Source organism: Poecilia reticulata, linkage group LG4 (genome assembly GCF_000633615.1).
Source record: "Poecilia reticulata strain Guanapo linkage group LG4, Guppy_female_1.0+MT, whole genome shotgun sequence".
NCBI classification, from domain to species: Eukaryota; Metazoa; Chordata; class Actinopteri; order Cyprinodontiformes; family Poeciliidae; genus Poecilia; species Poecilia reticulata.
In genome coordinates, this window is record NC_024334.1 from 26,678,802 (window position 1) to 26,750,890 (window position 72,089).

Here is a 72,089-nt window from a genome sequence, read left to right on the forward strand (position 1 = left end):
TCTGGGTTTTTATCTTTTTCTCTGGTTCAAATATTCTTAAGCCTTTTCTCAATACTAAGAAGATATTTCATAACACATTAATATCAATTTTCGGGGCAAAATGAAAAGAATGGATTTTTTTTTTTTGACCAATAACCATTATTAGTATGATTTTACGTCAAGCAAATGCTAACTGAGGAGGTCTAAAGAGGTTTTGCAGCTTTGTGCAAGTTGTACTGTGTTTACTGATACGACTGTTGACACGTTTCTAATCCTTTCACATAAATGAAYGTCCTTGTTTTGACAGCTGTGTTGATAAGCGGTACTGACTGTTTYCTCAAAGTGCATAAACCTTCACTCATTATCTGTCTGGCAGGTATTTCCTGCAGCCAGGCAGGTGGTAAAGTGTCTCAACTAATAAGGTTTCAACTAAAAAAAATAAAATAAAATGCTGGATTTTAGTTATTGGATTTTGCAACAAATAATCCTAGTTTGGTGAAAGAATGATGTTGCACTAGGTTTTCAAATAATAACATTTTAGGTTTTATTTTTCTGTTTYAATGAAGATAAATTAAAAATATGATACTACCTCACAGTTTTACTTTTTTCAAATATATCTACTCATGGCAACATAGGAAGGATAATGTTTATTTGTTGATTTCAACAAATAARCCACACGGAGGGACTTATTATTTAGAAGGTCTAATAGGTAAGCCCTTCTTTTTCTTAAAACAGGGAACCCTTGCCTTTAAGATATGGTTGCCGTTTTCTCAAAACTGACTGCAACCTTACACCGTCACTCCTCTATCCAGGGATYAGATGTCAGCATTTAGCTGATGTCGCAGGTTTGTTTATATTTTGACAATAGTTGTGACTCCATCCAATTGTCATGCAAATCTTGAGAAAATTTTTAAAATGTTGAAAGGAGAAAAAAAAGGGAATTAGACGCRATTCCATTTATTGGTTTAGAGAAAATCAACCAGGCTATGCAAAACGTAATTTCGTCAGAAAGAGGAAGGTTGCGAGCAAGAATGGACCCCACATCTCTGAGAGGTTTTCAGGAAYGTGTTGCCATCGGGGAAGTTTTAATTTATCTGTCAAGTCAACCCTTGTTTGCAATGTTACATGCTGTCTGGAGATGTAGAGAAAGAAATGCATTTCTAATGCATGCAGTTAGTGCCATACAACACCGACAGCTGTTACACACATGGGAGACGGCAAATACTCAAGAATTTTAGGAGATAATAGTGGACATGCATTTTTCAAAAAGATTTTTACATTTTGAAAGTTTTACTGGTGGTATGAATGKGTTTAAGTACTCTCATCAAGATTGTAACGGGGATAGTGTTTATAGTGYGGATGTATTCAGTATGTCAAATCCAGTAAATCCTCTTTGGACAGGCGGGTGTGTGCTGTAAAGACTGAATTCGGTGCAAAACAAAAAGAAAAAACAAATCATATGCAGGTAWATCTAAAAAAAAAATTAAATTATAAAAAGCTCAAGATATTTTTGCTGCCTCTTTTAGCAAGTGAAACTCTAGAGTGAAATATTTCAAGACTATTTCTGGAGGATTATGATTTCCAAATAATGACAAACCAAAATTTAATATTGCAGAAAGTCAGTGAAAAAAGATACTTTAAAGAGAAATGTCAGACTTCTGAAAGTCTTGTTTATTTATTTGCACTTAAGGTTGTGTCTTATTTTGCATGAATTACTGCAGTGGCGTGGCATTTGGTGGATCAGTCTGTGGCGTGGCTGAAGTGTTATGGAAGCCMAGGCTGTTTTTAAAGCAGCCTGAATTTTGAGTTTTCAGTAAGTGTAAGCCAGTGAAATTGTRAAATATTTAATTGTGTAATAAATATATATAACATATGATTTTTCCATTGCTGAAATAAGTAGTAAAACGTATTGACATTTTTCACAATATGAAAAATCTGTGGATCTGTAGACTTGGTCATTATTTAGAGTTGTGTTTTGTACTATTGTGCCAAGCATATTACAAGGGTCTTAAGCAATGAAATGTTCACCCTCTCAAGTTTTCTACCACCTCATGTTTAGAGTGGGGCTAGTACCTCAAGCCTGGGACTTGCTGCTCTAGCCCCAGAAAAGCTACGTCCAATCTATCTGTTCAATCTGCAAAGAAGCTACAGCATGTGCAAAAATCCTGTGTTTACTTGACCTAGTAGAGACAAGGAAAAKAACTGTCTCGCTAAATGCTGCTTTGGCAGAGGTGAAATCTTTGGTGGCAGCAGGTGGTTGAAAGAATACATAGTGGTCAATGATCACAAGATGTGCTGTTGAAGGTAAGGACTTGATTTTTTTCTTTATTCATGTAAAACANGGTCTTAAGCAATGAAATGTTCACCCTCTCAAGTTTTCTACCACCTCATGTTTAGAGTGGGGCTAGTACCTCAAGCCTGGGACTTGCTGCTCTAGCCCCAGAAAAGCTACGTCCAATCTATCTGTTCAATCTGCAAAGAAGCTACAGCATGTGCAAAAATCCTGTGTTTACTTGACCTAGTAGAGACAAGGAAAAKAACTGTCTCGCTAAATGCTGCTTTGGCAGAGGTGAAATCTTTGGTGGCAGCAGGTGGTTGAAAGAATACATAGTGGTCAATGATCACAAGATGTGCTGTTGAAGGTAAGGACTTGATTTTTTTCTTTATTCATGTAAAACAWATCTGCCTAGAGGATTTGATATCCATCATGACTGTTGTTGATAAAAAGCAAGGAGAYCCTCTCTTCTTCAAGAGCTTATTGAGTGAGATTCTTGTTAGACACATGACACTGGAATAAAACGTTTTCTACATTCTGGTCTGGCAGAGAAACCCCCCCCAAAAAACATAGCGAACATAATCATCAAAACCACATTAAGAGTCAACATTTGTAGACTGAAATGATGCAGACAGTATGAAAACATGTTTTTCAGAAAAGGATTATCACAGGTTACATCATGTCCTTTAAACTCTTGCAATATATTATAACCCACAAAGAAGTGATTGAGCTCCCTCTGAATGTAATGCGGCAAGAGGGCATCATAGAGCTGTGATGTGTGGGGACTGTGATAACTACGGTCTTTTCTCAATTCAGGTCAGCGCCAAAATGTGAAGGCACTGACACGAGAACACTTGAATGTTTTACTCACTGGAGAGCCATGTTGAAAACTCTTGTACAACCAGAGAAAAACGGAAGATTGAAGTGTGTTATCGCGCGGGGGGGCTTGTGGGGGGGGAGGTAACTGTGTGACTGACAAACCTCAGTGAGGCCAGAGGACACCACATTGCTGCATTGACATTCTCACTCGTGTGGGGAGCTTACTGTCAAAGATATGTCAGACCCTGTGGGGTTTTCACATGAAGCGACTAACACGCACACAATGGTTGGGTTTAGAGCTCTTGTCAAAACACTTTAACCTCACCCTTACTGCACATAACCCTTAGCCTTCACCTTTGTTCTACTCCCAGAGTTTCTTGCATCCTGTGCCAAACCAAGTATTTCTAATTTGCCCCTGTGCCCTGTGGGTTTTTAATAGCTGTGGTGCACTAGCTGTAAACACTAGGTGTGACACGACAGATGGAAGCAGCAGTGGGAGTCTGTGTGAGTCTTTCAGTCCCACGGTGAGTCCCCTGGGCTGCAAGTGGAAAGTGACCGGTAATTAATCCATTTTCACTACTCCTTTATCCTCCAAACACTCAGCCGCGCTGGTGCTCAAGGACGCTAGAACAGCAAATTTCATTTCAGCACTCTTTCTGCAGTTTTCAGTGATGGGTGAAAGGCAGGATGATGTTGTGAAAGGACTGATAGCTGATGTGGAACAACCACATTAAATGGAAGTTACAGTGGAATAAACTTCTGCAAAATCCCAACATTTCGATGCAAGACTCAATTTCAGACGTCCATTCTATATCCTTCAGWGACCACCGCAATACATAAACATTTTAAGAAACTGGAAAGCATAATCTTCTTAGTGAAAGTATCTGAAAATGTGATGCTTTTAATGGATCTACCCACAGTCATCAGTCTTCAAAAAGGGCTTACTCAGTTGTTTGTGTGTGTCTGTGTGTTTGTGTGCATGTTTTGGCTTCTATCAAACTGCATGCATTACGGCAACATGACGTCCCACACTCAAAAGAATATCTTTATTTGCAACCACAAGAACCTCAAAAACCCATCACATAAAAGCCAGAAACTGGGCCCTGAGTGCATTTGTTGGAAGCACATGCACTCCATGTGTCTGAGGTGTAGTCATCGATGCGGTTGTCCTGGGTGGGTTTGATTSCCGGTCTTGGTCCATTTGCTGCAYGTCTTCCTCTTCTTTCGCCTCCCTATTTTTAACAATTACTGTTAAATAAAGGYCACTAGTGCCTAAAAACAACCAGWAACTGGTTGAAGTAATGACATTTTCTTCTGTGAAATCTCTTAGATCTCAGATGTTGCACAGAAATTTTCACATTGCATCATTATGACAGCTTCAGATCAAAGGGAAACTCTGCTTCTATAGAGTAGCTATAGGGCAGTAAGGATACATTTACAGAGAACAATAGAATAGAATAGAATAGAATAGAATAGAATAGAATAGAATAGAATAGAATAGAATAGAATAGAATAGAATGCTTTTTTGTCCTGTGGTGGTAAAATGAAGTGATACAACCACTTCAAAAACAAACACAGCAAAAATGAAAAATGAACTGCTAAAACACATAATCTCCATAAAAAACACTTAACAGTAGACAATGTAAATACAAAATAAAACAGAAAACCATGCTACATAGTTAGGAACCAGTATTATGTAATTTCAGAAGATTTAATAAATCTATGATCTAATAAAATAAATTMTCATAAAAGAAGCACTGGCATTCAAACTGTTCAGGCCAGCTGATGGTCATGCTGTGTTGCTGAACAAACACGAGGCATTTGAGCCTGAAGAGGTTTAGGCGCTCTGCAATGTAAGTCAAGGACAGAAAGGTAAAACAACTCTACTTTACTTCAACTTGCAGCAGCATTTATAGAAGAATTAAAAATGATTGAGGGCATGGCCTCCATCAGTGTTATCTCCCTTTGAAATGGCTTTTGGTCAGGAAAGTCCAACAGTGCAAAGTTCAAGGCAGTAATAGTCCAAGGTCTTTGAACATCTAGGGAAACAGATAACTTGTCTTGGTGATTTTATTTTTTGCTTTGGCTTAAGATTCATTGCGTTGTGTGAGGAGRTTTTCCCTAATAAAACAGTAACAATACTTTTCCCTTACGATTAGAAATGCTTGTTCTGGAAATTATGTGACAAAAAACAAGCTTAGATGTAATGTTGTTGAATTATAAGGAGGTTGGGAATGAAACAACAACAAAATTAATGATGTGATGTGTATTTATAAGTGTCTGGTTACTTCACAACATTGTAGTTTCAYGGAAGCACAGCGATGGATGTAAACTTCAAGGCCACTCAGTCTTGAAGAAAAGCCTAAACTCAGCAAAATAATAATAAAAAAAATAATGTGGGCACATTTAAGAAGATTTGTGTGTGCAAGGAAGCCTACAACCCTGACTATGTTACACTAGTTTGATGGGGAGGAGTGTCTCAAAGTGAGCAAACTACTGTGTGAAACAACATGGCGATGTCTGTGTGACAACATTTCATTTAAATTTATAAAAACTAAACAGCCTGCAGCATTTTTACTGTATCGTTTTTACAACTAAAATAAATATTTCTCAAATAAAGTCTATTGTTTCCACTAATTGCAGAGCAACTTTCAACCATACATACAGCATTATATATTTTTGGAGAGAGGTATTGGCCAACATTTATTTTCACATAACTTTTAAATGATTAAATCAGAGTGGGGCGGGGAGGGTGTTGGATCACAGTCACAGCATCTCTTGCTGAAGCTACGATAGAAACTGAGCAAATTCTCACACAACTTTATTCAAACAGAGTTTTGCTTATCAAGTCCCACCCAACCTAGTGATGTATTTATGGATCCATACTGTCAGCTGGGTGTCCTCTTTGCAAGGGTGTTTCAATGCTATTTTTTCCCAGACGCTGGCAGCGTGAGGAGACACAGCAGAGGGCCCTGCCACTGCCTCAAAGTTCCTGACATTGGTTTGATGTATGAATCCAAACTTATTCTATTTAGGGAAACCTGATCTGGTCACAAGACAGGAAAACGGAGGCCAGTGTGAAGCACTTGCTTCAGGTAAACAGTGCACATGTAGCTTATGCGCAATATGGCAAAATCTAAACAACAAATACTGTGATATTTACAAGATAAATGCTGAAATTTAGGTAAGCATAAATTGTAAGCAACGTCAGTTTTAAGAAGAAGATTTTGTAAATACTTTTTAGACAATTTCATGATCTACAGTATTACTGCCAAGTTTCATGATGCTACACTGCCCCTTCTACTTCTGCTGTCTACTGATTGGCTGAGTGATGGGAGGACAGATTTGTCTTTAGCGTTTTCTGAACCAATGAACTCACAGTGACCTATAAGGGAGCAAATGAACGAGACAGGCACCATCAGCAACATAGAGAACATTAAACACATAACAACATAGGATATGAAGTGAGCTTAAAAATAAATTTAAATTTGACTAAACACCTTGTTAGTTATAACAAAAATTGCTGTAATTATATACATAGAAGGTGGGAGGGAGTAACAAGTGTTGAGAAATTCACTCCAAGTAATACTAATAAATAGAAATAGCATTACAATAAATATCAAGAAAAACAAAGATTTGTGGTCAATGTTTGCACATAAAACAGATGATGTTTAAAGTGCAACTTTTAAATCCTTTTCTGTATGTGAGATGAATTTGTGGTAGCTTCCTGATGTCCATGTGGAGGGTGCAGACACTATCAGCTTGACCAGATAATGGTCCTCTGTTAAACGCGTTAGCAGTCAGAAATACCACGAAGGCTTTCTTTGTAGCTGCATCACTGAAGTTCTATGGCAGCTAAAGTAGATCATGCAGCTCAGAGAGAGTGAACCCCCCTGGAGACCAGAGAGAAAACAAGATGGAAAGCAGAGATTCTTTACAGTTTAGTCAACCGGCTCAGCAGGGGTTGCAAATAAACACACAACCTCTGCTAAGGCAGATATACAGATACTTTTAACAAAGCTTCAAGAAAGAAGAAGATAATGAAAATAAAGTTTACTGTGTGACAATTTATTAGTTTGTATTTAACATCTCAGTCACATGCTTAGATAAAACAAAGATCACCAGACACCAACACTGAAATGAACAAGCACGGCAATAAAATATGGATATATTTACACACATACGCTCTCAAATTTTTTTTTCCTGAAATCTAGTCAGATGAAGTGACAGAGTAAGGGATTAAGAAAGATTAAATTTTAGAAGTTGAGAACTACGGTATTTTATATGACACCACTCATCTTTTTTTATATCTCTAGCTTTGTGGCTCAATCTCACATTTCTCAAGTATTCTTCTCAAAGCTCCTCTGGGGTTCGCAGCAGAGAGGCTGTATACAGTGTAAATCTAGGATAAAATTTCCCTCTTTCAAGTCAGCATTTGGCAGATGAACTTTTGGCTGCTCTTTGTGGATATGTCCGAATGAGGTGTGTGCACATCTGGAAATTGCAATTTTATTCAGTTCTTCCTTGACAAACTCTTCATCTCTGCCAGGTTGTGTGGAGATTGGCTGTGAATAGTCCTTTTGACGTCCAGTCAAAAATGATCTGTTGTAATGAGGCCTGGGCTTTGACTAGGCCTCTCCAGAGCATCCACCTTGTTGTCTTCAAATCACATTTGTGTAGGTTTAGCAGGATGCTTCAGGTTGTTRTGAATTGTTCATGTGTTGTGAATTGGTGCCATATAAATAAGAATGAATGTTATAAAATAATGTTTGAATGTCCAATCTATGAAGTTAGGGCATACTTGAAACATTTATTTAATGCATAAAAAATGGTTCCGATAATGGTCTCACTGAAAAAAAAAAAAAAAAAAACAGAAGTTTAAGAGTTTTTTCTAAAATTAAAAGTTAATATTGAACAGAAAGATAAAACTGATACTTTCTGTCACAGTTAAACCTTTTCCCCCACAGGATAGAGAATACTAACCAAATGCATAAGTTCAAAGATATAAAAACTGCTTTTAGTTTTGGTCATTTACAAAACTAAATTATTACATCACATATGTATTATGAACATGAATAATTAATGCTTGTCACATAGTTTCACAGTGTAAATTTGTTAAAGAGATTTATTCATTTAAACAGCGACAACGCTCTTTGATATCCAGATGAAAATCAGTGAAGGAAAAACATTAAGTCAAGTCTGTCATCACGTACAAACCAAAGCTTATATATCAGGTCTTTGCTGTCAGAAAAAGGTGTGATCAACAGTATTAAAAACTCTGTGAAGATCTATAAATAGAAGGGCAGCAAAATTACCCCTCAAGTCGTGTGACTGATAAGCTGGCTGCTGGATTCTTACTTAAGTAGAACAGAGGCAGCTGATCAATTTCACTTTCATGCTGTTTATTCTGTTACTTCATCTTTTAAGAGTATTTATAAGTTTGATATTGTTCGCTGATTGTTCTAGTATTGTGAAATTTCTTGATCCTTGAGCCCCCTTCAATGTATTGAAATAGAGTTACTCCAGCATTTGAAGAAAATATGTGATGTTAAAAAATGTCTGGCTTATAAAAAAAAAAGAAAAAACATTGAAGTATTTTGTGTACAGATAAACGCATTCTAATTAAAATAGGTTTTAATTAGTTTATATTAATTGTAAGTTACTGTTTGAGTACCACAACTTTTAAGCATACCCAGAGATGAAGTTAACAAATACATTTCGTTTATTGTGCATTTTAGGAAATAAGAATACATTTCATAGTTCTAACTGACCTAAAGCAATAAAGATATAGTTCAAGACTTTGAAAAAAAGATATATGAAGATGTATGAAAAGTTAGGTTTCAACTGTACGTGTAACTTCAAAATCCAAGACAAAGCGACTAAAAGTAGGACTTTTTGTTTACCCGTGCATACCTCATACATACCTTATGTATGTATAAAGTACCTTATACATACATAAGGCATGTATAAGGTACCTTATACATACCTTATGTATGTATAAAGTACCTTATACATACATAAGGCATGTATAAGGTACCTTATACATGCCTTATGTATAAGGCATAAGGCATGTATGCCTTATGCCTTATTCCTTATACATAAGGTATGTATAAGGTATAAGGTACCTTATACATAAGGTATGTATAAGGTACCTTATACATACCTTATGAATGTATAAAGTACCTTATACATACCTTATGTATGTATAAGGTACCTTATGCATACCTTATGTATAAGGTATGTATTCATAAGGTATACCTTATGTATACATAAGGTATTCATAAAGTATATATACCTCATACCTTATGTATACCTTATGCATAAGGTATACATAAGGTATAAGGTACCTTATACCTTATACCTTATGTATAAGGTATACCTTATACCTTATGTATAAGGTATATGTAAGGTATACATATACCTTATACATAAGGTATATGTATATACATAAGTATATACATATACTTATGTATATACATATGTATATGTATATACATAAGGTATATACATATACCTTATGTATAAGGTATATGTAAGGTATATATACCTTATGTATGTATAAGGTACCTTATAAGGTAAGGTACCTTATACCTTATGTATGTATAAGGTACCTTATAAGGTAAGGTACCTTATACCTTATGTATGTATAAAGGTACCTTATACCCGTGCATACCTTATTAATCTCATTAGTAAATATAATGAGAAATCTCTAAACAATGGATTTACCTGCAAGCCACTACAACAGCATAGGCTGGATATAATCATATCATCAAATAACCAATATTATTCATACAGCATTTGGAATAGAAAGTAAACATTCACTGATTCAGCTGAGTTTGCAAATGTTTCACACAATGTAATTGTACTGGAGTCCATTTGTGCACATGGTCTTTGCATGATTTTTTCTTTTTTTTTTTTTTTGCTTAATGCTTACCTTAGTGAAGACAATTAGGGGGAAATACAATTAGCGACTCGTCCATTAATTGTGAACATTGACGCACAAAATAATTACAGCCGTCTAAATTTTTGTTTGTTTTGTGAGGTGATTTGATTAACTTGCATAATGTGTGGGAAACTGATATAACTGTGTGGGTGAGATTTTTGGTTTTTAGTGGGGTTAAGCCCCAGCAGTGAAAAATCATTTGATTGTTTTGCTCTCTGTAAATAATGCGTTTTTATCTATGCAAATATTTGCTTCTATTTTATGTATTTACCTGTCTAGAAAGGGATGAGGTGCTCTGTGAATAAGAAAACCAGATAATACTGGATTATTATGTACGTTAACCACTGCTGCAATTTGTGTATATTTGCAGCAAGTTTGCAGCTTAGGACTTGTGCTTTGAAGCACTACTGTAACTCATTGACTGCACATTAAAACAAGAAATCTGCTAATTCATTTCATCTATGAACATAAAAACAAGACCTTGAAAGCAAATTATACTCCCCAGATTATTTCCTAAAAAGAATTGTGATTTTACTGTGAGAACTACAGATCAGACTTGTGATCTTGTGAGTAAGCAATCACATACCCTATGGATCCAGTTGATAAAAATGTATGGATTTTTTTTTTTTTAACTTTTCTAGGCAATACAAATTTGATACAAAAGAAAAACAGACAATGCTCACTTTAACTGCAGTTATGCTACAAGGAGTCAGTGTTATGCATAGTGTTTTATATACACTTTTATCTGAACACAGTTTATTACAGCTGTGGTTGAACACAGTTCATGTTACGGGTGACATTAAACAAAAGTCTATTCTTGATTTGATTGCTTTAACCTGAGTAATTGGGAGTTTAGCTATCACAGCATTTTTCCTGGCTGACCAGATCTGGTGTTCTGTGGTCTGCTGTGAGTGGGACTCATCCAAATGTTCCTATATTTGAGGGGACCTTCCCTTTGTTTTAAACCAACAATGACCACAGGAAAGAATCACCATCAAAACTGAAACAGTTACTTACCTCTGCATGCAACCTATGTGAACACAGTCCTAGTCCAGATCTGGAACTGTGTAGCCTTGCAGGAGAATACTGGAGATTTGTGGCGTTGTGGTTCATATATTTTCTTTTCTCTTAGTACCCTACAAGTAATTAAAACCTAATCAGCAGTGGAGACAGTATTTTCAAATTATGTAAATGTACAATTTGTTGACTAACACCATGCCTAAATGAAATTTAGCTTTTTAAAAAAGACAGTGACTATTGCTAATGAGCTGATCCAATGTTTACATTTTGATTTTCAGACTTAAAATGCAATCGGACAACACAAACAGAAAAATATGTAAGCGAGAGAAGCTTTTGTGTTACTGTGGCTATATTAAAATACGTTATTTGGAAACACAGAGACAGCGGGATAATTAAACGGACAGCCTCTCTTTCATTTTTTCCAAACCAAAAATGATTTTTGTCATTCTTGTAGATTTATTCAAATAGTAATGGCCATGCTCTGAATGTCATAGGAAAAATAGCTTGAGCCAAAGTAATATGTGAATGATGTCTAGTAACTAATGTCAAAACAGTTGGGTCTGAGTTTGTATGAAAAAGATTAAAGGGTCACAAAAGGCTAACTGGGACACATTCTTGTAATAGCAAATGTTTCCTGGGAAAAAAATACTCCTCTTGTTTACAAAGAAAAAAAAAGTCACATCTCTACTGTATTCATTTATTTTTTGCTGCTTCCAAGAAACTTACATTTCTGTTTTTTATACTTTGTGACCTTTACATTGAGCACCACTAAAAGTCTTTAAAACTAATAGAAATGGAAATACAATGCAAACATTTGATCACAGACACAAACAACTCAATATGTGACAATAATTGTGTCTTAGATATACATCTGAGCCTATTTTTCACCCACATCGTATTATTTATCTACATTTTCCAAGGGGAGGCCATCAATGTTGTCACAAGAAATTGTCAGCTTATGAAATTTTGAAGGTATCTGTTAGCCTGTATAAATTTGCATAAGGTTGCAAGAAATTAAACAGTCTCAAAGACCCCATTTGTTTTTCTGTATTTGCTTGACTGTCTAGTTGACTCTTTAAGCCCAGGCAGCAAGTTTTTGTTTGTATCAGCCAGCAATGTTTCTTCAGGTACAAACCCATATTTTTGTCAGCAATATGTGCTGTACATGTTGACTTTATTTGCCAATGACAAAAGTTAACCTTGTTTGAGTCATTAAAAAGTAGATACAAACAAAATGTGCTTTTCTAGCAGAGGAAAAAGTTTTGCTAACTTTGGCTAAAATAATATCCTTCCTCTGCCTGTCTGCAATATCAGTCTGAGCAAATTTTGCCCCACTCCTCAAGGCAAAATGATTTCAGTTGTCGATGTTTCATGGGTGTCTTGTGCAACTTGCTTCAAGCCAGCCAATGCCATCTCAAAAGTAGATGGTCTGACCTCCTAGAATGAGGTCAAGTTTTGACCTCATTCTAGGAGGTCAAAACTCCTAGAATGAGGTCAAAACTTGAATGAGGTCAAGTTCTGACCTCATTCTAGGACCTCTAATTTTTTTCGTTTTCAGTGCGACCTTTCTGGCTATACCTTTGTGTTTTGGATCTTTATCATAATGCAAGGTCTRGCTCTGCTTAAGTTTCATTTATTTATTTTACATTTTCAAAATTTCCTTGCCCACTCTCTCATATATGGTACATTTCAGGGTGGATTATGGTGACCATGCCAGTCCCTGCTTCAGAAAAATAATTTCCACCTTCACAGCTTGTATGAAATTATTTTCTTCAAATTATGTTTTTTTTTATCAAACGTGTCCTCTGTTCTGGTATCCAAATAATTCAATTTCACCCAAAAATTTTTTTCAAAACTCTTTATTTGCCTTCTCTTTGTTAAACATACCAACATAGCTCCACAGAAACTTGTCTTCTCTCTCAACTACATTGTCATACAGAAACAGACTATGAATAGATGGTATAAAATTACTTTAAGTCATGATCATTAAAGAAAATGTTAAACTTCCCAAAATGGGCATTAATTATTACATGATAAGTGCAAAAGGTAGTGTGACAGACATTGACTTTTAGGTACTCATAAGAAAACAGAGTGTAAAATGATGAAGGTAGGAAATAAACGGCAAGACAAAACCACAAGAAGAAAAACTCTATGGATCCTTGTTTTGACGAAATGTAATGTGAGGAAAATAGCTGCAAAGGCTTATCGTCGGACAATTTCACTCTCACTCAAAAAAAATACATCAAATTCTGATGAGAACTCCCATCCATTGATTATTGCCACCTGATGGGCTGGAGTGGAATTTCTTCAGCAGCTGAATCAAAACTAATGCTCTCAATCTGAATATGAAAACGGCCATGTGCATGTTAGCATGAATCCTGTTGATTTGCACTCTGAGACACGGGAAAGCAATTTAAGCACTTGAATCTCAGTGCACTAGACAACTTGTCAGTGGGACTGATTGGGATTTGAACTATGAATCTGTAAGAGACACATTCATGTTTATTACAGAATGTAGATGCTGCTTAGCTTTGTTTCTGCAAGAATGGAGATTATGAATACCATACAGGAAAACAAAACAACCTGATGGGATTAAAACAAAAAAATCAAGTGCTCACTGTCACACAGTTGATTGCCTCTTTTATATGCCTAAATGGTGTGCTCATTGTGCCTTTACATTGTGTAAGAATATAAATATATCTACGTGTCAAGAGGTTTAGGTGGGTGTTTGTTTTGCTGTTTTTTTAAAAGTTACCTTGGTGTGAGTATTTTTTTCAGTTCAAACCTATTTACGTCTGCGCTAGTGCCACAACAGTCAGCTTGTCAGGTTGTTGTCATGAGTGTTATTTTGCTGCTTCTTTAATCATTCTGCTTCACAGAGAGCAGACATGACAGCAGACCTGCGGTGAGATGCCAGCCACAGTTCAGATTAGACGCATCTTTCAGCGTGTCTAAAAATGTTTGCCAGCTACAAAATTGAAATTCCCTCATTTATTTTTTAAATGGGTGACACAATAATTTATGGTGCTGGTTCTCATTAACTCCGTGTCAAATGAAGCTGACTTGTAGAGCATATTTGTAGCATGTTTGCATCGCAATATTGTTTTGAAGGTTGTTGCTGTCTGAAAATGGCAAGCACACTGTATTTTGCCTGCGCTGTCAGCTCACATTTAAAATATTTATGAAGATTGTAAAAGAAAAAATGCAATCTGTAGCAACTCGAAAGGGCTGCCACCTGTCTTACCTGTGACGAAGAGTAAAACACTTCATATCTTCAAAGAGACGTCAGGTTTCAAGCTTGTGAGGCTAAAAATACTGTAATTTCTGTCAATTATGCCATATTGAACACCATTTTTTTCATTTTTGTGACAAGACTAAGGGCAAGAGTCCTTCTACAACTGCTATGTTAGCTGGGCTTCCTCTCAATGCAAGACTGAACAAGAAAGGAAATCGGCATTTGTTCTGAAAACCTTTCAGGAAGAAGGGTAAATACTCCATACAGGTCTCAAAATRAATACCTGAGTGTGTTTTCTGAGCCTCAATCTCACTCCATTAGCTGTGAGCTGAGCAGCTCAATTACTGCGAGATGAACTCAGGTGTCACACTGCGAATGCCCGTTATGCTTGTCATGCTTTTTCGGTGATTATTTATTTCTTTTGCCGTGTAGAAATGACAAGGAGCAGTCACACTAGTTATAGTGGAGTTTATACTAAAAGTAACTCCCACACAGAAAGGAAAATACACAACAGGGTGTGTTGTGTGTGTCTGAGAAATAGAAAGTGGGAATGCATTCGACATGCTAACAGAGAGCAGAATCGTATACATAGTCTTGTAAAGACGAGAGCTTGACAGAGTTTGGCTGTCTGTGTCCTCCTCCCCTTCTTCAGTGTGTTATTGCGTCTTACATATGCTTTATTTCTGGTTATTTGTATCTGTCTTCACCACAAGATTGTTGGATGCATGCTTGCAGATATAACACTATCTCCAGACTGGTTGTGGAAAAAAATTCAGCAACAGTTTTCATAAAGGGCTAGCAGACAAACCTTTGATGCATATGTGAGCATGTAGCATTTTTTCACACACTCGCTAATCCTGTACACATTGGAAGCACGTTTCTTATTGTCAGAGAAATAATACCCAACAGAATTATAAGAGAAATGTGTGTTGTTTTCGTTTCTTTGCTGCAGCAATTCTTCTTGGCAATAATTCATACATTATTGAAAACCATTTAATTGTTTCCCATTAAATGGTGCTTTATTTGTAAGAACATCTCATTTGTGGGCTTATTTATATGGTAGAGTATGTGGGCTGTACCCATGAAAACTTGCCAAATCCTTTTTTTTTTACTTGACAGTACCTTAAATAGAAACAGGTTTGTCATCACAAAAAGTAATTTCAATCCAGAGATGTTGAGATGCATAGCAATCCCACATCTCCTCTCTTAGGGATCCCACTCTGTTTTTTAAGATGCTAAGAATTTGGGAGTGGAGAGGCATAAATGACCTGAAGCAGTTCTGGCTTCAGCCACGTTAAATACTTTTGTCATCTATTATGATCCATAGCCAGTGTGAATTGGTTGCGCTTATTTGCTCCACACACACACACACGCATGCACGCGCACCCATACGCACACACACACTTCTGAGGGTCTTGTTTATCAAATGAATAGAATGCCAAAATGCCTTGCTTCTTTAAAACTAAATCATAAAATTCAATAAACAATACCAAACAAGAAAAAAAAATAGCCACAGTGAGATTTTTGGAATTGGCATCAAAGTTTTTAATGGGCAAAATATCAACCCTGAGCACATAAATAACATTTTCTTTGATAATTTCAAGAGAAATAAGTTTTGTAATAGTGTCAACTCCCAAAAAACCTTTATACAAAACATTAATATACCGGACTCAAAGTTCTTACTTTTTGTCTTAATCATTACTGGGCAAAACTCCACACAAAGCCTAGTAAAGCGTAGCAAGAAGACAGCAAATAGTCAAAGAGTTTTGCAGAAATACTTCAATTTTATTATTTCCTGTAGCAACTAGTTTTGCTGCAATTTTAACTTCTCCATAACAGAATGAAGAGAGATTAAGTTCAGTTCTTTTTTTTTTTTCCAATTCCCCTTTTGCCCTATTAGAGTTAGAATCTAATACTAATGTTTTTTTTTTCTGCTGCTTGTGTGAATTTTCTGTTGAATTTATTTAGCTCCTTAGCCACCATAAATTGAACTCATAATCTGGAAGCACCACATGCCATGCTAATGGTGCATTTCCAGGGGAGATGGTGGTGATCAGCGATAGGTTCACCCCTTAATTGGTGGGTTGCTGGTTTGATGCCCTGCTCCGTCCATCTCTGTCATTGTGTCCTTACGCAAGATGCGTCATCTGCTGGTGGTGGTCAGAGGTCCCGGTGGTCCTGGTGTATGGCAGCCTCGTCTCTGTCGGACTGCCCCAGGATAGCTTTGACCACAATGTACCTCTCCACCATCAGCGTGTTAATGTGTGCACAAATGATTGAATGCCAGGTGAGCACTTTAGGGCCCTCTGAACTTGATAAAGCAGTGATTCCAAAACTTTTTTTTCTGTCCCCCCCGCCAGTGGTTTTCAAACATTTTCTGGGCCCCCCCTACGGATTAGAAATAGCTGTCTGGTTGAACAACGTGGGGGGGCGGGGGTAGGGGAGTCGACTTTTTTGGTGGCAAAATGAATGTAGCTGAGCATAGACAACAGCATCAGTAGCATACAGGCTACTTGTTAGGCTTAAGGTGATGTATTGATATTAGCTTGCTAGTCATCTTTTAACTAACTTTACCTGCATCCAGCAACTTTACTCAACTTAGTCGGTTAGTTTGGTGGAAAAACTGTGAAAAGTTATTTGCTTTTTGCTGGTTTGCTGCCATGATTCTAACACACACCTGTGCAGCTCTGCACAGCAGCAGTAGGTCTCCTTCACGGCGCACAGGTGTAAACCCAGCGCGAGCGTCGTAGCGCTCATGTTGCGTTTAAAGGCGGCTCGGAAAAACAGGTTGTTTACCACAAGTTAACGGATTAAACTGATTTAACTACTGATAAAAGTGACAGAGGACACAGATATGGGAAGTGYGGAAGCCCCTACTGTATCAAATTGACATAGGAATAACAGAGAGTTGGCCATTCTAAGGTAAAAACCCAGCGCATACAGCGTTCAGGTTTTGTTTTTTTCATCCAGACGGCTTCCCGCGCCCCCCCCTGCAATGGCATGGCAACCTCCTAGGGGGCACGCCCCACAGTTTGGGAACCTCTGTGATAAAGCAACATACAAGTACCGGCCATCTTGCTATTTTTGTCACTTGCTTCAAATACAAATGCACATTTCATTAATAGTTGTGGCACTATGCTCCAATAACTACATAAGGAACTTTAAACAGAAAGATAAAACTTCTAGCCTGACTCAACTGTAGCTTTTATTAGATAAGACATTTGGTATAGCTGTTGTAGCAATTTAATGACCTTCTCTTGTTATGGTATGACTAAATGAAACACAACATTAGCTCTCTATAAGTTCTGATCTTCGCAGGAATCAGAGCCGTAAGCCTACACTCATAGCTAATCTCTAATCACCCTGTCGCTCTGCCATCTGCTCAACTCAGTATGTAAATGTTTACTCACTACAATATAAGCTCTTGGATAGAGTTGCTGATATATTTCAGGAATACAGTCATGTTTTCGTTTACCGTCTCACATGCTGAACAGAGAGAAAGGGTAAATCCATAATTTACAAAAAAATGTTTCTCCAAGCATTGCTGCTTGTCACCGTAGCCCACATCCTGTATGTGTGTGTGTGTGTTTGGAACATCAGTACGCTCTCTTTGCTGGTTTGATAAATTGTGAGGGTGCTATGGTAACCACTCCTCACAGTCACAGAGATCAGTGGCCTTCTTTTCCCGAAGACACTGAGCTAATAGAACTGGACTGAATGAATTGTTGTGTTCTTGGCGGCTAAAAGCTTAAAGCTTCTTAATTCACCTTTACTCTTTCACAGGCTTTTCTATTTCTGTTGCTCAGTTATCAGTTTATCTATGAACCTGTGTGTTTGCAGAGAGGGAAGGAAGATGTTGTAATTTTCATTTTTTTTCTGGAAAAAAAAATCAGTAAAACAGCTTTACAGGATTATCATACTGACTGATGCTCAAATGTATTCTTAGTTGAAATGAACACATCTTGCAGGGATTCTCTCTAGATTACTGATTAGTCACTGTTTAGGACTTTCTAAGACACTTGTTTCATCACGTATACACGCATTTGGTGGGTCAAACTGGTAAAAATGGAGAATGGCATTGTGTCTGGATTAAAGAGATTGTATTTTCACAAAAAGTAAAAATAGAAGAGAGGGCTGCTGGAGAATAGTGTTGCATCACTGCCAACATCAACAGTGCCCCCTCCTGGTCACTTGCACATTTAAATTGTCCAATCTATTTAAAGCCACCTTCTTTGAAATATTAAATTACCTTCTCAACATTTTTCCAGAAAGAGTAACATTTAAAAACAATATGCTTACACAAGGCTAAAGGGATTGTGGATTGAAAGTTAAAATCATTCAATAACTGCTAACTATAAAAAAAATCCTGCATTTTTATTTTTGAATTAAAGATACTCCAAAGAAATATGAGAACAATTCTGAATTCAGTGTCTGATGATGAGAAACTCAAACAAAATAACTTTAAACTAGCGTTGTTATGTGTTTTCCAGGCTCATAGTGCCATTTTATGGAGTCAAGATAAATTTCAGTAAGTGTTTGAATCCTCCCAGAAATGTACTGGTTTGAATTAAGAAACTCAGACAGCAGCTGTGTAGTGAATGAGAGCCTGAGAGAAGAAGTGGCAAGGAGGTCAAAAAGTAAACTCACAAATAACACTCTATATTTCATTTTCCACTCCAATTTTTCCTTTAGATTTAGTTGTACTTGTTGAATATTTTGTAATACTGCATTACTGACCTGAATTACCGCTGCCATTGTAGGGTCTTGAGAACATACTTACTATTTGAGAGCTTCAGTGTTTCTAATATGAATAGTGATCTGTCATCTAGTTATGTCTGAGGTGTCCATGGCTTCTTTTCTTTTGATATTACATGCTTTATGGATTTTCTCGTAGGAACTAATGTCGTTCTCTTCAAACTAGCTGCAAGGCACTTCAAAGTTAGCCTGACCACCGGGAGGGTTTTTAGAATCATGATCTTCTTTCTGGATAGCCGGGGATAATCCCAAACTATTACAGTAGCTAAAGCTTCCTTGGAAAAACTGTTTATGGATTTACTGCCTCTAGATAGGATTCAGAAGCCATTCACACAATAAAGTTGTTCAAAACTGCAAAAACACATTTTCTCAAAACTCACACCTTTTTCTCTGAACTGTAGGTTGAAAACATACAGTAACTGTCAAACTGCTCTCACAAAATCATTTCTTGGAAAATCAAAGTAAACTGCTTCAGAGCTCTTGAATCTGTTCACAAAATAAAAATAATGATCTTAGACTGCTCTAGCAAATTTTTAAGAAGGAAACACTCCTCCTGTCAGTACATCCATGTTTATCTCCTTCTAAGACTTTGACTAAATTTCTACATCTTGATGTTATTTAACTTTATCTAATTAAATTTAGGCATCTTTTTTTCCAGTCAGATGAGTGATTCAAAATATATACTAGGTGAAAATAATGCATAAAGAAAGTATAACTCTATTTTATTCTGGGTTTCTTAGAAAACTAATTACTGCAACAAAAAACACTGACAGTTCACAAAAAAAAACTGTGATTGTATTTTTAATATGGAACCAATTATATAATTTGTCATATTTGGTGTCTAAATAGAAAATGTACATTCCCTCTATTTTAACTATGAAAAACAAATTAGTTCAGTGTTCCTTAAGCTTCTTTTTTTATTGAGGATTTTATTGAAGGAGAAAATCTCTTTTTTTCACGGTCAATTTAAAAGGATGATTCATGTTTTTATTACATTCCAGTACAACTATTGTAACCATTGTGGTATCGGTGAGGTTTTCCTATTATTAATTAATCATGTAGTTAATCTAAAATGCTTCAGCTTGTCTTTTAACACATGCATTGTTGACATGCAATGTAATGGACAGGTTCATGTCAATCTGATTAAACTCCTGCATCTCTCTTATAACTTATATTTAATCTGTATTTATGTTCAGTTGTACCACAGGCCAGGCTGGTTCACAAGCTGCCTACAATTCTGCCACATTAGTTTTAGATCCATGTAAGCCACTGATTCAACAAAAATATATTTCAGAGTTCTAGATTTTCTTAGCTTGTCCATATGTTTTAATTGGACTCTAAAACTCTCAGTGTTACATTTAACATTCAACTATTYATGAGTCAAAAATAATCACTCAAAGAAAAAAAGGAAGGAAGCACAGTACAGGATTGGCCAGGATGGTTCACACACTTTGTGAACCATCCTGATATGGTTCACAAAGTTTATTATTAAAACAGTTTACTTGTAAACTGTTTTATTATTATTATCATTACTGTTAATTTTTGCAGTTGAATTAGATTCCAGTAAATGTTAAGCTGGTAAGATACAATGATGTAATGCACAAATCCAAATCAACCTTTGCGCTGCCTACAATCTCATAGCCTTTAGCACAAGATCTCACATTAAACTCACTTCTGTTGCCAACTCTGTTTATGTAAAAGCCCTAAAGAGGCTGCTTTATGAAATGAAAGCAGCAGCATAGTTGCCAAACAGCATAAAAGTGAGAATTGTGTCATTAACATGGTCATAAACATATAACATGTTCAGTTTCCTTCAAGGACCTGTGCGCTTTCTGAAGCTTTTCTCAGTTTGAATTTGCTTTTAATCTCCCCCTGAAAACATTGGGACATCTACTTCCCATTATTGTTGGGGAACATGGCAACAAACTCATTTTGTGAATGTGGCAGTAAAACTATTGAGGGAAATGATGTGCATGCAGAGAACGGCTCACAGCCGACTGTATTGGGTCAGTGTCAACTTCAGTTAGAATGTCAGTAATACTGGTAAAAATGAGAAAAAAACATATTACAGGTTATGTTATTTAATATTCTAAGTCATTACATTCTACATCATTATAAGGCAGATGTAATGTCGAAAAGTGTGTTATATATATATATGTGTGTATGTATAATTATTTTTTTCATGACTGCATTTGTTCAGACTGTGTCCTTTCACTAAAATCCACAGAGAGGAGCACTTTGAATATGCCAAGTCACATATTTATTTATTCTCAAAATGTCAACATCCTCAGCAGAGCCCTCTCTGTGAACTGTGAACAAATACTGATGGGATCCAAGCTCTCAACAACAGTGCCAGCTGTGTTTTAAGACTTGGAAACCAGCGCCCTCTAGTGTTTGTATTCTAAACCACACCCATATGTTCATGACTCAGATGCAGACTTAAGTAACGCAACAACAACAAAAACAAAGTCTTCATTAAATTGATGGGTATTTTAATGTAACGCTCGCTGTCCCCTATGATATGAAATCATTTGACAACATAATAAAAGCTTTGATTAATTTCTGTGCACAAAGCATGGAGCCGCAATTGGACTGAACATTTCCATTGTTCTCCTATCAGCTCCTCTCAGATGGGTTTTAATGTGGATCCTATAGTCAACCTAATGAGGCTTGCTACAATTACAGAGGGAGTGGCAGTAAAAAATAGAGGGGCAGTCAATCTCGCCTCCTCCAAATGACCAGATCAATCAGTCTCAGATGTTCTCCACCCGGCTGATGTTGCCTGCTGAAGTTTTATCAACGCAAGGTCAGGCTGCCATGATCTGTTACCTAACCACAAGGTGATGTGCATCTTGCCCTCGGCGCGACAGATTTCTCTGTCATCTTTATAGCCCTTTGGATATAAGAGATGAAGATAGGAACATATTGTTGTCGTTATAATTAGGCTCATCCCGTTCTGCTTTTGATGGCGATGCCTTTGCTTGCAATTCAACACCATCTGGCTAAGTCTGTGCAGTCGGGAGCTGGAAGCTGTTGGAACAACCAGTCTTCATTCAGAATGCAATCATTGGTTTTGGCACGTTGATATAACCCATTTGTTATGAGAGTGCCCAGTTAATGAGTTCCACTTAATGTTAATCTCATGTCATCTATTCCCAGAGTTATATGACTAGTTTTAGAAAAGACAAAAAAAAAAAAAAAAACATTCTGAAAATTATGCTGATATATGTAAGTCAAAATGTCCACTTTTTGTGTATTTGCAAAAGGTCAATATGCACCTTTGTTGGCAGTGAACTTTCAGGGTATCTGTATCTTGTTTGTTGTACTCCAACAAACAAACAGTCGTGTTGGGTCATCCTATCAGACAAACACGTTGGGTCATGGAGGCCTGGCAAACATTTAAACTGTTCTTTATGCAACCCTTCAGAAATTAGCCCTTAGGATTCATTTTGCAGATCCAAATTTCATTAATAACACATATTTAGATGAAAAGAGGACTTGATAACAAAATGTTTAAATCTGCTAAACTGGCAGGTAAAGTAGGAAAGCTAACAAAAAAAAACAACATTCAAATTGTTTTTTTTATTCATGTTGGTTTCATACAGATTGTTGTTCAGAGCTAGAATCTCATAAGGTTCATTATGTTTTGTAAACTGAGTATTATATAAATTGATTCCCTTTTCAATCAAAATAAAATATTTGAAAGGGTTGTGGCATATACTGTATGCAACATTTTAAGATTTCATCTTAGGTGTTTCCAACAATTTCATTATCTCCAGTGATCTTTGTTCAACTCTATATTGTTGTAAGACACTTGTTAACTAGTCTGCAGTGTAGTCCAGCCAGTGTAAAAGTTGGATTTCACTGATTTCGTAACCTTTGCAGAGTCAAATCACAAAATGATTGCAAAAGAAACAAAATTGTTGCAATACATTTAATAGTTAATTAATTAATTCTTCACATAATATGTTCAGTAACATGCTCTTACAAACTGATAATTTGGAAACTGACAACAGTCTGGTAATAGGCTTAGAATGCTGGTTTTGGCTGCAGTTGTTTGTCCACAATGGTACATCAGGCATCTGGCTCCCATCTGGGCTCTGCAGTTTTTCTGCAAGAAAAAGAGATTTCATAAGAAAAACAAAACATATTCTTGGGATTAATCTTTCCTCATCTGCTTTTAAGAGGAAACTCAGAGATACACATACAATTAATCAGGCACAATTTCATCAAAAAAGGTAAGAAAGGCTGTGAAAAGTGTTCACTGAAGGTTATCTAAGATTACTTACATGTTTTCATGCTTATATGAATTTAATATTCTGAGGGTCTTGTCATGTTACAATAAAGCCACTCGCTGTTCCATTGGGATGGACATGACATAGCTTTGTTGTACACTGTATACTTTACAAACACAAGAAAACATAATCCATGTAAATACATATGTAGATGTGATCTAAGGATGTACGTTTAATGAACACAAAGAGTTAAGTTGAAATATTTAATGGTACCTCTGGTAGTTTAATCTCCACATCAATGCTGTCTGTCCAGCCAGCAAGAACTGATGCAGACACTTCCTTCTCTGGATTTCTCTCATTTTTCTGGGAGAAGCCATAAAGTAATGCCACACCAGGGACGTAGCGTTCAATTCTAGAAAAGGCAGATTAAGCAAAAACAATTAGTTCCCTTATTCAGATGTGAAAAGTCGATATTCCTCAATAAATATTGTCACAATGGAAACATTGAAGTGAAATTTGTACCAGATGTAATCAGAGTAATCCACCCCCACAAATGACAGCAAATGAAACTAATAATGAAGACATGTGAATATCTTCATTATTAGAATCACACGGAAAATATTGTGCTGGAAAATGTATTTTGAAAGAGAAAAGGACATGATAAATCATTACAAAAGCACTGCATTGGCAGTGAAATTTCAAGATGGGAACATCACAATGTCAGGTTATTTTCTTAGCATATGGTAGAGACTGGTCTCCATATATCTGAATGGAAGAGGAATGATGAAATGTGCCAGTACTTTCTTGATGAGAATGCGAAGATGGAACATGTACTTGACAATGATATCAAGTACATAATCAATGAACTCTCAACTCAGAGGAAGAAAATAAAGCTGTGATAATGGCCCTGTCAATCCAGCAAAGATCAAATATGATGGTCAGAGTGAACACAAGATGGTTCCAGACCCTTCAAGAAGAAAATAAAATTTGTTTGGAAGAATGACCAAAAATCACACTAGAAAAATAAGTGTTAACATTTTTACTCTATATTCCTCAGATGCCATGAAGAAATTTTGCTTCATACAAATATCCTATAGATATCTGTGTAAGGCTCCGATGTCTATTGTCACATTATTCTAAATAATTTTTAAATCTGTTTTGACTTCTTTGTGTGGGTTGTTTGATTACTTACTTTGAAAGTGTATAGTGTGAATTTCATTCAGTACCCTCATTTTACATATATGTACTGAGAAACAGACTTTGTTCAATCCATTATTTTTCCTTCTCTGAGTCATACTGATTATGCATTCATCTTTACACAACATATTCTCTTTCTTTACTGATGCATTCCTTTAAAAATCACCTTTTGCCAAGCTCAGTCATGTACTCGGAAATCCTGCTCCATTTTACTTTGGCCTTGAGCTCGGGCTTGGAACCATTGACATATGTAGCAGCGGCTTCCATTGACATGTCATAGGCCTGACAATTATCGCCCCATGTGATGTGTGCCTACAACAAGGCAAGAAAGTGATAATGATAAAAAAATAATAAAAAAACTGCACAAACCAGGTAACATATTTTAAAATTTCAACAAATCAAAAGGTAAAAAGGATCCGTTTTTCTTTTTCTCTTACAAACCTTTGCCTTAGCATCCAGACTGGTATCAACACACATCTTCCAGTTGGTGTTTCCTTCAACTTGGGACACAATTAGTTGGGCATTTTTAATGTTTGCCTCAGGTGTATGGTACATAACTGCATCGTAACCCTCAGCCTTCTGGTTCTCACAAATGGCAAAAGCTTTGATGTTGAAGACGGCTTTAGTTGTTGAGTCCTGGGGATAAGAAATGAGTACAAAAACATGTAACTGCTGCTTGAGAGATGCAGAATATTCATCATTGTAAACACTAAAATTAACGTATGCTGCATGACACCTAGGCTGTGACATGTCATATAAATGCAAATAAAAAAGGTCAACCGAGGCCACTATTTTTTTAAATCATGGAGGAGGGAAAAGCACAGCTCAGATATTTTCCTTCATACGCTTTCTCAGCTTAAACATTAGAAGCCGTACTTCCAGAAGGATGGTGTGGTTTCTGTCTCTGTCTCTTTCAGATGAGTCTGAAGATAGATCAGTTTGCTGTGTTGCTTCCTGTAAACACAATTTTAGAACAGTTTGACAATTTGATGGGATCACCCACCAGAACAGGTGCTGGGATAATAACATCGCACGTGTTGCCAAATACCTTGGAAAGCCTCCTTACAGTCTCAAGCAGTTGGATTGCACTCATCGGATGTTTGCTGGGACCAACGTCAAGCTCAAAGTGGATTTTCTCAACAGCTTTTGTTGTCTGAGCTAATAGAAGTGCAGAGATTTCATTAGCATAGAGGGTTAAAAAATTGTCTCAAAATAACATAAATATAGTAGCACTAGATTTGTTTTCGTGGAGATGATAGCTTGGATGATAGCTTTGACAAATCCAGTAAGAATCTATTTTAAAGATAAAAGGAAAAGTCAAATATTGTTTTGATTGACGTATAGTTTGGTTGCTAAGGTGAAGCATGTTGCAAGCTGAGAGGAAGAGGAATAGGTCGTTTCCTGTGGAGAATATCAGGGTTTCTTTCATATTCAATCCAGAAAATGCTTTCAAGGGAAGACCCCAAGAACCCATGTTACCACATGCTTTACGTTAYTCTAAGAATGTAGTTGCTGTTGTATTCTTGCACCAAAAGGCAAGGATGCTCAGAAGTCTTCTGTTTGAAGCCCAAGTCAAATCTTAAGTCTTTTGCTCAAGACAGTATCAAATCTAAAGTCTCTATGAATGATATTTTTTCAACAAATCCAATGATCTTCATTCAGGTCACTTTTTAGTTACCAAATTTAGTTGTAAGGCTCTAAATTCAAATAACCACCTCTTACAATGAAGGATAAGGAACGCCATTTCTGAACGTGGAACATGTTGAACCTTGAAGCAGCAGCAGAAGGCCACACTGGGTGTCTTTCCTGTCAGCTAAGAACAGAAGACTGAAATTTCAAGTCGCAGAGGCTCACCAAATTTACAGACACTGTTTTAAGTCGATCCACATTCTATGCTGAGTCAATCTTTACAGAGTTGTGAGGGTGCCAGAGGCTCCTTCCAGTGCTAAACCGGAGAGAAGCATGGTACGAACAACAGCGCTAACAGCTGTACCACTTCTTGTTGAATTTATACCACAGAGAAATAAAGCAGTTCTGTGGGCAGATTGGGGTTTATATGAAAGATGTGCCTACTGAAATGACCCGTGGTGTATATTACTACATAAAAACTTTTGATATAGTTTTACAAAGACATGCTCATCTTTTGTTTAACATCAACATTTTATTATTTGCTTAAGGGACTCTTAGTAAGGTTTCTATTAGCTGCAAAAATTAAATCATTGTTCTTCTTAGCAAGACCTATACTTAAAAATACTGAACATGCTAGATTCTATAATTGGCTGCACAGATGACTACCACATGACAAAAACTGGCAAATTGCTTATTAAACAACAATTCAAATATCAAACTTCTTGATTTCTAACTTTCTGGAGCTCCTAGCTTCTCTGGATTACCAARCCTTGCTTGTGTGTAAACAAGRGTGTAGATTTTTTTCAGCTSCAACTTTTATTTCAGGTTTCCTCTATAATGTAATTACTTCAAAATAACTTATTGGCAGAGCCTCTGCCAACAAGTGTTCTTTGTTAATTCTTGTAAAATGTTTCTGATGATTTAAGCTTCTGCATCATTCCTCCTCCCACGGGGAGCAGAGTTGCATGAATGTGATACAATATTTTATCATTTGGAACATGAATACAGAGATCAAACAGAAAAACAAAAGAAGTGCATTATTTTATCTAGCTATTGATAAACATCAATGATGTTCCCCAAACTATATTTGTATTTTTAAAAACACTTACACACAACAAAAATCTTGCATACCTGGAATTATTCTGAATGCCATGCTGCTGCATCCAAGGAAATAGTACAGTGGGTACTCCTCGTGGTAATACTGCCGTTTTAAATCGTACTCCATGCAGAAACCCACTCCGTACATGTTGTATTCATAGCACATTTTGGAAGTAGGATGCCAGATGTAGGGTTTTAATACCTGCTAGAGCAAAAAATCAATCAATCAATCTGCACAACATGAATCTGTTTGTACTGATATGAATGATTCTTTTATCAATGAATGTATCTGCTGTGACTCAAAACCGTACGTCAGGACTGGGAACGTCAGAGGGGGACATCATCGGAGTCATTTTGCCTGCATCTGGCTCTTCAATGTTCCTGGACGCTGCATACAAATCTGATCTGTTTAAAACAATGTAAAAGATTTACTTCAGGATGGWKATAAAAAATGTTTTGGATAAGCAAATGTTGATTGAATTTCAAGTTTTGCATCGCAAGACAATTATAATGCAAAATATAACCAATGGAATTTGTAAATCAAGTCATAATTATGGTTTATAATAATAACCCCTGTGTAAAAAAAAAGTTATTTTGCTTACATTATTAAATTCAGTCAATAATTTTATCATCATGCAAAATTACCTAATTGAAAGAAGTTCAATTTCCTCTTTGCTAGGGGGGAAATCAAGCTCAAATTTCTTTTCTGGCATATTTATCTTGGCAGATAACTTCCATGGTACAGCTAAGGGCCTCTTAATCTTTAACTCTGAGCCACTCTGGAAGAACTTGGTGTTGGTCCCATAGAAAACCCAAAAGTCCTTGGTGGAACTGAAAAAAAAAATACATTTAACATAACATAATGTAAGAATAAGTGTCAACAACTATAGCATTGTTTAATGTAAAAACAAAGTATGTACACCTTGACATGTCTGACATTAATGTGACCAAGACTGTCAAATTTTGGCTCACTAAAGCAGCTAATTATGGCTAACTTAAAGAAATGTTTCTATTTATTTAATATTAAATAGTTACAAACTTGTGCAATTTTCAGTTAATTCTACATGAAYGTGCCATGAGGTCTGACTTTCAGCAGTAACAAGTCAGTTTTATTGTGTGTGAAACAGAAAACTTTAAGAGTGAGACGATTTGGCTTAAACAAGGAATTTCCGAGGTTTTCAGCAGCAGAGCTGACACCTGGAACAAGCTGAGAAAGTATTACAGAACAATTTATGATAKGATTCAATTTCACTTAGGATGTGCATTTACTTTTCAATTTGTTATGTAATGACCCTCGCTCCTAAAAAGTTAATAAGTACATAAATAAATAATGAACTGCTTGCCAAGGTGATATTTTGAATCCCCTTTGGGAATGTGAGAAAAGTTACTCAAAGTAATTATTGACTAGGGACGAAAAAAAAAAATCCCCAAATCCCACTAATTAATGTCTATAGGATCTAATATGAAGTCTATTACAGAATTTATGCTGAACATACATACATTCTGAGCATTTTTGTGAAAGTGTTTGTTTAGAAACACATTGACARCACACAGGTACAAGCATACCTCATATGAAGTGCTGCCATTTTTGTTTTACTTTAAGCATAATTACCCAGCGTATCCATCCGTTTCCACTGTAGTTTCAGAATTCAAGAGCTGCGCAATGCTTTCAGTGAGAGGGGGATTAACTGTGACTTTAGCTAGAAAAAAAAATAGGTTATTGGAAGTGTTAAGATTATTTTAAAATTCTAGTTATTTCTGTCATTCAAGCATCACATAATGGTTTTATCATTAYTTTTATTTTCTCACCTTTAAAGTTGCATGCAGTGATTGTATTATAGTATTTGCTGATCTCCACCGGGAGGCCCAGGGATGTGGCTTCGAAGTAACGAGCCTCCAAGACCAAAAATGCCCGTGTGTAGTCCCATGAGATTCCTCTCTGYAAGCTCTCCATCAGAGCCCACAAAGGACTTGATTTTCCTGCAGCACGACTGAAGGCCTGAAACAACAAAAAGAATCGCAAGGCTTGTCGACTTCACCATCTATTACATTTTTTTCCATAAATTACAACGAGACAAATTATGGGTCGGCTCTGTTTCTTACATTGATGATGTTTCGGAGGGTGTCTTTGCTCAAGTCAGCGAAGAACCACTCTTGCCCTGTAATACGTGAATAAACTGAAATGACTGGTTTATTATTGTCCAGCCTCTCCCACCGTTGAAGCTGAAAATGAAAAAGAGTATTGATTACCACATGTAAAAACACACACACACTTAAAATGTGATTTTTGAACTATCTGCCGCCAAAAATTGTAGAAAATTCTATCCTGCTAATTAAAAAAAACAACAMAAACAACAAAGCTTGGCAAAAAAATTATATGCAGCCATATATTTGAATAGTTATTGATAGTGTCAAACTTGAATGGGATTGCTGTGTTTCACCTGCTGAAGTAATGACATGCTTAAAATGACAGGAGAATGGATGAAGCTGTTAATTAACAACACAATTAACTAGATAATTATTATGTCTTGTGTGACTGCTGTTATTTTCATTATCTGTGAAGTTCAGAAGAGGTTTTCTGATTGCAGAAGAAAAACCTTCGTACACAACCTCCTGACCTTGCCAGGTTCTTGGGAAGCAAATTAGCAGTRTTCAGAAAGGCGCTMTGAGGCTGTTTGGTACCAGCAAAAACTCATGATTCTGATTTTCATTATAACTTCTTATTTCCCTCTTACATTCAAGTTAAATGATAGAACTTAGAATATATTTGAACCTACAGGTTCTTACTCAYTTTCAGACCTAAATTCAGTTGAATAAGTACTTTAGCTGTTCTTTTACTTGCAAATTTTTACAGATATCATACTGAACAGGAAGTTTTTATTGTTCAGACTGATATTGAAAAGTACTGAGATTGATTTGTAAACAATAGTATACATTTACTATGTTGCTCTACTTCACTACTCTATCTAAGTGTGTGTTTCGTGGGAAACTGCCTGATATGTCACTCACCACTCTGTAAATAGCCATAAGGTCACTCATACTAAAGTCTCCTTTAAATCCAGGAATGCTATCTCCAAACAGTTCCTTTAATCCATCTGCACGGATACCCAACTACGTGACAGGAAAGACAGAAGATTGCTTTTTTTTCTTTTGAGAGAAATGTCCAATCATAATGCATATATGTGCAGTTATGCTTAATACTTTACCTCCAGTAATTCAATAATTCGACCAATGATGTGAATTTTCTCACTTGACACAAGCTCTGAGGGAATGATGTTGCTTGCATTTCTTAGCATGAATAATTCAGATGTCACCCCAGTTAGCCATCTATCTGGATTGAAAAAAAAAATATACATCTTCAGGAAAGGTTTTTGAAATGACTTTTTAACAAAAGTGTCACTGTCATTTTCCAACATACCATCGAACCAGTCTGCATGCTTTGCTTTGCTGCAAAAATAACTGAGACGGCCAAATCTGGGCGCAAGGATTTTCACAGCCAAGCTGGAGGCAATCGAACTATTGGAAAGATTAAAAAAAAAAAAAAAAAACATTTAACATAAAATTTCCAATCAAACAACAAGCTTAATTTATTGATCAACTCACAGAAAGTGATTGTCTGGAGTCCTGGAGCTGGCGAGATCATGCAAGTAAGAGTACGCAAAACTTGCAACCTGCAGGTCTGTTTCTTCTAGCAGACGAGCTGTCACGGTGGACACAAGAGCCATCGAAGGCTTAGTCCTTAGAAGGATCTTGAAGGCATGCATGCGAACCTCAGATGGAACGTGCTTCTGCAGAAATATGGTCAGGGTGACGTCTTGGACCTGAAAGGAAAAATTACTTTTAAAATGAATTACTTAATGACAAAGCTACCACAAACTTATTAAGACAGAGAGTTTTTGTTCCATTGTTGTGTTAGGGATACTTTTAGTTTTGTTTTCATTGAGCAGTACATCAGGGGTCGGTACGATTCGACGTGCTGTTTTGTGCTCCAGAAMATTTCCAGATGCATATGGACTCTCACTGCGAAGGTGGGGATAAAATAAAACACCTACTGTGGCAACATACTGGTACGATGACAAATGTGATGCACTGGTATCTCTCATGCTTGTTGCAAGTGGAGACGTTTTCCCATTCCCCATTAAATAGACCTTGTGATGTGACACCAGTAGCTCCACCCTAACTATATTGTACCTTTGTCTTATGGAGAACTGATGGAGGCCCTGGAATGATGCGATTCAGGTCACATGAAATAAGTAGACTTTGCTATAATTTTTTATTTTTTTTCTTGGGATTTGGTATAATRCTTGTATCCAAGGTCTCTTTTTTTGTCATGATCCCAATGGGATCCTAATGGGAAGGCATTAATCGGAAGGGATTATGGGTTGGTTAATAAAGTTCATAGCTGTCATAAGAAAACTTTTTTAGCATGATTTTTGTGCACGATASTCTTTCCATTTTCAGATGACAGATTGAAAAGCATTCCATGAAATACTCAAAATTTAGAATTTTGTTTCATTACCAAACATAATTTCTGTCGCATTTGGTTTGTCGCTTGCTCTAAATACTTCACTAAATAAGTGTATTCATACTAAGATTAGATTACATTTTGAATCCATTTTGTAATTTCCTTTGGCCTGCAGGAAGATTTGTTGTCTAGACTGAAGATTAAAGCATTCTATTCTATTCTATTCTATTCTATTCTATTCTATTCTATTCTATTCTATTCTATTCTATTCTATTCTATTCTATACCATGTCACGCAGATGATTTTCTAAGGCATTTGGATTTCACCAGATATGTTATGTTATGTTATGTTATGTTATGTTCTTACACCGTGAGGGTCTCTGGTCGACATGAGTCTCATCGCCTGGACAGCTTCAGTCTGCACCCAAAGAGGCAGATCCACAGGAGTGACAGCCACTCCAGGAATGAAACGCATGATGGTTTTCATGCTCCCRGGGTGCCCTGCATTTCCCAGAGCTTTCAGAGCGAGAAGCATTTCTTCTTTGTTGCCACTCCTCAGAGCCTCTGTCGCCATGTCCATCAGGGGCTAGTGCAAATGTAACACACGATTGGCTTATGGTTTTCAGATGGTTATCATTCACTTTCAAATTTCAGAAAAAGAAAAGGTGCTAATGTTACTAATGTTGCTAAGCCTTAATGAAGCTCTCTTCACTTATCATAGGATAAATATTTGTATCTACTTATGATGTGTATTTCCAAATTAATTTTGATTCCTTATGCATTTTGTACCTGAGCAGCAGTAACTAGACATGGCACATAATATACACAGTACTTGTTCACCAGGGAGCCATAGGATAGTGCCACAGTGTGCCACAGATAGGTGTTAGATTTACTGAATGGCAGCTTAAGGAAGACCTGCAAAATAGAGAAAGAAGGACATTTTTACATGAACTTTTTCAGAATGTTTATAGTTGATTTAAAGAGTATTAAGTTCTAAGAACATTTTAACAGCTTTACTCACTTTAGCCATTTCAATAAGGTTAGGTGTGACCTGAAGATGATGAAAAGCCATTAAGATGGTATGCATRGCTTCAAAAGGAGTCAAATCGTTTGCTTTAAATCTGGTCTCCATGAAATTCAGAACTCTGACATCGGCAGCTTCAACGACTGAGTCCAAAAACCAACGCCTGGAAAGTACAATTATTATAATTTGAACAAGTCAATAYTTACAGTGAAGTCTGACTTAAAATTGAGAATTTTTACATTAATTCATAAATGGAGAAAACTGTCCAACTTCATTTTAGTGTACGGATATGATACTGATATTTTGTTTGGATGACAAGACAAATGCATGGTGACASGAAGCATACTGTTATCATAAAAATGGCGTAGAACAGGAAGTTTACTTTGAAGCCACTTTGGGCTTCAAAGGAAATCAAAAGTGGCTGTGATGTGAGTTTGATGTTATAAAATATYGTTGTGCATTAACTATTCACCTATCTTTTCCCTGTTTGGCTGTATATCCATAATTGGTTAGCAGAAAAAAAACTGATTCAACAGAGAAACCTAAACATCCTCTCCCCAGAGAAACTGAAGTATCCCAAGGTGTTCTGCCAGCAAGAATTTTAGGACCATCTATTGGTTATTTGGCCCTGAGTGRAACATGCACTAGATACATCCTAATTAGAACCATGAACTATCTCACGTTCCTTCCCTTTGATACAGAGAAACAGGAATTCTACTACAAGCCCCCTCTGAAGAAGCAGATCATATCTCTAATGCAGAAAGCAACCTTCTCATGGAGGAAGCTAATTTCTAATGCTTGTATCCAAGGTCTCTTTTTTTGTCATGATCCTAATTTCTAGACCATAGGTGAGGTTTAGAATGTGAACTGACTGGTAAATCAGGAGAGTTTATATTTAGCTGAGCTGTTCTGGATTACTCCAGACAAGTTCTCAAAAGGATAATCCATCGCCTGCTCCTTCTTGCCATTACATATGTACAAGACACCCATACACTTAATCTTTGAGGTTTAATAATCTTGATAAATAGCAGGCCATAAAGGCAGACAGATGTTACCGGGATTAGGAAGACTGGGATGCCCTCCTGAGGCCTAGTGGGAGAATTTGCTAGAGAGCGATTGATGATTGAGCCATGGCYMCTGAGGTGCAGCCAGATTCTAGACACATGAGGGAAGTTYCCTCCAGGTGGGCTAACCATCCAGGAAGGAAGGTTCATGACTGAGTGTCATATGAGTTTGGTGGCAGACATGGGCCTAAGCATGTTGATTCTTGGCATCATACTCTGACTTTGGTGGAATTGTCTATTGCTGTTCTATAAAAGATTAAGCTTGTGCTTGTACAACATGCTCACCTATACTTGGGATTTTCAGCTAATTGCTTCCACATGTTTTCCAGTCCTTCATAGGGTATCACTCGCATGAGATGGTACAGCTTCATAGAGTCCTCAGTGGTGGCATTATCAACATGACCAGTATTTGCCTCACTCAAGCGCTTGATCAATTCCATAGCCTGTAAAAGGACATAGAAGTTATATTTTGTGCAGTTGATAAAAAAAAAAAAAGCTGTAAAATGTGACTTTATTGACTTTGCATAATACAGAACCAAGCATATCACCTTTGGTACTGGGTTATCTAGGTTCTGCATCATCATTGGAATATTAATATTCACATCCTCAAACTTGTAGACAATGTTGCCTTTGATTTCCATTGGTCCATATGTTCTTGCTCTGTGTGTGTCGTTCACGCTAAGCAGCACCAAGTCCTTCCTGCCAGAGTAAATTTTTAGTACATTATATTTATATTGCAGATATTTAAAAAAAAATATCTCTCTGCACCTACATTGCTTCCATCTTAAAACTGCCACCCTTCACATTGAAAGCACTGAAGTGCTGTTCCTCAAACCCGTGAGCTGTGGTGATGAGACCTCCCTCTGGTGTTGGCTTGATGGTGTAATTATACTTCATGTTTGAAAAGACAGATTCTCCTCTCTAGATTGATGTAACAAAGAGAATCGAGCAGAGCTGACACAGACCCATTTGACTTACAACTGCAAAGAAGGTTAAAATGAGAAAACAATAAAAAAACCTCTTTGGATAGTTGGTCCGCCTTAGCAGTTGCCATTCCTCTGTTCATTGCTGCCTTTTCCTTGCAGTTTGTCACATCCACAACCTTAGTGATGATCCAATCCTTGGTCTCCTCATTTTCTTCAATAGCATAGTTACTCTCACAATTGCCATGGATACCAATCTGCACACAAAATCAAAATCTCTGACATCAATTAGACCATTACCCATCATCAGTTGAATAGAGTTAATCATTTCAAAATGGTTTACCTCTTTCAGCTCATAGATGTTCTGTGTAGTCTTCACAGTCAGCTGGAAAAAACTAAGTATACCTCTAATAATGTTGACGACAGTAGTGGAAACCTTAGCAGATGCACGGATGTCACTAACGTGTCCTTTGGTATACATAAACATGAATGGTTGGGCAAGCTCAGAAGTAAGACGTTTGGTAACTTTTGGGGAGGGTACAAAGTCATCTTTGCCTTCAAAGCCATTGTACTCAGCAAATGCCAACTCGGAAACCTTTGAACCAAAATCAAACAAGAAAGTCTGTTATGTTTGGATCACATGCATGAGCAACGACAACAAGAAAAGTGCCACTATGATAATATTGATGAGAAATCTGTAGCCTAAAATGTGAAATGGCATCCATCCATAACAAGAATAAACCTGAGCATCTTTCTAGTACATGCCCACAATCATCACACCATACATATTGCTGATTCAAACATAAAAAAGAAAAGCAATTTCTAAAATGACTATTGGGTTTCTAAAGAGGTATGGGAATTGGGAAGACCAGCAACCTAAACACAGACACGCATTCCCCTTAATTAGTCGACTAACTACTGCTTTTCAGAGAACATAAATCTCTGTAAAGCTATCCAAGCACTAGTAGCCTATTGTACGCTTTATTAACCACACTGCTATATCCTTGCTTAAGTTGGCTGTGCTATAGGCATCAAAATAAGCAAAAAAAAAGTCAAAAAGTAGCCAAAGTCCAAAGGAAGACAAATTACTTGAACTATTGTGAATTTAATATATTTAACTTAACATATCCATCCATCCATCCATCCATATATTGTATCACCCCACTTATCCAATACCAGACCATTACCTATGTTGTCTTTCTCTCTCACCTGAAGTAGGAATTGTTGTGGGGATGCACCGGTGATTGTGGCCTTGCAGGTAATTCTGACCCCAGACTCTGCCAGGTTTGTCTTCCCAAGTCCAAATTTTACCTCTCCTTCATATTTGTACTCATAGGTTTTCTTTGGGTCCAGGGAGATATCTGGAATATGTTTTATAACATTCTTATTCCTTAAACACTTTGTGAAATTTGTATAATACAATTTGATACAAAAAAAAAAAAGACTCACCGTATCGTAGGTTTTGGCTTGCTGAAAGGTTAAAATTGAAACAAACAAAATTTTAATTTTTGTAAAGAAAACTGTCACACAATGCTGATTTTAGGTCAGCATGCTGTGTACAATGAAAGAGCCTGAAGAATGAAGTGTTAGGGATTTGTCAAGTTATTTTCTACAGGATGCAAAAAATAYATTGAATAAATACATATAATACTAAATACCTAAATGCATATCCCTTGAAGTAAAATCAGTATTAAATATTTATCTGCTTTAAATGATAAGGAATTTAGCCCTTCCTTACTTTATCTTCTACAAATATGTATTTTTTTTAGAAGTTTGAACTTGTCATTTAAATGAGGAAATTCTGAATTCATACTAAGCATAGGAATTACATGAAGAATTGACTATATTTTAGCTGTAACACCATCACATAAATTATCTGACAATCCAGCCACATTGTTTAAATTAGTGAATGAAAACCTACTAGCCAAAGCCGCAAGGCAGCAGAGAAGTAGACCTCGCATGGTGAGAGAGGAGTGGAGACCGTTTCACCTGGCTCTTTAAATAAGTGCAGCAGTTTCATTGCACATTCAGCCTTGAGGACAGATCACATGCATGGATAACCGACTTTGGGTAAACATTTGTTTTCTGATGTTAGGTCACATCGGCCTGTGACATTGTCAGAGTGACACGAACAGCAGATCAAAGACTGTGGTCACCGAACTTTCTTTTTTTTTTTTTTTTTTTACAAGGTAATAACTATTCCAAAGGTAACATAGAATTAAATAAATTGCACATCTGGGGGGGAGATTAATAGCAGCTAGCACTCAAACCATCACAAGGTTTCCAAAGTAAAGCTCTCTCTGCAAAACAGTAACAATTTTCAAAAGTCAAAGGGCAATGCTTTCTTATTCCATAAAGTAAAAATCTTTTGTTAGATTAATGCGGTGATCACATGCTTTACAGAAAATGACAAAAAAAAGCCTTTCACCTACTTTTAGTACATGTCTTAATCAAAAATCCTCTTTCGAAACTATTTCATCAAACAAGCAATGCTGTTTTCTCTTAATGCCGGCTTTGAAAATCTGCCTTGGCTTCAAGAGCTCCCAAAAATGCACCTCAATAAAATTTATTTTCAGGGTGATGAAATCAAGCAGCAATCATGACAAATGTTTAGTCTTGCTCACTTTCAGAATGGCATTCTGTCAAAGCAACACTATTGTGTAATCATGTTCAAACATAACCTGGGTTATCAAAGCCTTTTCTTTCTCAGGCATCCTTTTAAGTCATCAACTTGTGTCACGTTCTATTTTAACCCTTCCTGTTATGTTCGTTTCTGAGGTACAGCATTAATGTTCGTGGGTCAATTTGACCCGTGGAGTGTTTAATCATGCAGTAGAGTCAGAAATCAAAAAAGTCTTCCACAACATTTTTGTATCTGATCATTAACTCCAATACTAACCATTTAAATCAAATATTTGTGCAATGATGTTTTTTTTTTTTTTTATTTCTCGCAAATAAAGAATCAATGACGACAACTTACTCATTTGGACATAAAAAATGGAATTTAAATTCTTTTAGAATAATTTCTTTGAAATTGATCTTTTGTAAATTTCTTTATGTTACATTATGATTTTTTTTTTTAATGGGTGATCTTTATAATTGAACTTGAGACACATATACTGTTCAGGGTCAAATTGACCTGCTGATTAAAATCAAGATAAATGAGTCATACAGAGAGTATTTATGTTTTCCCTCCACTTCTGCTGAGTGTCCACTCAGTGTGGGTGGAGTTTAGCCTCGGGAACAGAAAAGATTCCCCTCAAAAATTGTCTGAACATCTTTTCTCGCAGTTTCCTAATGAAGTAAAGAGAATAGTGAGAAAGTGGGTTTGTGTGTGTGTATGTGTGTATGTGTGTGTGTTTGGTGAAATATGGTCCATAGCTGCAAGGAAACATATAGAATTGGACGTTTTTTGATCTTCACCTGGTCAAATTGACCCGGACAGTATCTATGTAATATGTAGACGCAGGGGGGGTTACAAATGTGTAAAATGAATACATTTTCAATTTATATGTAGAGTGCTCCTATTAAGACAAATAGAAAAAGTTTCATGCCAAAAATAAAATACTTCCAACTTTTTAAAAAAAAATTTTAAACTTTAAAACGAGCCAATTTGACCTGCAACATAACAGGAGGGTTAATATTAGCCAGAAGAGGGCGCTGAGAGCAGATTTTTGACGCATGTAGACTGAGAACCAAGAAGAGCATGTATATTATTTAACTTTGCTTTAGTGACAAATGACACTTCAATGCATCATACCAAAAGATACCCTTATAAAAAAAAGAGAACACACAGATTAAGATGAACCCGAAAATTAAAGCTCTTCTGAGCCTCTATATTCTTATAGACGGTAGTTTATTGATGCTCAAGTGTGACAGAAATGACATGATTGAAGCKTACAATATATGTATATTAGCTTCAATCATTTCTGATCACTCGGGAAGGATTAACTCAGTTTCACAATGTATTATAACTCTGACCAAGGATTTCTAGTTGGAGGTTTTTCTGTCATAACTCTAATAGCTTTAAACACTCAACCCCATAATTTTATGCAAAAAAGAATTAGTCCATGTTGTGTACTTAATTGTGGTAATAAAGTGATTATATCTACTTCTGGATTTTATTGGCTCCGATAGGTGTGTGAGAAGTCAGTTAATTTTGACTAAACAAAACAAAAAAGAAATAAAGAAAATCTATACATGAAGCGTTTTGTGGTCCTGCTGCAGTGGCAGAAAATGATTTTTAAATTTGTATCACATTTTACTCCATCTAAATGAATAACTAACATTAAGGTGAGGAGGAAAACATTGACCAAAGTCTTCTTAAAGAACTCTGTACTTAATTTGGCAGTATGTTCAGAGTTACTGTTTATCTGGAAGAACCGTTTGCATATTTTCTTCACTGAAGTCCTGAGGACTTCAKTGCTTTTACATATACTTTATGTTCAATGTGTTTGAGGTGTAACCAATATTTATTTGTTTTTGTTGTTTTTATGTAAAAAGACAGATTATGTTGATCTTGACTGATTTGTAAAATGACTAAAAAGGTCAAACTTCCAATTTATTTATACAGTTCAAGGCACATCATTTATAAGACTGCTTTTTAAACGTTTTTATTTATTCTTAATTTGAAAAAAAAGTTTTTTATAAAAAAAATATTATTCTCAAGCATACAGCTTATGACAGTTAAAAAATTCTAATAATTTGTGACTCAAAATACGAGTTATGATCCATTCGAGGTTTCTCATCATGTCCAGTAGAGGGAGCTATTGGCCAATAAAATCAGAACAATGCTATGCTTTGACGGCGTTTGGCAGCAATGTGTACATTGACACATTTCTCTATATGATGTACTAATTAATTATAAAAATTAGCAATAAAAAAATTACTTTCAGAAGTAAAGGTGAAAACATGTCTAAGAAAAAACTTAATAAAAAAGTACAGCCACTTATCTTTTAAAACATGGTTTTGAAAAGAAAAAGCTAAAAAAAAAACAACTTGTTTAACTGCACTGAATTAAGATTGTGATGTGATCAGATAAAAGCATATATATCATTAGTATTTATACACAAAACCAAGAATATTTTGAATCTGCAAATGCTACATTCATCAGACATTTGTATTTTCTTCCCAATGATAAAAAAAACAAAAAAAACACAAGATATCACGGATCTGTACTGTCAAATATTATTGTTAAATTTCAGACGCTTGAGCTTTAGCTGACAGGTTTYATCTTAGGCATTCAAAACAGCAGGGAACATTTTTGAAAAGTCTGTAGTATTCCTCCTGAATCTGAAAGAAAAGCAGAAAAAGGTTTACATCAATACAACATGTTGACTTAAACCCAGAGTTTTGATATGACTCTCACTGAAAAAGAAAGACAGAAGAAAGAAAAGAAAAAAAAAAACAAAGAACGGCCGGAAGAACCTTACCTTTCTGGACAGCACACAAAGGAAGATGAAGATAAACATCCCTTGGAAAGCGTTGGTTATGGTAAACAGATAAGCCGTCAGTGTGGTTTCATGGAGAATATGCAGTACTCCAAAAGTCCAGGTGGCGCCGAGCACAAACAGCAGAGCCATAGCGCCACGGGCACAGGACCTGCCGGGAACATTACTGATTTAACTGGCCTGCGCACAGCGCTCAAAGCTTCCTTTTTTTAAAGTGAAAAAATAACCTATTTATAATACATCATTSTAACAGAGCAATGCATCCTACTAATCCATCAGCTAAGAACTCTATTTAAGTTTTTTTGCTGYTGTTGTTGTTTTTGACCTACATAAAAATAAATATTCCTACCTGATGTTTTCATAGTGGCTGATTTCAGGCTTTTTCACAGCGGTGTGCCGGTACACCTTGTAGATAATTACTCCAAAGGCCAAAAGATTAACCTTTAGTTTGAAACAAGGCAAACACAACAAACATGAAATGAGTCCAATGAATATTTATCAGAGAAACAACTTCTGTTTGTGGAATTAATGCTTCGACATATTCAGTTTATTGCTGATACATCTCTTTCATATTTTTACCAGAATAATTAAACATGCAGGACCAATGAAGCTCCACACAAAGTGATTTTCTGTACTCAGCCAACACCTGAAAAACAAGGTTTGAGAAAATRATATTGGTGCTTTTTAAAAATAGCAACAACAAATTGTTTACTGTTTGTATTTTTATAATTATTAGTATTTAGGTTAAAAACAATAGTACAGAAAGAGAAACTTCTAAAATWAAAAAAAAAMAAWMAWYWRYYTKYWTTTWTWWKTAWSTWTSTTKKKWKTKRYWTRCATACATACATACATACATACATATTTGACACGACTGTCTAATGTCTATTGTTAGCCTTGTCTACCAGATCTAATTTTGGTTACTTGTCATCTAATGATTTTATGTATTTACAGTGCTATAAAAACAAATCTACATCATTTACAAAGAGCAAATTGCAAGTTTGTTATTTGTTGCTCCACAAATTTGGTGAAAAAAAAACACAAAAATTATTTATTGCTGCTTACACTCTGTCTGTGCCGTAATACTTTGAGCCGAGTGTCGCTGAAATTGCCACCACGACTGCAGGGCTCCCATAGCCGAAGATGTAAAAGTTCCGATGCAGAAAGCCTTTGTTGTAGATGACACCGACGACTATTAAATACAGATGAATGCCCTCAATGCACATCCAGGCGAAGGCTGCAAGAAAGAAATAGTGCAGCATCCCTGCAATCACAGAGCAGAACAGCTGCAAGGAAAAGAGACAAGAGACAGAGAGATATTTTACAAGTACTGAATGAGGGAGATTTATAAATCTGCAACACACTTCCAACATCTAATTTGTGTTTTTATGTGTAGATAAAWAAAAAWAAATAGATAAATAAAATGCAGATGTTATTGCAGGATCGTCAGACAGATGACTATCTCTGCTCTTCAAGTGCCTTCACACCTTGTGTGAGTTCATGTTGATCCCCACAAGGAAGATGAACTCAGCCATAAACAGGCTGCAGCACAGGTTCTTGTGTATGGTGGTTCTGGTGCTCTGGATCTCGCTGAAGAACCAGAAGGTGAAGATGCACAAGGACAAACAGATGAGGGAGATGATCATCCCCAGCTGGGTGATCCGGGTCAGGATGGTATTGTGGACTGCCAGCTGGGAAGCAAATGGAAAGGGAGGTGTTTCATTCGCAGTTTCATGGTATGCTGGAGTTGTAATTTGTTGTATTTTCTGCCTGGAATCGCTTCATATAACATAGATGTAGGCAGAGGTTACCCCGATATGCCAGCTTGTAGACATGTTGGGTTTATATTGGTTTTAAAAAATCAGGAAAAAAAAAAAAGCTCTGTTGAATTATTCATTTGAGTTTAAATGCCCTGATTTTGCTTAGTCCGTGTTTCCAAAGAATGTACTTTGTCACAAATTTATGTTCACATCTGCAATTAAAACTACAGTTATAATAATTATGAAAACCCCTTACTGGTCTAAGACTCCACAGAGTGCAGTAAAACAGTATTGCCTTTGGAAAAATAGCAAGCGTCTTCGTTTTTAGTTAMATTTCTCAATGTTTTAATGTTTCAGCTTTAAGAAGGGCGTGTTTTAGAAAAGCTAATCTGCAGAACAAAAAACACTGTACACAAATAATCATACTTAACAAAAATAATTAAAAAAATCCTCACCCTAACGAGTCTGAGAAACTCGTAGGGTTAGGTATATATCAAATCAGGCTTCTTAAAGGAAAGGAACTGCCTCTTCAAATATTTCAAACATTGACGGCTCAACAAAGTAAGAATGAGAAACATAATTTCAAGCTGCACTAAACTTAACACGTTGAGGACAAATTAAACAGGGAAACCTTTAGTCGTGTATTGAAGAACAACATTACTCACATTAGCTCTTCCAGATGACATGAGGATTGCAAAGTGTGTGAGATGATTGCAGGAGCAGTCGGTTGCGTTGCTGCYAACGTGGAGAGTCTTGCAGCCTTCAGTGGACCAGTGACCCTGCAGGCTGCCCACTTCATACTCCCAGAATGCGCACTTTGTCACATCAACTTTGGTGTTGATGGGCTTTGGGGACAGAGGAGAAGCAGAGCAGGTGTTATCACTCTGGAAGAGGCTGTTTTTATTAGTTTTACCACTGCGGTGCGTGGTGATGCCACATAAAAACTGATTGTGCAGGTCTCATCAAAATGGCATTGCAGATGACTGCTTCAGTCATTTGACTGAGTGACTCAGTTTTATGACAATGCACCACCCGAGTTTTACAGATAATTTCAATGCGTAGCTTTTGGCTTCGATGATTTTATTTTAAATATTACCTCTTTMATTTTTTTCTCAGCAATATACATTTTGTTAGATTRATATCTAATAAAAAATGTAAATGAGTAAAAATTTGGAACAYGTTAATTTCTTTTGTATTTCTGTGTAAAATACCAAACAAGGAAGGAATGTCACTGAAATTATTGGTTGTTCATCTTTAAAGGCAATTTAAATATAATTTTCCCTCTTCAGCATAAATCAACACCACCTTCATTGGGTTTAAACCTCTAGGGGCCAACAAAAATAATGATATTACATTTTCATACATTTTAATTATCTAAAAAGAAAATAGAAGAACATTAACTTTCAGGGTAATTTATCTCATTACACCCAGTTTTTTCACCTTTGTTTGTGTTTTACAAGAAAGATGGTCTAAGATGCTAAGTTGAGGTTAAATTTGACTTTAACGTAAATCTTGAGGCCAAAAAAGACTGGAGGATGARAAATGCAGCCCAATATTAATGTGAGATAAGAACTGACTAAAACAAGATTAATTTACCTTTCATAAATGTCCAACTGACACAAAAATGATAGCTTCAAGTTGCAGAAGTGAAATGTAATGATTTTTTTTTTTCACAGGTAAAGTAACACATCACAGGCCTTGAACCACTTAAATAAAAATGTAGGAGAGCGTCTCTGACAGAGTGGCAAGTCTGAAAAAAGTTACACTTTGCCTCTCTTGTATTATCAATTCTTTTCTCATTTTGTATGTGTTTCTGGTTGTTTGCTATATCTTGTTAATTATTTGCACCCGTCAATCACTTGCTGTGTCTCTCCTTGCTTTCTTTGTCTCTTTTTGTTCTTCTTTTGATTTCCTTTGTAGCCGATTTTGATTTTCTTTGTGGTAGTGGTTCATCTTTTTGTTGCCGTTTGTTGTTGACATTTTGTATTATTCTCTAGCACTTTTGTKGTCTATTTTTGTAAATGTTTCACTTTGATTTCTAGTATTTTTTTGTTATCATTTTGTCATCTTGTTTCAACATTTCACATCCATTTTTAGTTTTTGTTTCATTTCGAGATGCAGCACTGTAGCCTTTGTCGATGCAGCTTGTAAAGCTTTCTTGTCTCTGTAGTATTTGCCTTTGTACATGTARTCTCTGTTAAAAATGTTTCATTTTTATTATTTTGGCAGGTTTTAATTCTTTGTTTTCTTTGTTTGTTTTAGTTTACATTTTAATACAGCTCTGAATCTTTAACACATTACAGGTTTTATTTTAATTTAGCACTATAAGGCGTACCTTCAAAGAATGGCCTATTTTAAAACTTTTTTCATATATAAGGCGCACCGCATTATAAGGCGCATAGAATAGACAGTACAGTTAAGGTTGCCACCCGTCCCATACAAATGTGGATGTGTAATAATAAAGAAGTGGTCCCCGAGTACTTTATATAGTAGGCTGCCCCAGTCATTGTTTCACTCACGGTGTTGGGGTTGCGATATTGTGCCCAAATGCTTTCTGGGTAAAACAGACCAACCGACACGCTGCCGCCGCAGTCTTTGTCTCTCTTCCCYGCCTCCCCACCTCCTCGGTCGGCAAGGAGAGTCTTCCGCAACTGKGCBGGTGCGTGGCCGGACAATGGTCACCCTTCTCCATTCGTGCACAGCATGTTCGTGGAGAACGTGGTGCTAAATGATCTGCAGACGACCTGATTATCAGGTCGGTAGGTAGATGGGTCAGTCAAACTTTATTAACAAACCAGCATTCTGACAACTATCCCAGCATGCACCGCGCRCTTCTTCTTCTACGGACGAAATGAAATCCACGGCTGCTTACCGTAGTTGCTAGACCTGTTGTGGCTCAGTATTGGTCCAGATATAAGGCGGACCGGATTATAAGGAGCACTGTCGGTTGTTGAGGGAATTGAAGGATTTTAGGTGTGCCTTATAGTGCGGAAAATACGTTCATGCGATCTTGAACGAGTTTGTCTCCGAACCCTTTTTTATGAAGAATAACAAAAACCAGCAAGTCAAYATTTTTAGGAAAAAGAGACTCCTCTGTGGCATTCGCTTCATTACTCACAAACTCCACTGGAGTWCATTTTAAAAGGACAGCAGGATATGAGAGGACGGAAATAACAATGTAACTGGCATCAGCACTCTGCTCGATTTTTTTTACCTCGTTGTGCCTTAGAGTGAAGGTGACATGGTCAAGTTGGTAAACGTCAGCAGGTTTGACTGCTGCTGCCATGACTTGGGAGTTGACAGTGATTTCCCCAGTTCCTGCGTAGCGCGAGTAGTCAGTGACACCTGGGTCGCTGCTCGGCTTCAGGATGTCACTGATGCTGTCATATCGCACAAACACCACTGACACGCTTCCTGATGGACAAAACAAGCAGAAAAAAGACAAGACGGAGTGAAACTTACTGTACTGCTCGTCAAACTTTTAGCTAGGTGAAGAAAGCCAGTCAGCACCTATAGTTTTATAGTAGAAAATTGTCTCATCACTCAAGGCTCTCTGGGATAAACTGTGAGAATGACTTTTTTAATGTGGATCCATGATATGCCTTTTCAATGATATTTTTAATATTTTGATTTTAGTTSCCACATTCCAATGAACTCCTGGGACAGGGACCTTCTGATCTGCATGGCAGTGTTTCCTTGTTAGTAAAAGTGGCTCTAGTGTAAAGGCACTCTAAGTTTAGGTCTAAGTAGTAAGAAACTTTATATGYTCAGTTCATTAACCACTTATCAGTCTGGAAATGGTAAAAAATAAAAAAATAAATTTTTAGGCTTTTAGACCACGGCAAATCACACTGAGAGCCATTATCYACAAATGAACAAAACATTTAACAAGAATGACGGTGACAAAAAAACAAAACAAAAACAGAAGAAGCTTGTAAGAGGGAAAGTATTTGTTCATGACAGAGTGACTTTCTGCTTCATACGGTGAAAGTTAGCATCTTTACCGCTTATTTTCTCTGGTTTCGTCTTTTGGTTCAGGGTTATGCGATCTCCTCCCAATGAAACAGAAAGTGTAGACTTTGTTTGAGAAGCATCAAAGGTGAAGAGTTTCAGTTCTGCAGAGGACAAAAAGAATAATAATAATAATAAAAAAAAAAGAGTCAGTAATATCTAAATATACACCTGAGGATTAACAGTTTCGTATAAGTGAGAGCATTTTGAGACTCTCTGCAGTCACAGTTGCCTCACCCAATTCAGATGCTTTGATTTGGAGCTCAGTTGGAGTTTTGTGGTTGGAGCCCAACGACAGAGCGCTTTCTTCAACAACATGCAGCAGCTTGGTGATGGTGTGTTCACGCCGCTCCTCTTTCATTCTGTTCCAAGCCACCAGTTCATCCTTCTCCACCAGATTGTTCACTGCTTTCACTAATTTCTGTTTGACAAGAATTTTTATGATATGAGGATGTAATGTTTGTTTGTGCTGCGATGTAATTTTTGTTGCGGTTTAAACGCAACAGCCATCTTTATTTTGATTATAGCTATAAAGAGAGGCAATAAAAAAAAACAGTTTAAAAAATGGGGCCTCCAGGTGTTTMTGTATTACATTATGCAATGCAAAGGTATTCCTTAAATTTCCCACATTCTTTTAGTGRCACAAACATAACAATGTGCAGTGGAAGAAAATGGATGCATGGTTTACAAAATAAAAGTCTGAAAAGTGTGGCATGTATTTGCATCAAAGGCCTGTCTGTCAATACATGGCAGAACCACACACATTTTGGTAAATATACCCATGCAGATCATTTGAGATATGTYTCTACAGGCTTTGCACATAATAAAGACTGAAGTTTGCGGCCTGTTCAAGGTCAGCAAAACTGGAGGGAGAAWATGTGTAAACATATTTCTTCAGGTCTTGCCACACCCRGCCATTATATTACTTCAACCCTCATCACAACTCTTCTGTGGCGCTCCCTTTGTATTCCTGTCAGTTGTTTTTCTTTGCTGAAGAAAAACAGCCTCACAGTATTAAACTACCACTACCATGTATTAGGGTGAAAATAGTGTGTATAAGGTGATCTATAATGCTGCTTTTCCCCAATATAAAGCTATTTTCATATAGACCAGAAAGTAGAATCTTGCTCTYATTTCAATGTGGAAGAGCGCCCTCTTCCACATTTGCTGTGTACTTAACTTGGCTTCTGGCAAACAGCATATGCGACTGACAGCCCATTTACTAAATATGTGACTTCTGAAGGCAATAGGCTTAACTGGATGAGAGTAAAGGGAGCTGAATGCAAATGCACACTTCACAATTTAGATTTTCTTCCCAAAAACAGAAATACTGAAAACTATTAAACTTTTACCTTCTGCACCAAAATCAGGCACTACATTTAGCTGATTTTCCACACAAAGGTGCTTGTTTCCTTCGTGATTATTGTCAGTAAAGATAACTACCACAAAAAATATGTTGACGCTTGTGGCTGTAACACAGCAAAATGTGAAAGTTCAAGGGGTTATAAACACCTTTGCAACGTCTCACTTGCAGTCTCAAATCATCCAGTGATTTGAGACTGCAAGTCTTCATAGAGGGCACATGTAGCAGAAGTTGTTCTTTTAAACCAGTTCAAAACGCGGCTGCTRTTTCGGCAAAGCTCCAAGTGTTGACTGAGAAACAACAATGGTAAACAGAGCCTACTGAAAGAGTGGAGTTGACGGCAGATGGTTTGACAGTGTAATCCTTCTCCACAGCAGCCAGTGTTGATGCGGATCGACTCAAGGCCTCAACATATGCGATCACTTCCACTGAGGTAAGTTCACCAGACGTCCTGTTGGCAATTTCTCTCAGCAGGCTTTGTGGCTCCGTGAGGTTCCTCATCTAAAGTGGGAGAGAGGTGCTTTTTGACATCTGAATGCCGTTAAACTTTCAATGACTTCCAATCTTTTCAGTATGTTGAAACTTGCAGATAGCTCGGTAATATATATGTACAAATTTCTGCCGGAGGCTTCTTCGTGAATATCTTTACATTATATTGCACCGGTGGGTGAAGTGTGATTTAAACTTGAAAGAATTTTTAACTTATTTTTTGTTATCTATAAAATAGCTTGGTTGGTTTCTGGGAACAAGAAGCAGCTTATTTTTGCGTTATTTGTGATGAATTTGTATATTCCAAATTGATTTAAAATATGTGAATTAGTACACATAAAACAAACATACACAGGTATCTATAATTAACACATTTACTGATTCAAATGTAGATTGTATAAATTTTGATAGTCACACATACTAAAGTTATTGATCCCATAGCCAGTAATCCTGCGGTAAGAATATAAAGATGCTTTAGTGCAGCTGAAATCTGATCTAAATGTGAGAATTTAATTATGTTMATTTTTAAAACCAAATTTCAATTTAAATGATCAGTTTCCCATACATTAGCCCTATTTCTTGCAAAACAGTTCATTTGTTCCTTTCACTATACTTGCAGTCAGCCACAATTCAACTGAAGCTGTCTTTGGAATGTGATTTCATGTTTCCAAATGGATGCAGTGTTATTTCTAAAGCACAACCAAGGGTTGAGAGCTGCAGGTTGGAATYGCAGATCATTTTTGCATCCCAGAGTCTGATGATGCACATTGCAGTACATAACGTGGCTTTAATTTGTTCTGCCTTGTGTTACTCCTCAGTCTCTCCAACAGGGGGCAGCTTTATCATGTCTAGTTTTACTGTCCCTGTACAGAGGGGTACTTACATTTTCGAGTGTTTTGTTAACAGCCTGTGTCATGCATCCAATGTTGTCATGGCAATCTTTTTGAGGATGTTCTGAAAACAACAATTTTACTTATGAAAAAATAAGGTTTCAGAAAGCATAGTATCACATTCCTCAGTTTGCACTGATGAAACCTGAAATTTTTACGATCCGTCAATATGTTACACAGCAAATCATCAAAGAAAGTTAAAATTGTGTTGAAGAAACTAAGAAATAGGATGAAAGAAGATACATATCAAAGGACTGCTGCTGCATGCTTTTGTGCGAGTTCTTGAATTCTCATACCAACCTTTACATCTTGCACCTTTTGCTGGATGAAAGTGTTTATCGCCTGAAGTTGAGATGTAATCACGGTTACAGGAGCAATAGAAAGATCCATTTGTATTATGGCAACGTGAGTTTGGGCCACAGACCAGTTCTGACTCACATTCATCAACATCTAAAGGATGCAAATAAGACAGAGAGCTTTAATCAAACCACAATATAAGCAACACCACCGTAGAATAAAACCTGCTTCTAGATCATTTATTTTACATTTTTGTCAGTGACCGATAAACCTCGAAGCAGTAAACTCTTGTAAGCATCTTTTGCAGCTAGATATTCAGAACTCGTCTGCAGCATGTTTCCCTGACATCCGGTTGAGTTTCTGCAGGAATTCTTCAGTCTGCAGCTTAACAATAAAGGTGCTGATTTTTTTCCTGGTGCAAAATAAACAAAACATCTCAGATGGTTTCTCGGGGCAGCAGATGGGAAAGAAGTAGCAAGAGGCTGAAGAGGAAAAAAAAAAAAAATCTCCTCCAACATATTTATCTTCCTCTCTCCAGTGAGAAAGAAAACAGTTCACACATTCATGCAGACCTCACGTCCTCGCAGCTGTGAGGTAACCGCACATTCGTGTTGGGTTCTTGTACTGAGGTCCTCTGAGAGTACGGGTTAGTTTAAGCTACAGATCCCTGTGTAAGATTTTTTGTTTTTTTTATTTGTTTTTACACATTTACAAACTTCCCGTGAGATTACCTGTGCATCCAGTGCCATCATTGGGCTGGAACTGGTCATCTCCAGTCGATTTGTATCCAGGGATGCATGTGCAGTAGTAGCTACCCTCTGTGTTTGTGCACTGGCCCCTGTCCCCGCAGATGTTTGTCACATTCTGACATTCATTGTCATCTGAGGTGAGAAGACAGAGTAGACAATTGGATAATTAGAATAATTTACAATTACACAACGGATTTGTAGGAGGAATGGCAGTGAAATATTTTGGTAGGTTTACAAAGCAGTTTAAAACTGTTTAAGTTCCAAGTGCTTTTTTTTTTTTTTTTTTTTTTTTTGCATTTTTTCCACATCATAATCTCTCATTTTCAAGTATTGCATTGCAGCTTTACAGTACATAATAACACAAAGAGGTGCACAATTTTGAAATGGAAAAAATAAAAAGGTTTTCAAAATTATTTTTTGTAAATTAAAATCTAAAACAAGTAAACAGCACCCCTTTATTCTGTCACTCATTATTAATGATGTTATTTCTACAATAATAACATAATTATTGTCATTATTGCACATTATAATAACAATAATTTTAATATTGTTATTATTATACACATTATAAAAGTACATAATTAAAATAATGTGCTTTTAGAAGTCAAGTGATATAGTACATAGTTGTGTAATTYAATCCCATGTGAACTATGGAGAAGCTGGAGAAAAGTATCGCTCAGGTGGAATAATCTGTTAATAAGACAGCTATTAGTCCAAATCTCCATAAATYGGACTTTCATRGAAGAATAGGAAGAAGAAMGTTACTGTCTAAAAAAATCTTGAAGATATTTGATTTCAATTTTGTCTCAAGCTATGCAGGAGTGAAAGAAGGTGTTTTGGTCAAAAGAGCTTGAAATGAAACTTTCTCTCWCCCACACATTTTACTTTATATGACATAAAACCAGCACAACAGCTTATCTTTAACACACCACCCTCTCTGTTAAACATGGTGGTTGTACCTCAGGCTGTGGGAATACTTGTCTTCAACTTGAAACTGTTCAGAATTTATTGGACAATGAAAACAGCTAAATACCGGGCAATCCCAGCTATAAAATCTATATGAGGGAGCAAGAATGCTCTAGCAGGACAATGACGCTAAAAATAATCCGAGCTGCAGTGCAATGGGGAAACTGTTCAGTCTCCAAATGTCAAAAGCTGATAGTGACACATTATAAAAAGATCAAGAGTGGGAGGCAGCTTGACAAATCATTTTSTCAGGATGGTTGAACACAAATGTACACCAACCTTCTCAGATTTGTAAAACAAAAAGAAAATCAAGTATCAGTAATAAACCGCTTTATTTCCCACTGGAYGTGTCAGCATCTGTACATGTCACATCGCCGCTAAGTTTTTCTCGGCTTCATATTGTAACCAGTAATAATATGGCCAATATGCAGCCTTATCGCGCACTTGTCTTTTTCCTCATTAAAAAGCAGTTTGTTTTGACGTAGGATTTGCATTTTACTCTGCTGAGATATCCAAATCTTGTTTCTGCCTCTTCCACAGTAAATTAATATCTTACTGACTGCTGAGCTTTAATGCAACATGACCAGCCTATTACAGTGTGCCTGCTTTTTGACAACAAAAAAAGTGATGGTAATCATTAGGAACTCACAAAAAGCAGCTCATTTTGAGATTACTGTTTCAAGTCCAAAAATAGCACCATAAATTACAACAAGCAAAGAATTGTCCTACACAAGTATTCAGCCTTTTAAAAGACTTGAACCTCCAATTAGTCTTAGTTTGAAATGAAGTTGTTGGCTGGCAGCAATATTTCCTATTTTTATCTGTGGAATCTTATGATTTATTCAATTCCAGTTGACTCAAATGACTTCCAAGCATTCGTATTTCTGTTCAGGTGTAAAAAGCAGCCGATGGGCAGCTTGCTGTGGATGTGGTGGCTGCTCACTCATTAGAGAAAGTGCTGTTTCAGCCTTATTTTCAAACACATCATCCTTGTTGCGCTCCACAGTTTATTGTAAAATGACCTACTGGGACCTGTGCTTTGCCTGGATGTGATGAATACTCTGCTCTTCCACTTCCCTGTACCTTTTGCACAAAACATGTCCGGTAAAGGAAATCCTCTATTCCTCTRRAGGAGGTGACCAACACAAAGATGTCACATGATTTTTGACTCACCCTGATGTGATCACCCCGATGCGAACTGTGTTCATATTCCTTCAACTTTTTAACATTTAGTCAGGATATGAACCTGAATCTTCAATGTACTTTATTGGGATTTTGTGTTGTAGAGATACAGTGATACATAATTATGGAATTTAAGGAAAGGGATTTTTATTTGCCAAGAAGTTGGCAAATAAAAATCCAAAAAGATTTTTTTTTTTTTCATAAAATATGAAAACCATTTCATTCCACTTTCCAACTGTGCACCATACTTTATGTGAGTCTATCACATACAATCCCCCAAAACACACTTTTAAGATGCAATGTGAAAAAAGGCAAAATTTTGATTAATTTTCAATACATCCTGTTAATTTTTCATAAATTCCCTTACCATCTTGAAAAGGATAACTGTACTGGCAGCTTGATCTTAGTTTTAAAATGTGTTCCCTGAGGGAATATAAATCGTGAATTGCCTGGTTGGTAAAGAATTCAGAAGCCCATCACTCTACGTACACTGTGCTCGTGCTTTTGATTTGGTCAGGAAACAGGGCGGAAAAAGTTCCAGCAATTATAAACAGCTCAGAAACATAACAGGAAGAACAATGTCAACCAAAAGGCAGAGCCAGCGATACATATTTGACCAATAAAGCTGCTTCATGGAGATTGCGTCTCTCCTAGCTGTGCTCAGTCTCTCAAAATTTAAATATGGTATCAAAAATGCATAAAATATAATAGAGTATAATATATTCTGAAGGTTTGCTAAACTACATTTATATTCTATACATATTCAAATTCTAATTACCACCTTAATAGCAGGAAAATATATGGAGTTATAGCAACCTTTTATTTCTGACAGTTAATTAAAATGACCATTTTTCTTGTATTTTCTAATTTTTTTTACAGATTGTGTTTATCCCTTTCCACAATATCAGTTTACACACAATGGGTTTTCGATACCTTTACACAATTTAATGATGATGATATAATTTCTTCTCTAAGCTTTTGTTGGGTTATTTTAAAATATTTAATTTAAATAGAAACAGCCTTGTAAACCACATCTCAAACACACTGCTTCTTGGTGTGACACCAAAACAACTTTTACCGATAAATCAAATAAGATAATTCTGGACTGGCTTGGTTCACCTTGGATTACAAGTTGTATTGATCTCAAAACAAAAGTAAAAGACCTTGTGAATATTTTTGGCAGAACCTGACAGGAAACTGTCTTTGTCTACCATGAAACAAACCCCACGTAGACATGTGGTGAAGAAGAAATCATCACTGCAAAAACAGAACAAGCCAAATTACAATTTGTAAATACACTCAGGGTCTGATGATACTGAAATGTAAGTGTTCACTATACTGATTATTGTCACATTTGGAGGAAAATTGGGGAACTTGCAAATATGAGAACAYCATTCTAAAATACAACAATGTGTGATCTGTTGGACTTCAAATGGAAATAACATGTAGAAAGCAAAATTGTGAGAATTTTTAAATATTTTAATAGGTCAGCTAGGAAGTTAAGTTGTCGACACATTGTTTTTGTTCTTTACAATGTTAAGATCATGTTTTTGTTTTTTGTTTTTTTCTCAAGTGCATGCGCATCATAATTTGGCCTGAGTTGCTTTTTCAAAAAAAAGAAACTAACTCCAGTGGATATAGGTGGAGGTCTCAACAATCACCTGGGTCACTGAGTACTTGACAGACAGACCACAATTTTTGAGACAGAAAGAGTGTGTGTCTAATCAGGTGCCCAGCAGTGCAGGAGCACCACAGGGGACGGTACTCTGACCATTTCTTTTCACTCTGTACACTTCAGATTTCCAGTAGAGGTCAGACTCCAGACATTTGCAGAAGGAAAAGAAAATAAAGATTTGGTTAAACTACATTTCCATCATGGGAGAAYGTGGTTGAGGGATATAAAAACATTGGTGTTCATCTGGAGAACAGAACTGGAGATGCAACAGTAAGACCATCTACAAGAAAGCGCAGAGCAGACTGTACTTCTCAGGTCTGTAAGTCCATCCAAGTTTAATCTCTTCAGAAATAATTTGTTGGCAGAGCAGCATCAGAGCCAGGTACTCTAAAAAGACTCAACAACCTGATAAAGAAGTCTGGTTCTATTTTGGGAATGACTGTGGAACCACTGGAGGATGAGGTGCAAACACAAAATCAAGTCCATTATGGACAACCATGAGCATCATCTTCATGAGACTGCTTTATAACAACAAACTGTCTTCAGTCAGAGGCCGCTTCAGAGTCACTGTAATACAGACAGCTACAGGGGGTCCTCCCTGCCCCCAGCCACAAGAGTCAACAACAACCCTTTGAAGAACCTTGGACAACATGAGTTACAACAACAATTTTCCCTTTAAGATATCTAAAGAATTTGAATTGAATTTGAATTCAAATGGACATTGATTCTGGGCACACCATAAAAATGAGTAAGAATGCAACCGCAGGGCAACAAAGATGACATTTTGGAGAGGCCATTATAACACTCCGATAATTTGTGGGCGTTATAATGTGAGACAGGAAGTCTAMAAACCTGAGTAAGTTACCAGTTCTGTCAGAAAGAATAGACCAAAAACTTGCACTAGCAGCTTGTGGAAAGACAGCAAAACATTTGAGCAAAACCATACAGTTAAACAAGCAATTCTACWAAGGAAATCTGTGTAAAACAATCTCAACAATTCTGACATTTAGAAAGTAGAAATAACTTTGTTCATCTTAACTGACACAAAACAGAAAATGTTTAGCTTTGCCTAATTTTCTATATATGTTACGTGTCCTTTTATGAAATGTATGCAAATAAAATGTTTTAACTACACAAGTTAGTATTAAAAATGTTAGATTTTTCTCTGGTTTAAGATGCTCAAAATAAATAACGAATGCAGATTTTTGTACATTTTTACAGGTTAAAATTAATCACCAACTTGAGTTTCAGCAACTGTGATGAAAAGTAATTGTTAAATTAAACCACATGTGTGCAAACTGAAAGACTTTTCTGGTATGAACAAAAAAAAAATGTGCTGACTTCCGAGCCACATATCCGCAACAGATTTACTTGAAAACAACATTTTAAACCCCCTCAAATAAATGGGTGAATGTGTGTGAGTGTGTTCACCTTTGCAAGTTCTTATTCCATCTCCTGTATATCCATAGTTACATATGCAGGCTTTGCTTAATCCATCCTGAGTCTTACATGTAGCTTTTGAGTGACAAGAGTCACAAATATCAGAGAGGCTTCCAGTGTCCATTAGACTCCAGAGCCATGCTGTGAARAGAAATATACAAAAAGACAATTAACAATTTAAACTCACAAGATTYCTAATCCTTTAGTAATAAAGGATGATGGTTTTTATCTAAAGATGTTTATCTCCAGTGTAACAGAAATTAATTTCTAATGTCTTTTGTGTGGCATTGATTGTCAGTTTACATGGAAGCATAATTATCTATCATCAATTTTAAAGGAAAATGCTAACATTTATTATTAGTAAGCTCAAGTACAAGTCACTACTAAAACTACTTATGAGTAACATAATGACTTAGTTATTGAAGCTTTGTTTTAGATCTATATTATGCTACAAAACAAGGAAGCTCACTTACCTGCGAAAAGTAGAAGTTTCATTGGGGACTTGAGCAGAGACTCCATACTTGACTTTGGGACTGGGTTATTCTTCAGTCCAGAAGGCAGCGGCCCGCCTGGTGACGTATAGACTGTTTCCTTGCATCAGTTTTCCTGTTTCCCTAAACCTGGCCCTTCCTGTCCTGATCTTTAATCTGCTTTCAAAAACAAGCATCCTGACCCCTTTTACCAACCGGTTGACTACAAAGACTGTTTCACGACTTTACGTTACCCTACAAATAAGCAGAAAACATTCTCCTGACACTTAATCGCATTTTTGTGGAGTTATTTGCAGCTCGACTTTGCATTGCCATTTTGGTACCTTCCTTCTCATTGTTCTCATTGGAACACATACAGAAGGCTATGTAAACATGGGTCAAAACAACACAGACTGGGTTCACTGAAGGACGACCCCCCCTCCCTTCCGCAAAAAGACGGTTTACAAATTTACACACGCACACATTCCAGCGCGTCCAGAGTGTCTTTCAGTGTCTGTTTCAGTGTTTCTTAGACAAAGGATTGGACATCTGCCTTTCCTTTAGCCTCTTACTGCTGAAGCAAGCTATAAAAAAAAGAAGAAGAAAAAAAACAAAAAACAAACAGCGACAGAATTTTCAGCTCCTATTTTCAGTTTTATAGGGTTATTGTTGGGCTGATAAAAAGAAAACAAATTGAAAAGGAGATACTGATTGGGGCAAGTCTGGACTTATCGCTGGTCAAATTCTAATTTATATTCAAAGACTTTTTCTTTGACGGTTTTTCTTTTAAAAGGTCTGGCCTTTTAACACATTTCTCTTTAAAACAGCAATCCATTGAAGAAGCTGTGTTCTATTAATGAAGCCATTTGACGACTATGCAGTGTGCCGCATTCACATTTACAAACACACTGCCTTAAAACGTGATTTATTCCTATGACCAAGGCCCGAGTAATTGTGGGATTGTATAAAATGGCAATATAAACAGAATTTTCAGACCCTTTGTGCTGTGGTCACATTCAGAGTGTGTCTTTGAAGATAAGTGATAAAGCACTGCTTTCTATTTTTGCCTCTTTGACATCTGTCATGGACTAATGACTCTTTTCTCTGTCAAGAAAATGAGCAGGGCTCTGTGCTATTTAGTTCTGGTAGACTTCTGACCCATCAGAACAAAGTTTTCTCCTCAACAGTAAAAGGTTTTTTCTATGGCAAATATTTCCAATTCTGTAATTCCAGTCAATCCATCAATACTGTAAATTGCTGTTTCAGTGGAGAATCCAACTGGCACAGCAGATACAAAACAGGTAAAAATTAACAAAATGTGAGAAAGTGACAGCCATCAAATAGGAAGAGTARCCATTCAGGCCTAGCTGAGGGTCTTTTCAAAGCGCCTTCTTCTCTTTGGCGTACAAACACATTCATTGATGAATAGTTTCACTTCAAAGATAAGTTCTTTACTGACTGTATTGCAATCTCTGGAGGTGGTTTGAATTGCTTAGGCAAGGCGTTCAGTTTATTGCTGAGAAAGGCAGCTGCTTTGAATGGCACCATTAGAATTGCTCCACATTAGTGTCCTGGGAAAGTGCTGGGTGAAAACCACATTTGAATGTCTCGCTCTGACACACTCCTGGCAGTAAGGAAGGAAGTGATGCTRCCTAGAACAAACCTGGACTGATTGCACCCTTCCTCCTCCGCTGTTTTTTGTCTCGGAAAATCTCTCATTTAGCGAGGAATCTGTGAAGCCTACAGGAGCGTGCTCGCTCCACAATAACATTGTAAGACATCTAACAGAAAAGATTGCTTCAAAAGTCTGCAGGCAGCCTTGTGTAAATGTTTCCTCTTTTCCTTTCCTCTCTCGTGGATATGGAAATTTTGGATCCTACAGGTGCAGGCCTTTCTGCGTTTGCGAGTGTTTAAGCAAAGGAGAAGAGTTGTTTATGCTATTCAGGCAATATTGAGATTTGCCATACAGAGTAGAGCGGAGAATCTATTTTGACACTTTTCACACATATTTGTTCTGATGTTGGCCTTATGCGCTGCCATGATAGGAGAACTGAACTCAGGGGCGCAGATGGCAGCAACTGTCTCATAAACAACCAACTCTTGAATATTTCAATACGCAAGCATGGAGAAACAAACTATCCTTCCTGCTCGGGTTCACACACACACACGCCAATTGCTGTGCATGTGTGTGTGGGAAGAGGGGAATCTAGTAACATAGTCACTTCAAGTAAAGAGCCCGCACCTATTTAAATAGGAAATACCCATTTAAAACCTAAAGCAACCTCTGCCTTGGATTACTAAAAGAGGATGACTGTGATTTGAATTAATACTGGGATTCATACATTTTTCTTAGTCTGTGTTTGTGTTCATTGACAGACAAGAGAATAAAGAATATTCTCTCATAGACGTCCACATTTACTTTGGCATTTAAAGGCCATGTGTTTGACCTTGCGCAAGTAATTTTTTTTTTGTCAGTTTAGATGTTCACAAGACTGTACTTTTGGGCACCAATTGGTCATGAAATATGTTTATGTATATTATTTTTGTTTCAAACAACGGGTGTACAAAAACAGCACAAAAAAAATTAAACGTCCACAGTGGAAACTCCAGATTATGAGCGCTCTTAACAAAACAACTGTGTAAACATCAAAGGTTTCTACATATATAAATAAATGTGAATTTTTGACTTTGATAATACAACATTAACATTATAACATGATTTAGAGCTCAAAAAAGTCAATTTTACAAAATATTGGCCCTTTAAATTTACTCAGTTATTTATGTGTTTAATATTAAAACTCCAGATTTTTCAGCAGGAATCATTTGTATTCTACAGGTGACTCATATTGTAGAGTTAGAATAAAACTTAGAGTTTTGTTCTTCTGTACCAAACTACCCTGTGTTTTGCACAGTGATATCAGGATTTGAGATTTTAAAGTAACTTGAGTTTACAGAAACATAAACATGAAGCTGACAGATGCATCAGATTATAAATAGCTTTGAGACATTTAGGTTTGAATACCAGTAAAGAGGCCAGAATGAACTGGGACTCCAGACAGGACACGCATTCACACGGAGATAAGTGTGAAGCAAAACAAGCATCAAAAATGCACCATGAAAATTACCGGTAGCATTAAAAAGTAAAACAGTGAATATTTACAGATAAATTGAGAACTGGCACTAGTTTAAAGAATAATTAAAATTAAAAAACCTTTAAGATGCGGTTTTTGATAAACTGAGACATTCCACTCTAAGAACATGGGATTTGAATGAGTGGAAGGGAAACTCATGAGAAGGAGTCAAAGTGTTTGTCAGATAAATACCATGCACTTCATCTGTGCTACTTTTACAGGAAGCAGTAATGTGCTCCACATTTGAAGCTTTAGGATTTCATGTCTTCCAACACAATGTTGCAACAAAGTTTGATTTTTTTTTTAAGAGTATATTTTTTGTTGCTTTCAAATGTTGCTCATGATATTAATATTTTTTTTTTAATGGTCAATGATTTTGAGTATGTTATAAAATAGCTTGTTTTCTAGCAAATGTATAGAAMAAAGGAAAATAGGGATCTCAGTTCAAGCAGCCAGCCAGTTTTCAAGATCTGATTTTCTAATATATGAACAAAATATTAGAGTAACAGGCAGTTATTTCATGTTTTTTTTTTCTTCTCATAGCCTTTTTAATTGCATGGAGCTATAATTTTTTGCAAAAATTGTAAAAGAAAAAACTAAACAGAACAAAAAAAAACTAATGTCAATTAAAGAAGGATAAATAATGTCACAAAAGAGGTAAATTGACTTTATGTTTATTTCCACAAATGTCTGTGGAGGTTTAACTTCTAAAATAAATACGCAATGTGGGAAATATAGGAAGGTTAATTGTCTTGCTCTTTAAGCTTTGAAATCTCAATAGCTGGACTAAAATGCATTTTAAGGTCTTTCTTACATGTATGGCTAGAAGAATATTTTAAAGTTAAAGGTGCTGTTTATTTCTGGACTATTTCTAAAATTACTTCCTTAGAATGGGTAACACACTTTATTGTTATGGCTTTTGCAATTAGCTGTTATCAGTTTAAAAACACAAACGCAACGTCAAAGGGGCACTTTTGAGTTTAAACAACAAAGTTAAGGCTGCAGATTGCCTTTTGCATTTGCTACTCCGTTTCATCACGGCATTTCAAACAGTGTAATTTTAAGCTCTTGCAAAAAAAAATTTTTTATTGTTAAAATATTCTTTCAGTGGGATAAGAACTGTGACTATTGTGAATGTTGAAATGTAGATTTATGATTTGAGATGCAATGCTGCTAGAAAGAAATGGAGCAAATATCCCTCTTGTTACCTGTGGGAAAAGAATCCGTGCATTACAACTTTCTCCCTAAGGTTCATCATTAATATGTAAAACCTTTTAAAAGGTAATCATTTAAGCTCAAAATCTAGCCATACTCACCTGAGATGAGCACTTTTCAATAGAGGGCCATTTTGAATCTGGAGGAGGAAAAACATGGGTGAACATATATCGTTAAATACAATGCTTATAAGGAGCCAGTAATGTCTTTAAAAGGAATATCAAGACCACTTTTATTAATTTTTCCTTCTTTGTTGGTCATTTGTTTTCTAATGAAATATCAATAAAGCTAATCAAGAGCTGTGTCCTTGGGTGTTATGTACTCATCCCAATTAGTCGCACAACTACATTTGCTTCTGGGGATTGGGATCATTTTGCATATTTGTTGTCAGTTGTTGCCTTACTACATCCATGATCATGTCAACTTAATTTAAAAAAGCCCCAGTGTGCAAAAGAAGAAAAAGGATGGAAGGCCCTTGAACTGCTTCTGCAGTGCTCAAGTTAAAGTGGATGCTCAGTAATAATCAGGAAAAAGCAGAGAGTAATATTTAATGCTATGGATTTAATTGGCAAAAAAAGGTTTAGATTTTTCATTTATTGCACAAATGATAAATACCACAATACACTTCACTCAAATGACATGAGTGAAACAGCCTTTGTTTTGTGTCAATTCTGTGTCAAGACTTGACTTTGAAAAAAAAAGAGCAATTCCTCCAAAGATGGGGTGCAATTTACAAATGAATTTCCTTCATGCTTGACTGCTTCATAAAAGCATTTGTCCTGACTCAGATTGAACACACTTGAGTGATCCTATCCATATTCCCGACTTCTTTACCAGACAATGTTTTCCATTTTCACAGAGAAAGAAGTAGGACATTTCCATGTTCTCAGGTGCAACAAGTGTTACTGATTGGAGCTTTTTTTTCTGCCACCAACCTCTTGTTAGGTTACCAACTGGAACAAAGTGACACTGGAAAGAGCTTGTGCTCTTTCAAGGATAAAGGGGATCCTACAGAGGTGACAAAGCTTTGGGCTACCATTTTTTCAGCATTGCACAAAAACACAATTAGGAATATTGCTATTACATGAAGCATTCATTCTAAATTCAACTCAAATTTTTGCAAAAACATACCTGCTTGAAGGAAACATGGCTGTACTTTTTTTAATCAAAAGAAGTAGCTTGATTAAGTTTCAAAAAATATTTTAGCATTATTAAAGCCATCAGTGTTAGGAACTCAAAACAATTTTCTATGATGGATGCTTGTCATTTTCATGGAGTAATCTCTTAAAAACAAGAACTAAATAAAGTCTTGCAAAACCGACGAGTGTAGTCATTTAAGAAACCTAAAATATAAACGATCTATTTGTATAGTCACACTGTCAGAGTTGTGGATGTTTCAAACATGTGTAATAAGTATTTAATTAAATAAAAGACAACGACACAACACATCTGACATGACTAAAGATTGATATTTTTAATATTATTTTAATGTAAAATTTAAAAGATGAAAAATTTTAATACTTATAGAAAGTACCCATATTTACAAGCATTCAGAGAAACCTTTGTTCAGACAGTGGGTTTTGTAAAGATCATTTTGACTAAACCTATGGTCAAGCAAGAATATTTTGAAGTAACCTGAAGACTTGTCATAGTTGAAAAGTTAATTCTGAAGTAAGGAGCCATGATATATCCTATTTGCTACTACATTTGGAAGTGAACATATAAAAGCAAAGAAAATTATTTTGATTGGTTAAATTCTTCCTACAAGTGTTTCTGTCATTTTGGTTTTTCTTGTATTTTTATTTTTATTTATGCTTACCCTATATCTCATTAATTCACTCTTGTTTTCTACTTAGTTAATTCTTATTAATTTATGTTTTGTACTTAGCTTAGTTCTTGTTGCTCATATTATTAGATCAGTGTTTTTTCCATGGTCATTTCTTATTTTCCTGGTAAGTTTTTTTTCTTCTTTTCTGCTCCTCTTATGCCATTACTCTCTCTCTCCCTCAGTCTGCCTGCCTGTTCTACACTTACAGCTGCAGCTTGTTCCCAATTAGTCACCTGTTTCTCATCCTGTAATCAACTTCCCCGAATACAAGCTCATCACTTTCATTCACTTCCTGCTGGATTCTGCTGTTTTGCCCTGTTTTGCCCTGCTTGAAACTCTTTTGTTTCCCCCCTCAGTTGTTTTTGAGTTTGCATTGATTCTCTTTAAAACTTTTCTTCAAACTGTCTCTGCTTCCAGGTCCAGCTGCAACCATCATTAGCCATTACATAACTTACATGAAATGTTTCATTTCTTACAAATTCATACTATAATCACACAGACGTAAGAGTTAAATGCCTCAATTACACACACAGCTGTCTGAAGTCAATTCAGCTTAATCAAATGACATTGACAATGACATGTGAGGCTGATGTAATAGATTATTGAACTTTGCTTTTTTTGGTTGTACATATATGTAACTGATCCTGAAAAGTCTGTAAAGCTGATCAAATTGTAAATAAAATAAGTGAGAATGTTAAAATGTCATAATTATTGCAACATGTTTTGCACCATGAGTGTGGACTGAAACAGATGTAGTTACACAAAGACATATTTTCTCACAGATGACCTCATACATCTGCCATTCACACTCCCAAAATGACTGTGTGTTATGATGTTAAAAACGGCATTGATAGGCCCTGGCATGATGTTATGATCTAACCTTTGGTGCAATTGATTTATTCAGAGCTAAAGGTGAAGCCATTAGTTTCTGCTTCGAGACCCCTCTGTGAGACCGGTTCTGAATTTATAAAATTTCAAGGAGCTCTGATAATTTAATTTGGAGTGCCCTTTTATAGGTTAGGTCACCTGCAGCGAGCCCTGCAAATTGAATAAAGAAGAGTAATAGAAAATAGCATGTCAGGTGGGCTCCCTGCTTATAAAATCATTAACAACAGTGTGTCTTTTCTCATAAAGGAACCCATTTATTTTGAGGGGGAAATATTATGAAAGTGTAGGGAGCAACTCAATTTATTTTTCATTAGGAATTAACTCTGGAGAATCACTGAGAGGGTTAATAGCTGCTGGTGTACATCAGCAGTGTGAACTAATAGCTTTTCAAAAAGGCTGTTCTGAGGACTGTTGTGCATTTTTGAAATATTGCCTGCTTTTAAATTAACGTGCCTTTCCAGTAAGTTTGTGTCAGCACATGTAGCATCAGGGAAGCTGTGCTGAGAGCAAATAAAGACCTTATATGACAAGCATTTATCTGTTTTATAATGTAATTTTACTTTCACAGTGTGGAAGAATGTGTGGAAGGTGGTTTCTTTCGCATGTTTCATGTAGATTAAATCCCTTTAAAAAAATCTATCAAGTTGCTCAAACATGGTGTAAATACAGCGCTGTGAAAAAAAGTAATCCCCCCTCCACTTACATATTTATTTTGTTCTCACTTTATTCCCCACACTTCCACGTTTTAGCTGCTGAAATACATTTTAATATTGCAAAGACATTCGGAGTAAATACAACTTGCAATTTTTAAACAATGATTTTATTTCCATCCATCCATTGTCTTCCACTTATCCGGGGTCAGGTCGTGGGGGCAGCAGCTTCAGCAGCTTCAGAAGGGAGGCCCAGACTTCCCTCTCCTCAGCCACTTCTTCCAGCTCCTCCGGGGGAACCCCAAGGCGTTCCCAGGYCAGCCGAGAGACATAGTCCCTCCAGCGTGTCCTGGGTCTTCCCCGAGGCCTCCTCCCGGTGGGACGTGCCCGGAACMCCTCRCCAGGGAGGCGTACAGGAGGCATCCTGACCAGATGCCCGAGCCACCTCAACTGGCTCCTCTCGACGTGGAGGAGCAGCGGCTCTACTCTGAGTCCCTCCCGGATGACCGAGCTTCTCACCCTATCTCTAAGGGAGAGCCCAGCCACCGTGCGGAGGAAGCCCATTTCGGCCGCTTGTATCCGTGATCTTGTTCTTTCGGTCATGACCCAAAGCTCATGACCATAGATGAGGGTGGGAACGTAGATCGACCGGTAAATCGAGAGCTTCGCTTTTTGACTCAGCTCTCCCTTCACCACGACGGACCGGTACAGCGCCCGCTTCACGGCAGACGCTGCCCCAATCCGCCTGTCGATCTCCCGTTCCCTTCTTCCCTCATTCGTGAACAAGATCCTCAGATACTTAAACTCCTCCACTTGAGGCAGGACGACCCCCCTGACCCGGAGAAGGCACTCTACCCTTTTCCGGCTCAAGACCATGGCCTCGGATTTGGAGGCACTAAGCCTCATCCCGGCCGCTTCACACTCGGCCGCGATTTTATTTATTGAGACAAAAAAATCCAAAAGTTATTAAACTCTCATTGAATCATATATTCAATGAGATTTGAATATACATATTCAACTCAGATATATAGAGAGTTGAATATACATATTCAACTCTCCCCTGCCTTCTCCCTATGGACAAGCAATCAGAGCCAGAAGGAGGATCTTAGCGCTGTCAATCAACTTCGTGGCCATGCTGCTCACAACCTCCGCCTTGCTCTCTGCTATCTGCTATGCTAATAGAGGTTCACCACAACAGAACCTGTCATGAATGTCAGTCTAGTTAGCGTGGCCACCGATCATAGCGTATACATTGTTTTTCTTAAACAGTAAGTTGTTTCCCTGACATTAGCACTTTTAGCAACACATGCATGAGGATGATAGACAGCACTAAGACACTCCTCCTGCCTGTGATTGGTTGACCAGGAGTGGTGAAATTCTTCAGATGGCAATATTTTTTTAAAAGCTGCCAGTTTAAAAATATTGTCACAAGTCTAAATGCAAAGAACTTTTAATGTTATTTTCGGAGGCATTGGACTTTCATTAACTGTAAGTTATAATCATGAAAATTAGAAAAAAACAAAAACTTTGAATACTTCACTTTGTGTAATACTGTTGATAATGTGAGTTCCACTTTCTGAAATGACTGACAAATCCTCAAACCTCTTTAACGTCTTAAAAGAATGCACACATATAGGTTAGACATGATTAAAAACCCAGGGTGCACAAGGATCTGTTTGACTGACATGGTATGGCAAAAAAAAAAAATAGTAAAGTGGTACAAAATATGAAAGGAGGCTCACTGGAAAGAATATCAATGTATGGTCCCCATATCTTGCTCAGTGGAAACAGTTCCTTGAGTCAGGAACCAAAGCATTGATCATTCTGACAGATGCTGTGCTTATGGAGGATGAGATGGAGATTTACGTCGGAAAGGATGAGACAGAGTTATGATCCAACGGAGCTGGTCTCCTGTGATGGAGACGAACAAAAAGAGAGGCCCACTCAGAAATCAAATGCAAACATATCAAAGCATAAGCATGCAGAGGATTTGATGGTAATTCTCAAAGATGAAGGATCTGAAGAGACAGTAAATAGATAATTGATTATGAAAAGTCTCTTTAACATAAGATACTTCAAAATACCAGTTAAAATTATATCCATCATTCTCCCAGCCCACTTTAAATCAAGAAAGCATATATTTAAAATTACATTATGAGAAAACTAACACTTGGAGAGAATCAGAAACTAACTGAGCATTTTTTTTTTAAATAGTGTGAGACATCTACATTCATAATTTATTTTACATTAAGATTAGCATTAGGATATGTGTAGAAAGGGGTGCTATTGCTAGAATGCTACTTACTCAAGAGAATAGTCAATTAAAACATTTTACATTGTCATTTAAAATACTATGGTACAATTTTACTTTTATGATAAAATTACTGTAAAGACATATTTTGTGTGATAAATTCAGAACCAGAAACTAGTAAAATTATTGAAACCGCTTTTACTTATCAATGTGTTAGGAAGACTACAAATGTACTTGAGTACAAATGTAAATATAGACGTACATATATATCTGGCTCAGTGAGTATTTGTTTGTTTGGGCCATGTCGTCTCACTCATTTTCTAAAGAGATTTTTGGGATCTGCTATCAGAAATAAAAATGTAATCAAATTCTCATTTTTATGAAACATTATAAGCTGTTGTCTTAGATGCCCTCTAAGTGTTTTGGCTTCAGATTTGTGCTTTGGCTTCAGATAGAGACATGCTCTAAGCTTTTGCCACCACACACTGGACTCCTAAGGGCATTACAAACAAATGATGAACTAAAGGACACATTTGTTACTGGCAAGAAAACAACTTCCCCCTCATCATCTTGTTAAAGATAATGAGGAGGACTGTTGTAATTCTGTCCACATACTTCTTTTCAAAAACTTCTTGGAACACTTCTGTGTAACTGGAGATGATTTAGTTTACCTTGAAATCACTTTGTTAGTACTTCAAAACACAAATAAACAGAACATTCTCAAGTTAGTCCTTTTTAATAAGACAGTTATAATATTTATACCAATTCTCTTTTTCATTTATTTAAAAGTAAGATTAAAATGTTGCATTTAAAAAAAAGAAATATGAAAAATATATAAACATTCACAAAAGGACTGAGCTAATGCTACGCAGGTTATACCAGAATCAATAAAACAAATGGACCAGGTGTGTACAAATTATATATTAAAGAGTGAGTGTTTATTACAAAAAGTATTTCCTTTAAGCAAATTATCTTGATAAATGTGTAAAAAACATACAACAGAGAGAATATATAATTTTGGAAATGTAGGTGAAATAAAGTGTTTTAACACTGTTCTTAACTAGGTAAAGTGCCTGACCAAAGTATCATTGTATCAGCTGTACTTTAAGTATAATTGMTTTCATTAATGTTTTTTTCAAAACATACAAAAAGTAAAGAAACATTTTACACTTGGTACTTTTAGTAAAATGTTACTTAAAAATGTACATTTCCTAGCTGTCTTTTGCCACTCTTTTTATTCATAGCAGAAACCGTTTGAATCAAACTGTTGCTAAATTGTCATGATTAAAAACAAATGAGTAATGTTAGGGGGTGGTCGCTAGTGAATGGACTGTACCCCTTGGACGGACCTCATGCTGGTGGCTTTGTTTGGATTCTGTCAGAACAATGCAACAAGTAAAGCCAAATCCTCTCCATCCTTAACAGACTTCCAGAGAATTCCTGGAGCTCTCAGCATGACTCAGGCCGTGTACCCACAGGAGGTAGATAACCCTGCCTAATCCATTCAGCGCTCTCACATATATATCTATATATCTCCTTTTGGAGGACCTGAAGATTAGTGTCACAGCCCATGTATATGTGGACAATTATTGCAAACCTATCACATCTTTTTTAGTAGCCCGGATGTCATATTAGTTTTGTATTGTTTTTCTTCTAGCAGAATTTATAATTTTTGAGTATTAAATRCAAGTCAACTAAACAGGTTTATTATAATATTGAAGCTTTTGTTTAGTCAGATCCAGGTCAAGATGGTAGCATAAACATCCTGTGAAATCGTTTCAAGTGAAAACATTCACAAATGTAAAACAATTTCAGAAAATAATTTAAAATTAAATATAAGGAAAATAATTAATTTCATGCCAACTAAAATTCAACTTGAAAAATAGGCCACGTAAAACCATTCGCAATAACTTGACAAAATGTTTAAAATGTGGGTAGGTGAATTATACAACAAAAAATTAATTAAATTAAATTACATCACAATTAAACAAATATTAACATAAACATCCAAGCATATAACTTACCTAGCCAGATTCCTAAGTCCTACGTATTTGGACAATACTTAGTGTTATTCTTAAACAATCTAAAAAACAGGAAAACGATCTTCATCAAGATAAAAAACAATTCCAGTTTCCGGAGAGAGAGCTGGAGGGTTTGAAAAGTTGCTACATAAATGGCCACACCACCATTATACACGTGTTTTGGCTTTAGAACGAGTTATAATATGTGATATCAGTTTGTAACAAAGTATTTCTGTAAATAAATTTAGTCTTGATGGAATGACAACTGTGTGTGAAATGTAAAATTTCTGTACTGATATTTATTTATTACTTTGCATTTTGTATTTTTAACACATTGTGACAAGGTAAACTTTGCTGCAGGAGTGTTGAGCTGAACCTCTTTATAAGCATCATTCATCAGGTCACTACCTACATGCTGCTTATGCAGCTGTGAGGCGCCTGGATTAAGCATTTTTAGCCAAAATAGCACAACTTTGTCTGATATCTGTTTTGGTGGCTCCAATAACTTACTCAATGACTCCATCGATTACGAGTGGGCATTGCCCAACCACAGGTCTCACCTGGTAGAAACCCTAGACCCCTATCATCTAGATGGACATGATTTCCAACGTCTTGGCTGCCTTTTCGGCTCCTGGTCAGTTGTTTGATTCACCATTCCAGTTTTGGCTGTGTTACTCATTTGCTTGCTACCCCAAGGGATTGTGGGTAAAGTCTGCTCCCCATAGTTGCAGATATGCGGATGTGCCAGCATGTGTGAGTGAACATGATCTTAAAATGTGCAATTTGTTGACTTAACAATTTTAATTTGCAAAACATCAAGGTTTGTTGATTACCATAAGTTTTTTTGTGAGCAGGTACAGTTCTCACCAGTAGATGGTGGTGGATTTCTTTCAACCCATTTAGCCTCCCGGGTGACTATGTAATGCTGCTGAGAGGTTTTTAGTTGGCTAATACTGACTTTCTGTCCTGCCTTTAAAAAAAAATAAAACAGAAAATGCATTTTAATAAATAAGTTAAAATAAACTCAAATTGTAATGGCTCACTCTTGCTGTGTTATCTTGAATTTGAGGAGATCTTGTGGTTGCTTTAGTTCTGAAAGGGCACCACTGCTTACGCCCAACTTGCCTAATTGAGCAGTATTTTAAAGCACACAACAGAAAAAATTAAAATCCATTGTCAATGGTTCAAGAAAACTCAACACTCAATATCAACTCAGACAGGTATTTTTCTTACCTCAGGAATAAACTTCTTACTTATAGATGAGTAAAGTAAATCGTGATAAACCTCCATTTACTCCAGACAAAAGATAGGAGGTATATGTTGCAACTTTTGAAGAACACGTCGATCAATTACATTTTGATACAAAATCCAGCTACAGTTTATATGAGTAACTTGACTAAAAGTGGTTTGTCTTTAAAAACACAATATACTCTGCCACAAAATATATCACTCGAAATTTTAAAGATTTGCAATTTAACTAACTTACAATTCAAACACTAGATCAAAACTTGCTTGTCCTATAGGCTTTTTCGAGATTTTTGCATGTCAAAAGCAATTAAGTTTAAAGAAGTGGTACTGAAAAACTGTGATGAAATGGTGCCATTTTAATTATTGAGGTCACCTCTTACCCAATAAGTGATACAGATAGGCAATAAACACAGCCCACAGTGATAAGCATGTATATATAAAAAAGGAATTTATTGATGGATGGTACTGCAAAAGGTAAAATCTTTATAAGCAAGATTGTAAAGTGAAAAATATGCCTTGAAAAATGGTTCTTTTTATGTTTCTTCCACTGTTTCTAAATGATTTATAAAACATGATTTAGTAATTTTACACCTATGGTCAATCTGTCTTTCTTTCTGAAGAAATAAAAGATGCACTAAAGCTTTTTGTTAGTTTCAAGGGGAACACTATCTTTCAGTCTCTTCCCTCTATTATAGACAGATGCCCTTCTGGATACAGTCCTGAGTCATGGGGTTACGTTTTAAATTCATGTCTTCATTAGTGAATTCTGCTGTGTAAGATGTGATTATTATGTGAGACTGAGCACTGGGTCCACTCATAGAGGGTTATTCATGTTCTATGTGAATCGGTGTAGCGCCTCGCTGGTATGTTTCATTAACGGTTCGCTGTTTGAAGTATTTCCGCACCAAGACAAGATGCTCGTGGCATTATAGGCAATTCTGAAGAGGAAGAGCCTCTCTTACCTTTTCCTAGGAAGCTCACCCACCGGGGAGGCTCTGCTAATAAGTTCCCAGGGCTAACCCCAACCTGCTTTTGGCCTCATTCCTTGTTGGATAAAATGAACTAAGCATGCGTTTGCTTTCCCTAACAACTTTTAAAAGAAGCATGAATATTCTGTTCTATTTGTGTAATTAAAAATAAATGAATGGATGAAGTCAAAACAGAGTTTAATCATACTTCTCCCAGAGTGTTTGTTCAGGTCCCTCACCACTTCAAATTAATAAGGATTAAATAAATTGCTTCTCTGAGGCCCGGGCCATTCCTGGTTATATTTTCACAGCTTAAATCTGAAATGGAAACGTGAAGCAATTATAACAATGTCTAATATCACCATTATTACACAGAGAGCCTTCATTTCACACAGCTTAGGCACTCTGGTCAAAGCAGGTGTGCTAAAAGTCACATGGGATTTTATTTTTCTTTCTGTCTGAAAGGGGGACTTGTGTTCACTTTGACCTCTCAGAAGAGTGCTTTGTGTGCTCACTTTACCATGTGTTTTTCTTTCTTTTTTTTTTACTCTCTCTTCCCTCTTCAGCTGTATCAGGGTTTCAGACTGTCCGTGAACAGTCACTCAGTCTGCCACGCTGACACACAAGAGAGCTTTTACAGACCTCTGTGATTTCTTGGGGAGTTTGAATCTAAAGAATTTACCATGGGGCCTAAAAATACTGCTGACAGCTGTCATAAATGAGATTTTCTTCCCCCTGAGAGAAAAAAAATAAAGATATTCTACCATCTTAAAACCATTAACTTCACCACCATTACTGGACTGTTTTTTTTGTTATCATTTCTGCTTCTTGATATTAAGACTACATCTGCCTTCTTGTTGCTATTTCAGATTTTATAAAAAAAAAAAATCCACTTTATTGGCGATATAAATAAACCGCATGTTTGGTACATGGCTAAAACAAATTTAAAAGGCCTGATTTTCTGGAATGCAAGTTCTGGTAGAYGTTATGAGCAATCAATATCTTATAAGCTGTAGTTAATTATCTTCCTATCTTTATTTCAGGTAAATCACTTTGTGACATTAAGAAAACAAACAATTTATTCAAGAATTTGTTTCTCCCTTATTCCCATTTGTTTTTCTATTTATTTCGTCCTCCACTGGCATCCACTCTCAACACATGCAAATGCGTAAGTATGCAAATTGGATAATGACCTTTAGGATAGCCAATAGCTACTTTCTTCACTTCGGATTTGGCAGAACTGTTCGCTCTTAGCACATTTTTCACACAGCAAAGTCCACATGGTGCACGTCTCCTTCCTCCATTTYCTGTTTAAATAAGTCATTCAACTTCCCTATAAATAACCACCTAATGCAAAAGACAATGCTTAGAATGTTAGAAAAAAAAATCAACTGTTTAAACTGCCAAGAAATTTTGGAGAGTGGAGTTATAATTTTGTATTTGCTTCTTTCAGAATACCCATTAGCATTTTGAAATTTAAATATTATAAATTTATACCAAATGAAGCCAAGAGAGTAGTCTATTGAAAGTAAGATATCAGCTGCCTATAATCCTGTGAACCAAAAACTCAGCTAAAATATTCTGAACTGTCCCTTTCAGCAATCTGTTCAATTTTCATAGATAAACATTTCTAGGTTTGTATTATTAACAAGAAAATACTTTTATACTTTCGGCCTTATGGAATGTAATATTTGTATTGCACCTGTTGTTATTCTTGTCATCATAAACAACAATGCATATTCATGATGGGAGCCCAAGCCGAGGTGGGAGTGGAATGTAAAGGTGTCGTCCAGAGGCAATGTCTTATCTTTTTTTGTGAATCAATAACCATGTTTGTCTCCTGCAGCATTGTATTCTCCACTGGGGGTTTTCTCTTTGTTCACTGCCTCCCCTTCAGTAGATTTCTGTGAGCGTGATGCTTGCTGACACATTTTTGGACAAGGCAGTGCCTCTTCTATCAGAGGAACGTGTCCATGCTTGTGAAGTTATCACCTCCAACAGATCAAAGGCAGCTGGCACATTATTTATGCATTGCTGAAAGGTGTGGTATTCAGTTGAAGTCAAGCTGCAGAGCATAGCAATCCTTTATTCTGGAGTAATGACTTCCTTTTGATTGAGTGTTGCTGGTGAAATGTCAAGACATTTTTGTTCTCCTCTTTGCAAGCATTCATGCAAATTAATACGTATTATTTTTCTCCTTCGTATGCTTTCGTACGATTCTTTGTGATACGACTGTTCCCACAGATTATTTTGGAAATTTTCCGCATATCTCTCTCTACAGTTAGGTGGAGTGGACCTCTTTTTAAAGACAAATATAAGAAAACATATTTAAAATTATCTTACTTGGCTTTGAAAGAAATGAGTGGTCACATACTGTATATGAAGGTTTAACTATAGGAAGTTAGGTCCTACAGCCTGTGATTAACCTTTTATACCAACAGAGTGGCGAGCCTGGGGCTACTCTTTTACTCCTGTAAGGCCTAAGGCAAT

General features: G+C 36.5%; 2 protein-coding genes across 2 annotated transcripts; both read right to left on the reverse strand.

The window, feature by feature from the left end:
- Nucleotides 1-23,315: 23,315 nt before the first annotated feature.
- vtg3 (vitellogenin 3, phosvitinless) lies at nucleotides 23,316-36,668 on the reverse strand. The gene is made up of 27 exons (XM_008408102.1): nucleotides 36,582-36,668; nucleotides 36,110-36,130; nucleotides 35,870-36,021; nucleotides 35,004-35,255; nucleotides 34,756-34,917; nucleotides 34,510-34,658; nucleotides 34,286-34,436; nucleotides 34,023-34,180; nucleotides 32,671-32,836; nucleotides 32,439-32,564; nucleotides 32,017-32,235; nucleotides 30,789-31,006; nucleotides 30,604-30,701; nucleotides 30,392-30,516; nucleotides 30,195-30,296; nucleotides 29,289-29,408; nucleotides 28,995-29,184; nucleotides 28,798-28,885; nucleotides 27,831-28,016; nucleotides 27,497-27,590; nucleotides 27,219-27,387; nucleotides 25,507-25,616; nucleotides 25,335-25,412; nucleotides 24,900-25,094; nucleotides 24,625-24,770; nucleotides 23,535-23,673; nucleotides 23,316-23,427 (listed from the first exon to the last, which is right to left on the reverse strand). The coding sequence occupies exons 1-27, from the start codon at nucleotides 36,619-36,621 to the stop codon at nucleotides 23,338-23,340; spliced, it is 3,744 nt and encodes a 1,247-aa protein (XP_008406324.1). The 5' UTR covers nucleotides 36,622-36,668; the 3' UTR covers nucleotides 23,316-23,337.
- Nucleotides 36,669-39,257: 2,589 nt separating this feature from the next.
- adgrl4 (adhesion G protein-coupled receptor L4) lies at nucleotides 39,258-55,685 on the reverse strand. The gene is given in 16 exon segments (XM_008408101.2): nucleotides 39,258-39,952; nucleotides 40,093-40,261; nucleotides 40,460-40,551; nucleotides 40,690-40,756; nucleotides 41,173-41,393; nucleotides 41,595-41,798; nucleotides 42,533-42,712; nucleotides 45,082-45,281; nucleotides 45,872-45,982; nucleotides 46,116-46,299; nucleotides 47,563-47,742; nucleotides 48,614-48,684; nucleotides 48,921-49,070; nucleotides 49,649-49,798; nucleotides 54,921-55,070; nucleotides 55,403-55,685. Coding segments are annotated over 16 exon segments (2,274 nt in total). The 5' UTR covers nucleotides 55,449-55,685; the 3' UTR covers nucleotides 39,258-39,853.
- Between the last annotated feature and the right edge of the window lie 16,404 nt (nucleotides 55,686-72,089).